At 41.8% G+C, this 72089-nt stretch overlaps 1 protein-coding gene across 1 annotated transcript; it reads right to left on the bottom strand.

Moving 5' to 3' along the window:
- Nucleotides 1-35203: 35203 nt before the first annotated feature.
- On the bottom strand, nucleotides 35204-71150 carry ANXA5 (annexin A5). Its single transcript, XM_061585203.1, has 13 exons — nucleotides 70855-71150; nucleotides 70415-70456; nucleotides 59362-59446; nucleotides 58335-58429; nucleotides 57969-58082; nucleotides 52059-52149; nucleotides 50856-50935; nucleotides 49636-49692; nucleotides 41916-42009; nucleotides 40273-40368; nucleotides 39715-39773; nucleotides 36951-37073; nucleotides 35204-35941 (listed from the first exon to the last, which is right to left on the bottom strand). Exons 2-13 carry the CDS (start codon nucleotides 70421-70423, stop codon nucleotides 35879-35881), a joined length of 966 nt encoding a protein of 321 aa, XP_061441187.1. The 5' UTR covers nucleotides 70424-70456; nucleotides 70855-71150; the 3' UTR covers nucleotides 35204-35878.
- Between the last annotated feature and the right edge of the window lie 939 nt (nucleotides 71151-72089).

Genomic DNA, 72089 nt, shown 5'->3' with positions numbered 1-72089 from the left:
CAAGTCAGCCCTTTGGATCAAATTGCAAAAACTGTATGTTTTATTTATCACTTTCCATGCAAAAGGTCCCGATCCTTGGCATCTCCAGATAAGTCCTGGAAAGATGCCTGTCCAAAACCCTGGAGAGCTGTTGCCAGTCAGTGCAGTCATTAGATGAACAACACACAGCTGGTATAACACAGTGGGGAGGAGAGACTGGCTGGCAGTCCAGAGTCTGTGAGTTCAAATCCCCACTCGGGTCTCCTGGGTGTCAAGGACCAGCTAAAGGTCACCCCACAGTGAGTGGCTCAGGGGTTACGTGCCCTGCCACCTGTGCAGCCGTGGGCAAGCTGCATAATCCCAAGGACCCAGTTGCCCCCCAGCTGGCAGTTGCGGTCAAGAAAGGGGCTGGCTTGTGCACCTGTGTCAAGCTGAGCAAGCCCTAGCCAGCTGGGGAGGACTAGCATCAGAGGCAATGGTAAACCCCCTCTGAATACCACTTACCATGAACACCCTATTCAGAGGGTCACCATAAGTCGGGATTGACTTGAAGGCAGTCCATTTTCATTTTTCAAAGTTAGGAAAGCAATTCAGACATAACATTTCACTCAGTTCTACATATGAAGCTGCAATGAAAGTGTTGAGCAGGGGATTGGACTTGATGGCCTTATTTGTTGTTGTTATGTGCCTCCAAGTCAATTACGACTTATGGCGACCCTATGAATCAGCGACCTCCAAGAGCATGATAGGCCTCTTCCAACTCTACTATTCTATAATTCTATTGCTAAATAGATCATAATACATTCATTTGTTGTGGTTAGTACATTCATTCATTGTGGTTAGTTTTTATTACAATAGAATGGAGAATATTACTTAACATGTTATATCAACACTTTACTCTAAATGCATGAATACAAGTCATAAACAAAAAGAAACAAGCTGTTACCAAAATATGTGATGCCCTTGCACAAACAGCGAAAAAACCCAAACAAACCACAAACCCCTAATAAAGTATATTGTATTAGATCATGGTAGAATGATTAATCACTGTACGATTTAAGAGTCAATTCTCTAGTACCCTATGTAATGAAATGAACTTTTTTTAGCCTGCTTGGAAGTAAAGTCCTCAATCAATGTAATTCAAACCTTTCCCAATTTTGTGTTCAGCTGAAATCAGTGCTAACTCTCCTAGGTGTTCTTGCAACATAGAAAACTGCAGAGATGTTTTTTATAAATTTCAGCTTTGGAAATGACATCTCACCAGATGTAGCAGTTACAGGTTCAGTAAGAATAATGCAAGGTAAAAAGGTTCTATACATAAATTGCGGCAAATATCTTGAATACGGTCGGAAGAGTGGAAATTGCAACTCCAATTTGGGGGTTGAAATTTGCATTCCAGAGGGGAGATAGGGATAGTCTTCCAAGGTAACCAGGCTGTCACTGACCAATAATCTACTTGTCTTCCTTCCTTGTAAACTGATACTCTTAGGGAAGCTGACCACTCCTTCCAATCTCTCTTCCTGATTCTTCTCCAACCATCAAAAGGAGAGGAAACATCTTGCCTTTGTCTCTCTCTTCTGTAGCATGGGGGCAATGGCCAAGCCTTAGTTTGTTAGTTAGTACCAGTCTGCCTTTCCTATCAACTATGTATTTCCATAAATAAAGCAGCTTTTCTTATTTTCAATCAAGTCTTAAGTCTCGGGGATTTTTAGCAGGATAAAAGCCTGCTCCTTTACAGGTAAATCACACACACACACGTTCTCAGTTCTGCTGCTGCTACAGCTATTATCTGCCAATATCCAATATATATTACACTTATTAATAAATTGAAGGGCTGCCAAAGCTGTGCATTTTTCTTGAGATTTATTATAAAAAAATCTCTTGATCTTAAGTCAGCAACTCTGTTGAATCAATGTTTCTCTCAAGGTGTAAATATACATCTTTGCAGCCCCTTTGAAGGTTGTAATCTCCCAAATATTTATCATCATATATGAATCCATACTTTGCTTAAATCTGTCATCCAGGTGATCATTTTTTTCATGCACCATAACATTAAAGAATACTATGCAAAGTTTGTTGTTTGAATCAAGAATGCAGTCACCTTGTGTTTTCATCTAGGAAAAGTCTACATTTCTTTTTGACAGGCTGCTCTGGGAAAGTTATCTTAATGGGATCATCAAATGTTGCAGCAATTTTTCCAGCAACTTCTATTGCTTTTTGAAACCCATGATCTCTGTACTCGGCCTTGTAGTCATGAATACCTTTCAGCAGTGCCACTGGAACATCTAGCTGCACATCCATATTTTGCATTTCCTTGCTTTCTTTACTCTCTTGTGACAAGATGTCATACCAAACAACTCTACTAAGAAAAAGAAATGTGAGTGATTGAAGCTCAGACAAAAGACAATTGGCTTCAGCAGAAGTTACACTGTCAAGGGCAAGGGATTTTCAATAATTCAATTATGGCTTTATGCATTTGAAAAGCCTCACAACATACAACTTTTGCACTATCAATGCAACTCTCCCAAGTGGTTTCAGGTGGAATTTTCAAAGCACGTGTTGTTGTTGTTGACCACATTTATCAATCACTTAATACAAAAGAAAACATCTCAAAGCCCTTCAACATACAAATAAATAAATAAAAATAATAAATAAATACATACATACAAATAAAAAACAATTGTAAACCAGAAATGATTTACCATCTTTTTGCTGTCCAAGTTCACTGAGAATGGATGGATCATTTGCATGCTTATTAAGTTCAATGGGATTTACTCCCCTGCAATCATGCTTAGGATAGGTGAAACTGACCACAGAGGATGGGGAGGGGAGGAGGAGGAGGAAGGAGGGAAGGAAATGCAGGGGGGAGGACTGGGAGGGGAGGAGACAGGATGGAGAGGGGAGGAGAAGGACAGGTTTGATCATTTGCATGTTTATTAAATTAAGTGTGATTTACTCCTGTGCAATCATGCTTAGGATAGGTAAAACTGACCAGGGCAGGGAGGGAGGGAAGGCTGGAGTGGTCAGGGGAGGAGGAAGGGAGAGGAGAGGCGAAAAGCAGGTCTGATCATTTGCATGCTTATTTTCAGTGGGATTTACTCCTATGCAATCTTGGTTAGGATAGGAAACACTGACCATGGGGGAGGAGGAGGGAGAGTGGGAAGGAGCGTATTGGAGGGGGGCAAAGGAAGGTGGAGGGGAGAGCAGGTTTGATCATTTGCATGCTTATAGAGTTCAATGGTATTTACTTCCGTGCAATCATGTTTAAGATAGGTAAAACTGACCATGGGGAGGAGGAAGGGGAGGAGGGGGAAGGGGAAGGGAAAAGAGGGGATTGGAAGGGGATGGGGAGTGAGGGGCAAAGGAAGGGAGAGGGAAGGGGCAAGAGGAGGGGATAGGAGGAAAGAGAAGAGAGGGTGGGTTTGGTCATTTGCATATTTTTTGACTTCAGTGGGATTTATTTCTATGCAATCATGTTTGAAAATGAAAATGAACTGCCTTCAAGTCAACCCCACCTATTGCGACCCTTTGAATAGGGTTTTCATGGTAAACGGTATTCAGAGGTGATTTCACCATTGCCTTCCTCTGAGGCTAAGAGGCAGTGACTGGCCCAAAGTCACCCAGTCAGCTTCATGGCTATGTGGGGATTCAAACCCTGGTCTCCCAGGTCGTAGTCCAACACTGACCCAGGGAAGGGCCAGGGAGTAGGAGGGGAGGAGATTGGGTGGGTGGGCACTGGGCAGAAGGGAAGTCCCTTTCCTTTCCAAAAGGAAAACATTGTAAACAGAATCATTCTTTTTCAGCCTTTCCCCCACATTTTTATTCTACAGCAGACACATGTAGCCTCCCACCCAAATTTAAACCAAAGCTTTCCCTGGCCACATCCACACCAGGCCTTTATTTCACTTTGGATAGTCATGACTTCTCTCAAAGAATCCTGGGAAGTGTAGTTAGTGAAGGGTGCTGAGAGTTGCTAGGAGACGCCCTGTTCCCCTCACAGACCTTCAATCAGAGTGGCTGACTGTTAAACCATTCTCTCAGGGGAATAGGAGTCTCTTAGCACCCTTCACAAACTACACTTCTCAGGATTCTTTGAGGGAAGCCATGACTGTCTCACATGAATTCAAAGTCTGGTGTGGGTGTGGCCCCCTGATCTGGCAAGCCCAGCAGCTGTGAGGCTTTTAGAACTCTGACAGTTGGTCCTTACTGAGCATGCCCCGCACTATCATTGGGTCCCAGCCAAAATTTCTTAAATTAATTAAAAATCAGCCAGGCATTTTTTAAACTTTTAAACTGCAGAAGATGAAGGTCAGAGTATGGGGCAAGGTCAGTAACAGGATTACAGGTCCTCTGTGAACATGGCTGATTTTTAATGAATTTCAACAGATTATGAGAACTCAGAAAAAAGGCCAAAGGTGTCTGGGTTTTTTTTCTCTCTGTCTTTAGACTTTGAACTCTCAATTCTTTCTTACTGTTTTGTGTATCGCCATGAACATTGAGAGGGTTGTTAAGAAAGCATTTCTGAGTTCAGGACTATAGGTTTTGTAAGGTTTTGTTTTGAAATGAGCTTACGGGAAGCATCAGAATGGCATGGGGGGTATTTTCAATTTAACATTGCGGAACGTGAAAAACCCACGGTGGCTATTGTATACAGCCACTCTTGTGGCTGTATAATGAATGTTTGAAGAAGCAATGAAACAGTTTGACAATCCGGAATAACTGTCATCTTCGTATTATTGTGTTATTTTCCATTGCCTGTCATCATTGTATATATTTTTTCATGTTACTATATTCACTGTGGCAGCATTTTGCATTGTTACACATTGTTGTTTCAAGCCCCATGTTTTGGGCCTCTCAATATATTTATTTTGTTATTCACAGTCATTGTGCTCGTCTTTATTGTTTTGCCAGTTTTCATTTCAGCATTTCACAGTGCTTTTCATTTTCCTGCACTGGTGTCCCCTTTTAAAAAATACCTTTCTAGGTCCAGAAAATCCTCCTCTATCACCATTTTAATTTCCCACAATGCTACCACTGCAATACCACTCTGGGGCATTGTGGGAATTTTAAATGGTGGCCACACCCCAGCCACTGTGTGATGGTTGGAGCACTGCTTCTAGGTAAGTTCACCATAATTTACTAAATGCAGGAAGGCCCCCACCAGAGGACTTTTTGCCCCAAACCCCTTCAAACCTGGCAGGGCTAGCACTAGGCATAACTGGGGACTTGAGCACCAGACTGCCTCAGGGCCTTGTCCTCATGCTCCCCTCCTCACAATGCAGACCCACCTACCTGCCTACCTTCTGCTTTGCTGCATCAGCATGCTAGCACACTGAACACACACACCTTCCATCACCCTAGATGGTGGCAGGGGCATCAAACCCTTAGGCACACTCTGTGATCCACTGTAGCCTCAGGTCACTGGGCCCTGTGATCCAACACTGGCACGGAGCTGAAGCTGCAACCTCCCAGCCTAAGGAGTGACCCATCAGGGACTCTTCTGATCCGCAGTGCCTGACCTGGCCACCTGCTGGCTCTGGGCCTGAAACCTGGAGCCAGTCCTGAAGAAAAAGTAGCCGGCAACGCAGCTAGTCGCCTCTGATATTTTTCTAGGTTCACAATTTCTCTATTTCAGATCTAACACCATATCCTTATCTCTCCAATTGCCTTTTACGTACAAATGATTTAGCTGACTTTCATATACCTATTAATATACTTATTAACAGCTTCATATACTTATTAATAGCTAACAGCTTCATATACTTATTAATAGCTATGCAAATATCCTTTTGCATAGCCTCCAAAAGGCACACACATACATTGGTACCCAACTGGCAAGATGTCATGTGTTCTTTAAAGTAACCCAGTGATGAAAAGCCTAATGTTTCATACACTGTTGGTGTGTGTGGTTTTTTATTTTAATCCAAACTAAAACAAAAAATGGCTATGGGAGGCACGATAGAGGTTATAAAATTACACATAATGTGGAGAAACTCAATAGAATGACATATTCTTTCCCGTTATACCTCTTGAACTTGCTGTAATCAAGGGAAATTGACTGGCAGTAGACTGAGCATAGACAAAAGTGTTTCTTCACACAACACATAATTTATTGAATTCTCTTAGCTCCATATCCTTTTCTTTCCAACTGGTTTTAATATACAAACAATTTACCTGACCTTTATATAATTATTAGCAGCTGGGGGTTTATTTTGACATAGCACACAACAGACATGCACATGCATTGGTACCCAACTGGAAAGATGTCATGGTGTTCTTCTTTAGTCTTTTCCCTCACCTACACCCAGGGTTTCGTCAGTTGTTGGGTTGTTCTCGTTTTTTGTTCTATTCTTTGCCCCCTTTTTTTGTTTCAGCACCTTTGCTTTCTTCTGCTTTTGTAATTAGAGAACAAATCCTTTCCTGTGAGAATAACAAACAAGCAGAATGCCAAGGTAACAAAGGAGGATTTGCAGCTCTTTTGTGAATTTCTGCCTTTTCATGAAGAGTGGAAGTGACTACTTCTGATGCAAAATACTGTGCATTTAGGGGATATTTTTTGTAGCTACTATGCCAGCCTTTGCCAGTCTGGTGCCCTCCAGACATATCATATGAGGAGTTGTTCAAACCGTCTGGGGGGCACCAAGTTGCCAAAGGCTGTACTAGATGATGCAAATTCTTCCACACATTGCACTGTTAAAGCTGGGCAACCGTATTGTTCTGTCAAGGAAAATTGCTTCTTGATAGTGCAGAATGTCTCTTCCTAATTGTGAGGAGATGCTCTCCTGAGACCTGCAGATCTCTCATGTGTTTTAAGGGAAATAGCAAAAATTGGAGATGGTGACAGCCCCTCCAGCTAAGAGAAGGGGGAGATTTCTGTAAGTGAAGAAACAACAATTTGCCATTTTGAAAAAGGTTAGCTGGAGAGAGAAAGAGAAATGGCTAAGAGCACCTCCACGACATGTTCTTGCCAGGGCTGGTCCAAGATACATTGCCATCTGAGGTAGATCAACAAATGCCACCCACCCACTGCTTCCTCTGCCTGCTCATCTTCCTCCCTGTATCCTCCAGTCATGCAGCAGTGGTTACAGCCGCTCACTGCTCTTCTCCAGCTCCAACAGTACCATCATCACCACATAGGGTTGCAGGTTCTTGGCCTGAGACTGATCCTGTATCTTTAGGAGAAGAGAAACTCAGCCAAGTGCAGGTGTTCTTGCAACCCTGTAATGGGAAAAACCACAAGGTGGAATTCTCCCTCCCTCCTCCACAACTTTTAAAGGTACAGAAGACCTCTTGGAGGCCGGGCCTGGCAAGCAAGAGGTCTTCTGTATCTTTAAAAGTTGTGCAGGGGGAAGGGAGAATTCCACCTTGTGGTTTTTCCCATTACAGGGTTGCAAGAACACCTGCACTTGGCTGACTTTCTCTTCTCCTAAAGATACAGGATCAGTCTCAGGCCATGAACCTGGCAACCCTAATTGTGGTGGCAGGCTCCTTCCCTGACTTATACACATCCATTTGAACATCTGAGAATGGCTGTTATCAATTGGAAGCCCAAGAGGGCAAGATCCAGGGCAAATGGTGTTAGCGAAAAAAATGATATTAGGGAGAAAATTTCTCCCTTTCTTGTTACTTGAAGTAAAATGGAACTAAGTCATTATGGCCCAGACTCCTAGCTTTCTTTTAAAAAAGAAAAGAAAAAGGCAATCTATAAAGAAAGTAACATGGAGGCAACTTTCTAAAGCTTATTAGACTGATATTACTAAGGACTCTTAGTCTCTTAATCACTGTTGCTAGGCAATCAGAAGGAATTTGAGGCATTCCCTGTATCTTCCCTGCTGAAGAGATTTGCTGTCTTCCAATAGGAGCAGTTTGCAGTAAGAAGAATAGGTATAGGAACAAAGTGAATTGTGTCTTGTGCCTATAACTACTGTGTGGCTGGAGCAAATTGAAAAGGGTAAGCCTTTTCCAGTATGGCAATACAGTCATGGGGAAAGCTTCACCTCTTGACATTCTGTCCATCAGATATGTTATTGCTTATGTGTGGCCTCTGATTTACTTTACGACCCTATACTTTAGCACAGCACTTATAACATTCTGAATGCTGGAAAAAATGCTGAGTATCAGTGCTTTTTTTGATTAAAAAATGAGGTGCCAGTACTCATATCTTGATAAGAGTGCAGTGGGTGCCAACCCAAAATGCCTGCCATGGGGACCAAAAAAAGAGGTGCTGGTACTCTGTACCGGTAAGTCCTATCACACAAAAAGCCCTGGTGAAGACACATTTTTATGGACTAAAAAGTTCATTTGGATGAACTTGTACTGAAGCTCTTTTTGTAAAAAGGTAAACCAGAACTACTACTTTTGTTGACAGGATGAACTTGAACTATTAATCCAATAATTTATAGATATCAACCAAGCCTGGCATTCCATGGACAAAAACCCGCACTCTAGTCTCAACGTTGCCGAAGGTGCACACCTAGGAACACCTATTAGGCGACAGAGAAAAGAGGAAAGGATTGCGTCAACTGGCTCCGCATGAAGATTCAAGGAATGTATCCAAATTGGGGCTCCGTATAAGATTTGAGGTATGATTTTATTTTTGAATATATGGATAATCGCTGGAATGAATTGTCCCCCTTTGTAGTAGAAAAATCTAATCAGATTATTTAGAGAGCTTTTTATTCTCCTAATCGTTATTTTTAGATGGAATGACCAATTCATTGAAGAATGGAAATTGATGCCGAGATATTTATAGTGTGTAACTTGTTCAATAGAATGGTTATTCACTTTCCAAATCAGGGTACTTATTCGCTTTGAAAACACTAAAATTTTTGTTTTGTCAAAATTAATATTTAAGTGATTCACTGTACAATAGGACATAAAAGCCCTTAATGTACGTTTCAGTCCAACTTTGGATAGCGAAAGAATCATGGCATGATCAGCATACAAAAGTAGGGGACATCTCACATCTGCAATCTTAGGAGTATGGAAATCATAAGAGAGGCAACAGTCATTCATGTCGTTTAAAAAAAGGTTGAAAAGTAATGGGGTGAGGATACAGCCTTGTCTTACCCCAGTATTTGTTGGTATCGAATTTGTTAAATCACCCTCTTGAACTAGAACTACTTCTTTTAAAATATGAACTTGTACTAGCACTGGAGATAGTTGCGGTGAAAGCTGAAGCAGGGTGATCTTTAATCCTTCAGATTTAGTTAATCCAGAATACTTTTTGTCTGTAGCTCTGCTCATCACTAACATGTGTCCCCCAAGATTGCCTCTTGACAGGGAAACAGTTGCCCACCCCTGCCTTACATTAATGATACATTGGCTAAGAAGTCCTGGGTTTCCAGCCCTTTAATTACAACTGCTCCAGGCACAAAGTCACAAACATTTATTGTATCTACTTCCCCCACCCCTGTCCCTTCTTCATGATGACCCAAATGTGCATTTATTCAGTCAACCTTTACTTTCTCCTCCGACTCCCTTTCTAATGTCTTACTCCATTTCATATCACCTTCAGAGTTTTAGCCTATAACTACTTCAAAATCATATCCCCCTGTGTGCATTTGTGGACACATTTCCTCTAATGACCCTTTAGCCTCTTTAAATGGCTATATTTGTCAAGAACTGCTACCAGTTCTCACCAGGACTCAATTCCCAAGCCCAAGGCAATTGATCCTGGCCAGGCACAACCCATGCCTCCCTTACCAGAGCTGAGTAAACCAACAACAACCCTGCAAGGTAGGTAGACTGCACCACCCCTTAAACCTGGTCACCGACTCTGGGCCAAGGGGAAACCCGAAGTGCCAGAAATAGACCTGCCAAGGATTCCAAAAGGCAAGAGCCAAAGATACACTCCTTGGCTTGGAGCCTACAGGCAAAATACTCAAATATATGGTAGTCTGTGACTAATTCGCCAAGGTGCTGGATTCAGAGCCAAGTTCCCCCTGAAATGAACACACACTGGTAAATAAGAGGTAGCTTTATTAGAAAAAATTATAAGTGCAAAAAGTATAGCAGCAAAATGATTCCTTAAACCAAACACTCCCAAAGGCTCTGTACAATACAGAGAGAGTTCAAATCACAAATAAAAATAACAAAGCTGTCTAGCCTAACTATACTCACAGTAGAAGCAAACCAGCAGAGTAATATCATGGTTCCACATCTCCTCAGAGATGTATAGCCTGGATAGCAGATAGAACCCCAACATCAAGTAGCACCAAGGAACCTTGGAGGACAGAGACCCAAGCTCTGGATCCTATTCTTATGGGAAATTGCCCAGCCACAGCCAGGAATTAATTAGCCAATCAGGGGGCTTTCTGATGATGAAATCTTCTGGAGCTTTCACAACTAACAGTCACATACTCACCAACCTTCCCAGGCTAGTTGGCCTTGAAGTACCAGAGTCAGCTGATAAGCAGATGTTCTTGTTTACTGCTTAATTAACTGAATTCAGCTGTGAGAACTGGCTGTCTCATGGCCTCTCAGAGGCCCCATTTCAGGCAAGATGTTTCCACCCACAATTCCTTGCCACAGAACCAGGCATTCTTGACAATATTCTTTCCTTTCCTTATTGCCATTCATCTCTATCCATATTTAGATATCCTGGAGCATTTACAACTTATCCCTTATGGCAGCCTTTCCCAATCTTTTGGTCCTCAGACGGTGCTGGACTATGACTCCCGTAATTCCTGACAATTGACCTTTCTGGGTGGGGCTGATGGGAGTTGTAGTTCAACAACATCTGGGGACCCGAAGGCTGGGAAAGACTGCCTTATGGTATAGTCATCCAGAAAGATATGTTGTCCAACTCCTGCAAAGTCTTCCATAAAATTCCATTTAAAAGCTGCTTTGCAACCTTTCTGCACCTCCTGCCTTTCATTTTTTGTACAGGCTCAGCTTGTCTCAAAATTTTCCAGTACCTATCAAATCTAAGCCCTTCTTCCTATCACCGCCATTGTGATCACAGCTCTGCCTGTCTAGCTGGCCCTGTTTAGCATTTCTGAAGACAGCACTTGGAAAGTGTATTGCTAACCAAACATGAAGTGTGCACTTAATTAACATTTTTTAAAATGCTACATTCAAGATCTGGGCAACATCCTACTTGATGTGTTTTGAATTTTTGTGCAATAAATAATTGGCAATCGGTTACCAACTTCAGCATCATTTTGCTAACATAGTTTGTGCCAACATGCAGCATGACTGCTGACTCACTGCACTGCCATCTATCTATATAGTGGATTTCAAGTTCTGCAGATCTGATCCTAACACTTCCATAATTATTCTGCCATTCAAGATTGATCGTGATGAAAGAACATTGGGAGAATAGGAAAAGCTTTCTGGTATAGTGTAATGCAGTGGTAAAGATGGTCTCAGCTAAAGTCTGATGTTACCACCTTTGCAAATCAAACTCCCTCTGTGTAAAATGAAGGGGACTACTAATGCATTTCTATGACAGAGGTTAGAAATTGCACATTCATTAACCATTCTGGCTGATGAACTTTGAAAGGAGATTGTACATGCCATGTGTAGCAGGAGGAATAAGAAAGCTTTGAGACTCGTTTTAAAGGAGAGGGTGATAACAGAAAATTGAGAAGGAGAAGAAAGAGTGCTTCCAGCTTCAATATATATTTAACATTTTCTCCAGTTCCCTGAGCACTGAGCATTCCAGGGGCCAAGATTGTGCCCAGAATTCACTTTCCTTGGATTAAAGAAAGTCCCTGGAGATTTATCGCATTTCTGTGATATAAGGTCTATTTACACATTTGTACAGGCTGTGCTTATCATGGGGGTTCACAATATTCACTCCAGCAGATATTGCTCTCCATCGGATTACAATTAAGTGGTATATAAATTTTGTTAAACACATAAAATATATGCCCACTCACTACTTTAATCTGTGAAACTGACACCATTACAGGTACTACAAAATATCTGTTCCTCACTGGTAAGAAATTGATCTTTTAGTGTGGCAGGACCTAAAGTCTGAAGGTACCTTCACGGTACTGTTTTCAGCACCTGCTAAAAACATTTTTGTTCAGGCAAGCCTATCCAGGTATGTAGAAGTTGACACAAGTTCTTATCTGGTTTAGTATATTGTTGATTTTAATTCTATTTTGAATGTTCTTTAACAACTGCTTTTAACTTTGTCTTTTATTGACAATTTAACGGTTGCTTTATTTTTTGTAAACCACTTAAGGGTTCTGTTTACAATGAAACAATATATAAATTTTGTAAAATAAAAATAAATTTGGTACATTTCTAGGAGAACTTCTGAAGCTCATGGAGAGCAAGTCAAGCTTCTGTGTCTCTTGCAGACTCCAGCACTCTAGTTTATTGTTCTCTTTCACATAGGGTTACCATCATTTTATCATTTCAAAAAGAGTACATTTGGCTTCGATAAGTGAAAAATAAGAGTATGCTGTTGCACCATCTCAAAAAGAGTGCATGTACTCTTAAAAGAGTACGGTTAGTAACCCTACTTTCACACACATAGACATCCCTTCCAGTCAGGAGAGCAAGGAAAGAAGAAGGCTCCAAACATTCTCTCCTGTGGCAACAATTCCCCTGCTCTTGGACATCTCTTGAGTCATGGTTGAGGAATGTCAGGCTCAGGGGCCAATGCAGCCCTTCAGGCTTCTCATCTCCCCAGGGCACACCCTGCCCCAAGCCACAGCCTTCATCAGCTCTGCTTTGCACTCTCCTTGACTGTTTTTGCCTGGCCTGGAAGTATCTTCAGCTTTGATGTGGCTTCTTGCTCTCCCAGATAGAGAGGAGTGTGTGAGGGTGAAGAAACTAGGCTACTATATAAAGGCAAAAATCATCCGTAACACTCTGCTCACTTTTGCCTGTGGCCCCACCCATCACTGGCATGTGGCTCCTAGAAGGAAATGTGGCCCTTGGGCTGAGAAAAGCTCCCCACTCTTATCTTCAGTTATTCAAAGGCCCATTTTCTCAACAAAAGAGCATCTGCCAGGCTGAGCTTGTCCAAATGGTTTGACTTACTTTGCAGTTCATTTCTATAACACAGTGAGGGGTGGTGATTCTTGAGAGATTGTTCCTTTAATGGTCAACACAGGGTTTCCAAACTTATGTGTCCTGATAATGCTAATGAACAGGCAGAAGGAATTTGCAGGGAAGAACTGGTAGGCACAGAGGGGTTTATAAACCCACCCAACACTTGTTAATTTGCCAATTTTTACCATAATCCATTTCACACTATATAATATTTTGTAAGCCATCACGCCATAATGCATGGGGGCGGGGCACAGCAGCAGGATAGCAGGTAAGTGAAGCGAGGGAGTGAGGGAAGCAAGGACTGCGGGCAAGTGACTGAGTGAGTGGTGGCGGGTGAGCAAGCAGCGGTGGGTGAGCAGATGGGGTGGATGAGCAAGTGGGGGCAGAAGAGGGGGCAGGTGAGCAAATGGGGTGGGCAAGCGAGTGGGCAGTAGAGACAACACAGGAGGCAGGTAAGTGATTGCAGCAGGGTGGCAAAAATGGCAGTCTGGTCAAGTGGGAGGCTGGGAAGCTGCCTAAATGGAGGAGCAGCGAGTGCCTGGGAGGCTGTTTTGGGAGTTGCCTGTGGGTGGGGGTGTTTTGGGAGTTGCCTGGGAGTGAGGTGGGGCATTTTTGCCTGGTGTGGGGGGTGTTTTGGGAGTTGTGTGTGTGTGGGTGTTTGGGAGTACCTGGGGTGTGTGTGTGCATGCGTATGCACGTTTGGGAGTCCTGTGTGTGTGTTTTGGAGTCTGGGGGGGCAGCATGCAAAGCACACAGAGGCAAAGCCCCTAGTCTCATACATATTTTCCTTTATCAAAAACCTGAGTCAGGAGTAAATGAGGGAGGGGAGACTGGGATGGTTTGGCAAGAGGATTTGCAAAGGCTCATCAGAGGATAAGCAAATGGTTCCCCACTAAAGATTCCTTTCACTTGTCAAACACGCTTTTATAAAACTGTTTGCCAAGGTACTGTTACGTTCTGCCAGAAATTATGCACTTTTTATATCTCATTCATTTCAGTGGCTCAGTTAAGCACTCATTTAATTCTCATTGAAATTAATGACACCTCAAAAGTGCTTGACTTTGACTGGATTGGACCCAGCTGCATTTTCTATTTTAAATTACCAGTGGAAAGTAACTTTATCAGGTAATGTTCAGGTGAGCATTGTCAGGAATTCACAGGTTTTGTCAGTCACTGTACGGAAAGACAATTGCAATTGTCTTCTCTCCCTGTATACTGTAACAACATTGACACTGGCATTTTACATGCATTATTTGTCATTCCTTTCTTTAGCATGCAAAAGTGCATCACAATGTTTAGCCCACATGCCCTTGCTATAGTCCTGTGAGGTAGGCAGCAGTCACTGGAGAGGTGGTTTGCTAGGCAGCAGAGGGCCATTCCTGGACTTACCTTTTGGTGTTGGGAGGTGGCTGATGCTGCAGACAACAGCACCATGCAAGGGCACAGTTGTTGAATGGATGGTTGCCTCTTCTGCAGTGTATGGAAAGTTCATTCTTACAAAAAAAATAGTCAAGTTCACCTCCACCAGAAAGGATCTAATTGTTTTCTAGTTCAATTCACAATGCATTCATTTGGTCCCCTGCATTTTTTTCATCCTTCAGAATTTTACAAGCTGTTTTGAATTAATTCAGTGAATTAGTTGATCTGAATTAGTTCATTCCAAGCACTGCTCTTTTGACATCAGCAGCACTGGGATGACCAGCTGGAGTCTTATCCTTGAGTATAAGAACTAATATCACCCTACCTGATGCATATGGAGGGGAATAGGTTGCCTTGTGTTATGATGTCAATACTCACTCGTCTGGATATGCTGACCATTGTTGATTTATTTGTATGAGCGAGTTTATAGTCTTACTCATAATGATCAAAATTCAGTGCTATTGTATATGCAAAAGTTACATTTTTTAAAAAAAATCCTCATAGGCTAAGATCCAAAGAATCATGAAATGCCCAAAAAGACTTTAAACTGGTTCTTCCCAAAGAGCAGGCCTTCCTGTGCCAAATAGCAAATAGGTTTTGATACAGAGGGGAGTTTCCAGGGCTGTTTACAGTACACTATGGGGCCCAGCTCTTCAAAGCAAAAAGTTATTTTTTTAAAAAAAGTCCATTGGGTTAGAACAATGAGCCTCCTTCCGTGATCCTAAGCATCAGTTTGGGGCCCTGCCATACTTTTCATATAGAACAAACAGAAATTACTGATGTGGCATTTACCGTGCAGCCTTATCCTCTGTGAGATTTACTCCCAAGCAGGTGAACATAAGATTACAACCACAGGCACTTAACCAAGCATTCATTTGGTTTATATACAAGGATTACAAGCAGGGCTGGCCCTGGTATTTGACAGAGCAAGTGGCTGCCTCAGGCAGTTGATTTTGGGTGTCACAGAAGGACAGGAAATTGTTAGTTATTCACAGAGCAATCCTAACTATAGAAAGCTGGTGCAATGTACACCAGCATTAGTTGCTCCTATTCCAAATTCCATTGAGGAGGAATTTGGAGGAAATTGACTTACATCACCCTTTTTGCCGGCTAAGTTCTTCTGGGTTGCTAGGTCACACGACTGAGCTGGAAGGGGGTTGGAATGGTTGTGAGGATAAAGACACACTTGCAGTTGCGCTGGCTTCAGTGCATCTGCAGCTCTGTTTTCTGAAGTTAGACATACCATGCTAGTCAAACTTCCCCTTTTTACTCCAAAACCTGGGGAAATGCAGCTTGAGTGTGATTCTCCATGAAATCAGCTTCACACACAAATCAAAACTGGTTGGTAGATCAACTCTCTGCCATTCAGTGGTGTGTCCAATGAAAATATTTTGCTGTAGGTTGGACAGAGATAGTGTTTGCTGCAATGTTTTGCTGTGGGCAGTTCTAAAAGGTCTGAGATCAGCAGCGGGGAAGAAAGATGTGTCCAGCCATGGGCAAATGTGTTTTAAACATGTTTTAAAGCAAAACCAGAAAAAAACAGTCTGGCTGTCTTTGAAGCGTGTCTGCAGCCTAAGTCTCTCCATGCCCCATCCCTCCCCTACCACACCCCAGAATGCCCCTTTTTGGGGACTTATGGCTACAGATGTTACTCTCACTTAAAGTCCATTGGCTGAGATGGGGTGAGGGATTTACAGCTGGGTAGTCCCACCCAAGCCCCCTCCCTTAGTTGGGAAAGCCCGAGATCCATCACATCCAAACTCTCTCATCCCAGTGGATCATATATTTGGCTTGCACCATTAATTTATTATTACTGTATTTTTATTTCTAGGAATAGGGACAGGCATTCATGGGATTTTCTGCCTCAGGTGCCAAAATAACTTGAATGGTCTTGTGTGCTTTGTAACTTGACTGAGGGAAGTGAGCATTTCTTGCCTTGCCTCAGTCAGGAAACAAAATTACTTGGGCTGACCCTAATTACAAACATGCTAATATAGGGCAGAAGCAAATCATCACATATAGAAATAGTGCTTGTTTACGAATTATGCAGTTAATTAGCAAAAACATTAAATCATATTTTTGTGGAAAGGTCTCACTGGTGGCAGCCTATTCTTTTTGATCCCATTACCATAGCATTTCACCCCATTTTAACATCTACCACATTGTGTTAATTCAAACTTTTTTGCTGTGATAAATTTGTCAGAACAGTGCTGGCTAATCAGTATAAACATTTAATAAAGCTTTTAATAACATCTAATAAAGCTTTTAATAACATTTAATAAAGTTCCTAACAGCACTCTCTGGTTTCAGAATTTGTTCCTGGTAAACACAAGCTTGCATTGCTTAACACATGCCTTACTATGACAAGCTATAGTATGGTGTGGTGCTCTAAATGTTTTTAATAATATTAGAATGATTCTTCTGATGTAAGCTCTCTGCAATTCTTTTCCAGTACTTTCCTCTCCAGATTAATTATGCTGTTGCTACATAACAGCACAGACCCTTCCCCATATTTCTGTGAGATACTTGCAATGAAAATGTGATTAGTGATTCTTTGACCAACGCTGTGTACCAAAAGAGTTTGGAAGCAGTAATACTCCATAATGAGCCAGACATGCTACTTGTATAACTGGCTCTTAAGCACTAAAAAGCAAGCTCTTTTAAGTAGTATTTAGAATAATCGCATCCTCTGCATTTTAATGACTCCTGATAAGCCATTCTGCAAACAGAGGGGTTTATGTGATTGCCAATTAGCTAAGTAATATCTGTCCTCCATGGGAGCATAACATTCCATTTCAAATTGAATAAAATGGCCTGTTTCAGTGAGATCATCCACAAAGTTTCTCCAGCAATCTTAGCTTCTGAACAATTTGCATGAAAACCTTATTTGAATTCAGTAAAAGGTTAGCTTTTTAAAAAATTCAAGCCTCATCCAAAGTTCAACAATACATCTCTCCAGTCCTTATAAGTTGAACTAGTTCCCCATTTTGAATTAGGTGGTCTATAAAAACGGGAAGACTAAACAGCACCAACCTCTATTGCTCACTCCTAGAAAGCTTTGCTTTGCTTTACAAAGTTAGAAATTAGTAGTAGTAGTAGTAGTAGTAGTAGTAGTAGTAGTAGTAGTAGTATTCACTAATAGGCAAAAAAACCCTTGCGGTTTAAGAACATACCTATAACCAACAGATATTTCTATCAAACTTTAAAAAGCAGGGAAACTGGGCAGCTATAGTAGATGCACCGGAAGAGCAAGATACCTGACCTCCCCTCTGAGATATTGTACTGCCCTACAAATTTGTAAAAATGCAAACACAATTTGGGTTGGTCTTTCACAGTCCAGTCCACTTACTGTGCGGCTTAGAAGAATTTGGTAACATGTGCCTCTGAGCATATGGTGAGTGGAGGCAACACGTGCCATCTCCAAAGATAGATAATTACATTTTTGTATGTTTGTTGGTATTCTTCTTACTTTGCTTCTTTCCTGGGTTACTACTGTTTCTACAAAGAATCTAACCTAGAAGTATTATATTTCTCTCATTATTCATCCTAGAAATCTGTGTCAAATTTATTTTTATTAATTTCAAAGCCTTTTTGTCAATGTCATATGATGGTGAAGACAGCCTTTTCTGTTTTAAACTGGAGAATATGTTCTATTTCTGTTTTGGGTACATCAACAGTTGAATCTGGAACTGTAGTCTGATAAAAATCAGACTGATTTATGTTGCTACTTAAGCAATTAATCTAGCTGTTGGAAAAATCAAACTTGGCCTGCCCAAGATACATGTTTTTAGCCTGCTATGCTTAAACCACTCCACTTAAGGAAAGGTGGGCATGGTCAATTAAAAACATAGAGCACACCTAGAATTTTGCTAGAATATATTTCACCTCCCACTGTTTTATCTTGTGCAAACTTGAGACACTCCTCATGTCCATTGGAAACTATTCTGCAGAATAGTCAGTGCCATTATTCCACAATTGTTTCTGGAGTTTTTTTAGTGTTGCAAAGTGTTGCTGTATTTCACATATTCACAGAAACAGAAGCAAAAGAAAATGATTTACTATAGGAAACTTCATTAAAACTGCAAAGTAAATCAAACATATTTAAAGTTACTTTCTGAACTATATCCTCCCTGCTAAAACAAGATCAGCACATGTCTTCTTTCTGTTACAGTAGGACCCCATTCATACGGTGGGTTACGTTCCAGACCCCCGTCAAAAAGTGAAACCTGCTGAAAAGCGGAATTCATTCAATGGAATGATGCTCGATGCCCGAAAAACGCTGTAAAAGTGGAACAAGTGCCGTATGAGTGGGGACTTACTCTAATTGAAAGCTGCTGTATTAGCGGAATGCCGCAAAGCGGGCCACTGAAAAGCAGGGCCCTACTGTATTTGGGCTGATTGCAGGTGTTGCCACCACTCACCATATGCTCAGAGACACATGTTACCAAATTCTTGCAAGCTACACAGGAAGTGGATTGGACTGTGAAAGACCAACCCAAATTCTGTTTGCATTTTGACCAATTTGTAGGGCAGTACAATATCTCAGGTCTCCTGCTTCCCTGGCGCATTCACTATAGCTGCCCAATTTCCCTGCTTTTTAAAGTTTGATAGAAATATCTGTTGGCTACAGGTACATTCTTAAATCACAAGGGGTTTTTTTGCCTGTTAGTGCATTTCTCTGCTTTTTAATCTGAGAGGTAAGAAATGGGATCCTGTGCAAGATTGCTGAGGATGTATTGATCATTTGCATGCTTATCAAATTCAGTGGGATTTACTCCCGTGCAGTCATGCTTAGGATAGGTGAAACTGACTACAGGGGATGGGGAGGGGAGGAGGAGGAAGGGCAGAGGTAGGGGAGGAGGAGGTAGGGGAGGAAGGGCAGAGGGGATGGGAGCAGGCAGGAGGTGGAGGTGAGGAGGAGAGCAGATTTTATCATTTGCATGGTTATTGAGTTCAGTGGGATTTACTCCTTTCCAATCAGGCTTAGCATATGTAAAATTGACCATGGGGCTGAAGTGGGCAAGGTAGGAGGAAAAAGGAAGAGAGGAAGGGAAGAAGAAGGGAGGAGGAAGAGAGAGGAGAAGGGAAGGAGGGGAAAGGCGGGTTTGATCATTTGCATGCTTATTAAGTTCAATGGGATTTACTCCTGTGCAGTCATGGTTAGGATAGGTAAAACTGACCATGGGGGAGGAGGAGGGGGAGGAGAGAAGAGAGGGAAGGAGAAAGGAGGGGAGAGAGGAGCGGAGGAGGTAGAAGAAGGGGATTGGAAGGGGAGGAGGAAGGGGAGGGGTGAAGGAAGGGGGAGGGAAGGGGCAAAAGGGAGGTGATGGGAGGGAGGAGAGGGAGGCCAGATTTGATAATTTGCATGTTTATTGAATTCAGTGGGATTTACTCCTGTGCAATCATGCTTAAGACAGGTAAAACTGACCAAGGGGGAGGAGGGGGGAGAGGGGAAGGGAAGGGGGAGAAGGGGGAAGGAGGGGACTGGAAGGGGATGAGGGAGGGGGAGGGAGGGGCAAAGGAAGGGGGAGGGGACAAGAGGGAGGGGATAGGTGGGAGGAAGAGGGGAGGGCAGGCTTGATCATTTGCACGCTTTTTTAGTTCAATGGGATTTACTCCTGTACAATCATGCTTAGGATAGTTGAAACTGACCTGGGGGAGGGCAGGGAGGGGGAAGAGGGCAGGAAGGGGAGGCAGATGAAGGGGGAAGGGAGGAGATGGTGGGAATTGGGCAGAGGGGAAGCCCCTTTCCTTTCCAAAAGGAAAACATTCTGAACAGTATCATTCTTTTTCAGGGTTTCCCCCACCTTTTTATTCTATAGCAGGCACATGTAGCCTCCCACACAAATTTAAACCAGGACTATTCCTGGCCACATCCACACCAGGCCTTTATTTCACTTTAGACAGTCATGGCTTCTCCCAAAGAATCCTGGAAAGTGTAATTAGTGAAGGGTGCTGAGAGATGCTAGGAGTTGCCTTCTTCCCCTCACAGAGTTTCAGTAAAAGCGGCTAACTATTAAACCACTCCGGCCATTGGAGCTCTGTCAGGGGAATAGGAGTCTTGTCTCAGCATCCTTCTCAAACTACCCTTCCCAGGATTCTTTGGGGGAAGCCATGACTGTCTAAAGTGAAATAAAGGTCTGGCATGGGTATGGCCCCCTGATTAGCCAAGCCAAGCAGCTGTGAGTCTGGCTTTTAGAACACTGACAGTTGGTTCTTACTGAGCATGCCCAGGCTTATCATTGACTTTAATGTTAAATTTCTTAAATTAATTAAAAATCAGCCAGGCATTTTTTTTAAGTTTTAAACTGCAGAAAATGAAGATCAGAGTATGGGGCAAGGTCTGTAATAGGATTACAGGTACTCTGGAAACATGCTGATTTTTAATTAATTTCAACAGATTATGAGAACTTTGACAGAAAAAGTCCAACAGGGGTCTGGTTGTTTTTTCTCTATTTTTATACTTTGAACTCTCGATTCTCTCTGACAAGATCTCCGGCATGCCTCTTCCCTAAATGTATTTCGGAAAGCCTTAAAGACCTGGCTTTTTCAGCAGGCCTTCGGGGTATCCGGGGAGGGTTAATCGATATAATTGTAATGCCTCCTACCCAGTTTTAATATTGTTGTTGTAGATCTATTGTTTTTATTGTATTACTGTATTTTATTAATTGTATTTAAATAATTTTGTAAGTCGCCTAGAGTGGCCATTGGCCAGATAGGCGACGAAGAAATTAAATTTATTATTATTATTATTGTGTATTGCCATGAAAATTTACAGGGTCGTTAAGCAAGCATTTCTGAGTTCAGGACTATAAGTTTTGTAAGCTTTTGTTTTGAAATGAGCTTATGGGAAGCATGGGGGTATTTTCAATTTCATTCATTGGCAATCACTGGTGACTGAGTAAGATTGTCTTCCAAAATAAAGTCTTTAGCAGTGGGTCCATAAGTGACTGTGGAGGCCAATCTTAGATCCACACAGCCTCCCACAGTGAGGATATAGGTTTCCAGATGGAAGGTTGTGATGAGGATTTGTTTGACGTGCCTTCCGCTTGGCTCGTTTGTTCCTTTTGCTCTGTATTCATGCTTCTTCAAAGTCCATAGCACCTTTGAATTTAATTTAACATTTTAATTTCATTTATTTATTTAATTTGTTTAAATTCACTTTAACATTGCAGAATGTGAAAAATCCATGCTGGCTGTAGTACACAGCCACTCTTGTGGCTGTAAAATTATTAATTTAAATTAATTAATTAAATTTATATCCCGCCTGTCCTCCCAGTAGGAGCCCAGGGAGGCAAACCAAAACACTATAAAACATCAGAAAAATAGAAATACCTACATCACTTCTATTAAGCCTTCCTTTGGTAGCAAAGCATAATGTTTCCTCTAAATAAAGGTTAAATCAGGATGAAGGCATGCAGGATTTCAGAACATCTGAAATATTACATTTGTTGAATTTATGTTGGATTATAATTCCAGCTCTTGCTGTCCATTCACAAATATTTTTCAGGAGCATCCAGACATCAGTGTGAAGAAATTACTTGTGTTAGAAAAATGATTGGGTGAGTGACCCATAGGCCTAGCCATCAGCATCTAGTGATTTACACTTAGTAAGGGCAGCATTTGATTCTGGCAATTGCTAAAGTGACAGTTATATTGGAATTGCTGGCTTTATTTTATAACTTCTGCTGAAGTTGTAATTTCAGATTTCTGCTATAATCTGCTGCACAATCTCTAGATATCTATTTAAAGCAGTTGTTCCTGAAGTTAAACAAATACTTTATGGTTTCTAAACTATTTACAACAAATGTTCACTATCATCAACTGGTTGTTCTAAAATAATAATAATAGTTCAGCTGTGATTTCCCCCAGAACTGATGGTACAATATTAACAAATTATTTTTAAGTACCATGCCCAAATGTAAGACACGTTTTAGACATGTTTCACATTTTTAATAGTTTAAGCCTTATATTGCTTTTTAAAGGTTGTATTAGAATATAAAGGCCAAGCGATATATGAGACGTCTGTGACTAGATCACCCAAAGGCTTTATTTTTACTTTAAAGCAACCCTGGGTGCTCTGAATTTGATTGGAACAGCCACGGCAGGGATGGGAAACCTGTGGTCTTCCAGATACTGTTGGACTACAACTCCCATCATCCCTGGCCATTTGCCATCCTGTCTTAGGCAAATGAGAGTTGTATGCCAACAACTTCTAGGGGGCCACAGGTTCGCTGTCCCTGGATTAGGGAATGTTCTTACAGATCTAAATTCCTGCTAATCACTGTTAAATGCCTGTACGTTTCACCCTGCAGGGCTAACAGAAGTTTCAGGGAGGTAACTTTGATTGGGAAAAGAAGAAAGAGATAAAATGCAATGGCTCTGATCAAATTTGGAGCTTTTCACAGCTGCATTAAAGTAAAAAAACAAAAAAACACTGGGAGATCTAATTGCAGCTCTTCAGTGTAACCTAAGGGTAACTGCATTAATACCAGATAATGCCAAAAGAGCAGAAGAAAGACTGCCAATCTGAAAAGATACTGCCAAAAAGATGAGCAGCAGGGAAGAGCTATTGTTCAAGAGTATCAGTTAAGAATTTCTACAAAGGTCTATAATTGAATAAGTGAATAATATAAGTGAATAATTCTTAACTGAGAAGAGTTTGATGAGACACGATGTGAGATATTTAGAATGAAGAAGTGTTAATGGCATACATATCCTAAGCAAGTAGGCCAACCCAACAAACATGGTTTGTACAAAGAAGCCACCTCAATGTAGATTTCCCTGTTAGAATAGGACTGGCACATGCAGACTGGATATGAATGTATATTTGGCAAGGTGACACCCACATTCCCACTGCTTGGTGTAGATGGCTGCACACATTTCTATCTGCATTTGGGGATGGGAATACATACCTCTAGTCTGGCATCTAGAATGGCTGTTGTATGAAGCCTGTACATAACAATTAGCTAAGATAGCACTATCTGCTGTTTCTACCCTATAGCTCTGAGAGAAGAGTGGCAAAGAGGCAGAAGGAGGATGGTCTTCTTATAGCTGTGTCAATCTGGAAAAGTTGCCAGCTTTCCTCACCCCTCCATGACAAGCTGGATCTGTCCAGCTTCCCTGTTGCACAAGCATTAAAGCTACAAGGGCCCTATTTTCAAATACATCCTGTCACATAGTCTATAAATACCTCGATCAAACTCTTGACAAAATTGGCAAGCTGTTCTGGAGATGGCATTAAGTCTCTCCCCCAGTCTCTTAAATAACTCATCAAAGGAAAGAGAAATATTGTGTTATCCAGGAAAGGATTCAAGGAATGAAGAAGCCATTTAAAATAAAACGTTTGCTCCAGAACAGTTAGTTTATTCTACAAGAAGATGACCATAGACTTTGGACTGACTAGAAAGAAACCAGTAGCTATTGTTCCTCTTGTTAATTAGGTTAGGAAAAGTCAGAGTTTCTTCTTTATTACTTGTCTATCCTGCATTTCTTCCGTGATGGAACTCAAGGCAATGTACATGGCGTTCCTGGATGGATGCTATCCAAGCACTGACCAGACACAGACCTACTTAAATTTACCGGTGATGCTCTAATCATCTGCCTCCTCCCACAACAGACATCCCTAGGAGAAAGCATGAATCCCAACATGAAAGGGGAGAGTTACTGAAAAGAGGCTTCGCAGTGGTTGATTGGCTGCAATCAGCAGAAAAGGACAAGGACACAAGTTAGAAGACTCTTCTCAGTGACTAAGGCTGCAATCCAATACACACTTACCTGGGAGTAAGTCCCATTGAACCCAACACAGCTTACTTCTGAGTAGACATGTATCGGATTGCAGCCTAACACACGCCCCTTTCATGCTGATTGGCTCATAGGATGCTGGAGAATCAGGGATCCTGCTGGGATCCTGCTCCCAAAAAAGTAAGGGGTCTAAGACTCCTGGAGACCCCAGACAACTATACTCCTGGACATGTCCTTCCTTGGACAGAAATGAAACCACATCTGTTGAAAACAAGATAAAACATGTGCATGTTATGTGATTTATTTTGCAGCTTCACTCATTTATTATGCAATCAGCGGAGCAGTTTATTATGGAAATTCACTCAAATAGAGAAAGGAATAAAAAAAAATAGAATCCAAGCATGGGTTCTACCAAATTAGCAGCAATCTAAGTGTTTCATGTAATATTTTGAGAAATATTGAACCATTACTTTAAAGACTGATAAAGAATAACTCAACAGCACCACCTTCTGGTTATAGCAAAGTGCTAGATTTATTTATTATTTTAAAATTTTATTCCCTAAAAAGGGGAAAAAATGCCATTATTTTTGATCTCAATACAACCAACATAAGAATCTTAATAAAATTGTTAACAGAAAAAGCAGCTCAAAATTAAAAATATTTTACAGCAGGTTATTAATTTAAAACCCTCATGAAAACCCAGTCGTCCTGGCAGCAACTGATAGTTGTCCCCTTACCATGTTCATTTACAGTATATACATTACAAAATTCCACTAGATGGCGACAAAGGCCTATAACCTAGTTCTGTCTTGTAAACAATGAAGATTGTGTTGTTCTATCCAGAACTGTTCTGTTCCATGTATTTCTGTACCATGCCTCTCAATCTAGCCCTTCCAGTGTTTTCCACCTCCGAACTACTGTTTGACGTGCCACCATTAATAACTTTGAAATTAATTAAAGGTTTTGCTTTTAAGTCAATGTTACTATCCATCAATAAAGATAACAAAAACAGCCCTGGAGTCTGGTCATTTTTTCCCCTTTAGTTATATTACATATCTTTTTATGTACCATGTTCCAGAACCCCATCATCTATGCAGATGTCCACCACAGAAGAAAATAAGTGCTTTTAGTTTGGCATCCATGCCAACATAGTGGACTCATTGTGGATGAGACATGTGACAAGCAAACAGGCATCATATGCCATCTATGGAATCTCTTTAAATCAAAGTGCCAGATTTTTCCGTTGCTATGGATCACTTTGAAGACACAAAGTTTCTATATGTCTTTGATTCTAACATTCAAAGTGGTCCTGTCTCTCTGTTTAAATAACAACAGTTTGTGACACAAACTTTTAAAGGGAAGGCTGTGGCTCAGAGGTAGAGCACATGATTTGCAGAAGGTCCCAGGTTCAATCCCCAGCATCTCCAGGCAGGGCTGGGAATGTGCCTTATCTGAAACCCTGGAAACTTGATGCCAGCCAGTGTAGATAATATTGAGCTAGTTATTGGGTTTATAATCTATAAAGCAAAGTATACACATTGACCAAAAGATCATTGTTTAATGGTGTGCTGGTGGCCTTTATTCTAGGATATTTTAAAAATACTTTTGACAGAATTATTGAGTTGATACTGTGTAGTGGTTAAAGTGTTGGACTACGACCTGGGAGACCCAGGTTTTAAACCCCACACAGCCATGAAGCTCACTGGGTAATCTTGGGCCAGTCATTGCCTCTCAGCCTCAGAGGAAGGCAATGGTAAACCCCCTCTGAATACCGCTTACCATGAAAACCCTATTCATAGGGTCGCCATAAGTCGGAATCGACTTGAAGGCAGTCCGCCTATAAAAGCAAGTTCCCACAATGCGTTAAATTCTTTGTTTGCAGTAAACTGTATACAGTACACTGAAGTATTGGAATGATTTCCTTCAGTTAGAAAGGTTTTTTATATGGCTAGTTAAATGTTTGTGTGTACTATCCCAGAGCAATAATGGTAACAGGCAAGACAGAAATGAGTTAAAGAAGGTCACAACTTTATTGGTGACAGCACATCAGAGACTGGCATGGCATAGCCTGCCTGCTAGCCTGATGCCTTGCCCAGTCTGTTTGCTGAGAAAGTCCAGGGACCCACACTTCTGTGGGCGATTCCATTTGGTACTGTCTGCAACCTGGGGCAATGCAAGAGCAGGCCTTGACTCTGCAAGCTAGCATCAAGGCCTTAAGGTGCCAAATTCAGGATCCCTTATGGGAGTCCCCTCATAAATAATGGATTCTGCCCAACCCCTTCCCCCACCACAAGAGGTGGGAAATGCTGCTGCCAACTCACCACCAAACCTAATATTTGGCTAGGCAATCTTGGATAACCACATATCATTGCCAGTTCAGGAGAGATGAACATTATCACACCTAAAAACACCTTGGTGGTAGTGAACTATAGCAGTGCCAAATCACTCAGCCTTCATATGCCTCCATGAAGCAGAGCAAGACCTTGTTCATTTTCCTCCGGGCCCTGGGAAAAATATACACAAATACACACAAGTGTGTGTGTTGTATACAATATCCACAATTAAAATATATACATTGCATGCACACACTACCCACTGCTTTCCAGTTCTGCTGTTGTAATCTTGTTGCTAAGCAAGTGTCTTTGGTCATGTGAAACTTTTCAGAATTTATCCAATCTTAACTTGCCTTTAATTCATCCATTTGAAAATACACTGGATTTGTCTTCATTTTTGGAGTCAAGTCGAAATGAAAACAAAGGACTTCCATGACAAACAGCACCCTCAGTAGAAAACATTCTTGTAAACAGGACAAGAGTCAGTCCGGGCACTGAAACTGCTGAAGAATGTTGAAATTTCCTAGAGAATAGCCTTCATTAACCATGGATTTTGAACATTCAAATGAGAGCTGATTTTGAGGGGATAAAATTATAGTCTTTTAAAATAACCTATACTTAGGACATAAACAGCACACCAGCTACAACTCCGAGAATATTTTGGACTTCATGAATGGGTGAACTTGCAATTCAATCCTAAACGTTTATACTGAAACATCTGCCAGCAAAAACAGCTGTTATATCAGTCAATATGCCCAAAGTGTGGACAAACACTAGCATAGTTTCCAGTCTTACTATTGGAGCTCACCTTCTTGGAGAAACAGCAGCAGTATCCAATGCAGCACAATCCAGGATCCCTTCCAGCTCCATGATTCTGTGTTGCATTCTACATTCCAGACTCTGCACTGTGCTAGGGGTTGGACTAGATGATCTTCAAGATATCTTCTTGCTATGATTCTATTATCTTTAAAAAGGTAAAGGTGTCCCCGCACTTGTAGTGCGAGTCGTTTCCGACTCTTAGGGTGACATCTTGCGACGTTTACTAGGCAGACCGTATATATGGGGTGGGATTGCCAGTTCTGTCCCCGCCTTTCTTTACCCACCAGCATATGCCGGGTACTCATTTTACCGACCACGGACGGATGGAAGGCTGAGTGGACCTCAACCCCTTTTACCGGAGTTTCGACTTCTCCTTTCGTTGGAATCGAACTCCAGCCGTGAGCAGAGCTTCGGCTGCGTTACCATTGTTTACCACTCTGCGCCACGGAGGAGTAAATCCCACTCCCACTGAGTCAAGTAAAGATTTTTACTTGATAGATGACACATGCTAGCCCTATTCAGGCGTTAGCTTCCCTCACACAATTGGAATGAGCTCCTACTAGGAGGAAGGGTGGGATATAAATCTAATAAATAAATTGCATGAGGGAGAATGATGACAAACATGCTAGTTCTACCCACTTTATTGCATCACTGTGCTCATTCCCATTGTCTTCCATGCACTGAAGGGCAAAGACTTGCTCCAGGATTCTAAATTGTGCAGGGAGGGCAGTGGAGATGGAGTGACAAGAACACATGAATAGAGCTGCTATCTCCCTGACTCAGCAAGGGCGATCTGCATATAGATTCCCTTGGTAGATTGGGGACCAAATGCAGAAACTCATCCATATTATGATGAGCATCTGGAGACGATTCATTCAATGCAATTTCCAGTCTAATTGCATCATGTGGATAGGGATGCCCATTCCTGGATGTTTTGTGGTGCAGGCAGGAATGTGTATCACCCTCAGAAAGCAGACAGTGACTCTAACCTAGAGATCCTGCCTCTGCATCCCATTCATGCACAATTTCAAGAAAGTATTGTATGGCTGATTTCAGACAGAAGACCTTAGACAGTGGGCAACTTATGCAAAATTGAAGTTCCTGTTTTGTAAAAAGATAAATTGCAAGTTGAATGCCCAGGTGAACAGGCTTTTGAACACTTTGGCACCAAGTGTATGAACAGAACTGACTCTTATTTGCACAGTGAACTCATTGATGGATCAGCTGCACAAACACCAGGATTCATCAGTAGAGACTGGCACAGGTACGGATGTTATCAGCTTGCCAGCAAGCCTCTATTTCTTTCCTCTTCCCGTACTAAAGTAATGCCTTCACAAATACAAGCCACCTTGTATTTCAGTGTCATGTTCACTGTACTGTTTGATCCTTCTAATGCCTAAGAGTGGAATAGAAAGGGAAACTCTACCAAGCATGGCTTCTTCCATCACTGCAGTGCTCTTTTCCCTATATGAGGGGCTTGTGCACAGCCATCCCTTTGTCAACATCACTAATGAAAAGCTTTCAACGACAGCTAAACACAAAGGAGGTTGATCTGTTAGGGCAAATAGGCCCCTGCCCCACCAACCTGCCTGCCTTCTGACTTACAAGCAGTTCAGAGGTTGGCATTGGTTGTCAACTTCCTTCACCTCCTCATTCTCAGTGTTGCCCTTGTAGAACTCAGCAGGAAGGATAATGGGGGCAAAGCTAGAATTAGCTGACTTTGTCATTGGCTCTATCTCCACCTACTCTTGGACTCCCTGCCTTCTGCCCCACTAGTCACAGTGGCCACCAGCCACCACTGGCCAAATGCTTTAAAAAAAATCAGTTTTAATAAAATTGTAATGCACAAATTCCCAAGCAAAGATGTATTGATACAAGTCAGCAGCATTTGGGAACAAGCAGTTCTACACAGTGCCGGTGTTACATTTTGAGTATTGGCTTTGGACCTGGAAAACCAAGGTTGAAATCCTTATTCAGCCATGAAGCTCGCTGGATAGCCTTGGGCTAGTCACTGCTTCTCAGCCTAACCTACCTCCCAAGACTGTTGTGAGAATACAAAGGGGGGAGAAGTATGAACTTCTTGAGCTCACCCTTGAGCTCCTTGGAGAAAAGATGAGATATAAATGTAATAATATATACAGGCGAGAAGCCCTATTAGTGAAATCTAGTTGCCTCTACCTTATTGTTTAGTCTTTATTGTTTAGCTTTCATGTTTTGATGTTCTGATGCTCTTGTTTTTGATGCTCTGATGTTTTATGTTTTTGCCTTGTACGTCGCTCAGAGTGGCTGAGTATTCCAGCCAGATGGGCGACTAATAAATCGAATGAATGAATGAATGAATGAATAAATGAATAAATAAATAAATAAATATAATAAATAAATAAATAATAATAAATAAATAAATAAATAAAATATAATGTATATTCAACACAGTATTCAGTAATTACATATATTACTATTGAACATATTATTGACTTGTTTATTCATATTATGACAGTTCATGGAACCCTTTAAAAAAGTATCGCAGATGAGTTCTGCAACTCTATTTTGTAGAACCTTATAAATTCCCTTGATGTTTCAAAAGGAAGGATGCATTTTCCCAATGAAGTTTAGAAATAATTATTTTGTTCTTGTTCAGAAAGAGTTTTATCATTCAAGTTAGGGATTGCATGGCAAAAATAAATGTTATTCGTTATGCTTTTTTTTCCTTTCAAGATTTGTGGTATATACAGAGGTGTAGTCATCCAGCGTTTTGGGGTTCTTAGACTCTATACTTTTGGGGGGCAGGTTCCAGCAGGGTCCCTATGTCTCCAGCATCTTATGAGCCAATCAGCATGAAAGGAGAGTGTGCTGGCCACTGAAAAGAGTAATCTAACATGCTTCCCTGTCAGTTCCTGCTGACTGGAGCCAGTCAGAGTAAAAGGAGGTGAGTCAGCCACTGAGAAGACTCTTCTCAGTAGCTAACACACTCCCCTTTCATGCTGATTAGCTCCTAGGGACATTTGTTGTTTTGGGAGAAGGTGTTAACAAGGATAGAGAAGCAGAAAGCGGTATTTAAACCTGGCCAGTTTATTCTATAATATTAGGTTGTACAATCTTAAAAGGACTGTGGCTGTGAGGGGGTGTGGCTATGCCTATTATGAAGGGAACCTGTACTTCTGAATTTGCCACTACACTACTGGGTATATTATAATAGTTTTCAGCAGAACAATAATAAAGTTGGCAACAGCTAGGTGGCACCAGAACCATAAGCAAACCACATTTGCTTTTTGAATAGTACTGCCCAGACTATTTGCAAAATAGTAAAGATCTTAGTTCAACACAATGCAACATTTAGTTTATTTGCAAAGGCCTTTTTATTTTATTTTTAGCTGTTGCTGCCTGCCATCCAAAACTTAAGATATTTTTGACACAAACAATGAGGAAGAACTGCTTTGATTTCCTTTTTTTCTGTCTCAGCCAATATTTTAGGACCTAGAACATCGCTCATCTGGCCATAGAGCAGATTTTCAACAAAATATGTAATCAAGCAATCTTGGGCAGGGTCATTTACGAAAAGTGGGTGCAAACAGACAGGTTTTCCCAAACTAGTTCTTAGAACAAGAGAGGTGTATTAAAGAAGCAGGTAAGAATGGGAAAACATAAGATTTTTAGCTGTTTATATGGCATGTTTGTGGATTGGCTTGATGTAAAAGACAATGTTAGAAATTAATTAATTTAAATGAGAGAACATCATTTTACACTGCATTGCTAAGAGACCCACCAATTTTCATGAGTTCCAGAAGTCATTTTTCAAAATGGAATTGGCTCTGTTTTCGCTAAGCTACCCCACCCAGCAAAACCATCAGTCACATATCCTCTGAGTAGGCATCAGAAAGGGAGAACACTAAACTTTTCTCAGGAGACTCAAAAAAGCCACCCTTTAAGAGCATGGCCAAAGGCCAGGGATGATGCAAGTTGCAGCAGTCCAGCAACATCTGGAGGATACCATGTTGGCTACCCCTAGATCAATAGAGAGGCTATACAACAGAGAATGTGTGTGTGGAGGAAATCTATCAAAGCTAGAGATTATTGGTTTTCTTATTTATTTATTTTAAAGTTATAATCTACCTTGGGAGACCCTTGTACTTTAAAAGGAGAGTTAGAAAGCTATGTAATAAATAAATACTATGTTGCATTATCATCTGCAACTTTCGCTACCAAATATTAAGTAGAAACAGAGTCCTGCTTACATCCACAGTGGCCAAAAGGCTTTTAGAACTGTGTACAAGTTACTCAGTCCAGTCTATCCCCCCTCCATATCACATTCAATTTTTCTACCCATTGCTATGCTGTGTGATAGCTATGGTACATTCATTGCCATTGGTCTCATTCTTGAAGAGTTTCCATAAATTGGTTCCAAGGATGAGAGATAGTGAGCAAACAACTTCTAAAAAGAAACAGATTTTTTTCTTTAGCTGAAGCAAGTTGACAATAATTATATGCAAGCTACTCAAATATGTGGTCCATTCCAGTGCGTGCAAACTGGAGGAGAAAGTGCTGTTTTCTTAGAATGAAACAGACTTGTAAAAGACACCTCTAACATCTCTTTGTAAACCACAAAATTATTCAAGGATATTTAAAAACTGCAGCAAATTCTTTTAAGCACAGTTATTGGATTGATGCCTATAAAAGCAAGTTTACACAATGTCTGAAATTCATTGTATACAGTACACGGAACTATTAAAATGATTTCCTGCAGGTAGAAAGGTTTTTTTTAATGATTAGCTACACACCACGTTAAGAGATGTGCACCAGATGCACTGGGTCATGCTGTCCCAAAGCAATAACAGATGAGACAGAAATGAGACAGAAATGGATTAAACAAGGGCAGAACTTTATTGGCTACAGTATATCAGAGCTTGTCACAGCATACAACATGGATCTGTCTATCAGGCAGTTTGCCTGCGAACCCGATGCCTTTCCTAACCTCTCTGCTGAGATAATCCAGGAAGGAGTTGGGGGGTCTAGGCCCACTCCAGCGCGCGCTCTTCTAGTAGGTCCATGCACAGCCTGGTGTCATGTGTCAGTTGACACCCACCTGAACTAAGATCAAGGCTTTAATGGGCCACGTCCAGGTCCCCTTACAAGAGTCCCCTCATAAGTAACAGATCCTGCCCAAGGCCCTCCCACACAAGGGATGGGGAACTCTTTTATCTGACTCACTACCCCCCAACCAAATATGACTACAACCATCCAGGTTATCCTGGATATTAAGACTACCATACCAGGCTAAGGTCCAGGTGCTGGTTTTGGTGTATAAAGCCCTATACAGCTTGGAACCAGGATACCTGAAATATGGTCTCACCCTTTATATCCCCAGTTGATCACTGCACTCTGAGGGCCTCCTGGAGATACCATCTCATCAATAGGTCCATTTTGAACAACATAGGAAGCGGACCTTTAGTGTCATGGCACCTACCCGTTGGAATTCCTTCCCCTTAAATATTAGTCCGGTGCTGTCTCTGTTGTCTTTTCAGCACGTACTGAAGACCTTCCTCTTTCAACAAGCCTTTTTAAGCAGAGACCTTATCCCAGTTTGCATCTGTATTGGAATTATTTTTTAAGATATTTTTAAAGATTTTTTGAGATGTTTTGTTTTAAAGATGTTTTTAGCACTTTATTATCTATTTGCCACCCAGGACTCCCTTTGGGATGAAGAACAGGACAGAAATTTTAGTAGTAGTAGTAGTAGTAGTAGTAGTAGTAGTAGTAACCACCAACTCAGGAGAAATGGACATTGTCAGGCCTGAAAAGGTCATGGCAATGGTGAAATACAGCAAGAGGCTGAATCACCTGCCCTCCTGCGCCTCCACAAAGCAGGGCAGGGCCTCATTTGCTGTCCTCTAGGCAGAGCTCAATCTATCTTTGCAGACTCAGTAGCTCCCCTCCATTCCATTAGATCGCCAGAACAGGGAAGGACTTTCCCACAACTGTTTGATGTCTGCATGCCCAACAGGAAAGACTGATCCCCTTAGATTTCTCCAAGTCATTCCCCCCAAGTTGAAAAATCAAAACATTTGGTGGGCTATGAGTGGCTACTTGTTCCTGAGATAAAGGCATTCACTCATCTCACTTTATTCCATGGATGCTAAGCCAGGAAATTTATAACTTGCAGCCAAGGCCAAGATGCGGACCCCAATGGGTAGCAGTGGCATGTTGCTCTCTCATGATAATTTCAGCCCTGAAACAAAACATTATAAATGGCTGCAAGGTGCTGCACTCTGTGGGGAAGTATGTAGACTTTATAATGTGCTGACCGCTAGTGCCCAATAGCTTATAACTGTGTGGACAATCTCCAGTCTGCTGCTGCTATAATGGTTCTAATCTGGAAGCCGCATACTCCCTGGGTGCCACAGAAAGGCTTGCAAGACAACACTGAAAGACTGGATAACTATTGAGAGAAGAGCTGGCTTGATGCACAAGGCACTAGCCATGGCACTTAGGCTGCATGTTTAAGCAGATCTGCAGTTCCTTTACTGGACAGGGGCTCTTCACTGGGGCTGTCCATCTCCATCCCTCCAATGTCTTGGATGCTCAGAATGAGCAACAAGGAGCATTGTTCTCCCAGAGCATTTGTCTGTGTTGGAGCCACAAATACACAGGGAGCAAAGGCTCTGTTGTAGTGGCACATTCCTGGTACCTAATAGCCTGGACAACCCATCACCCCAAGATGAGGCTGTCTCAAGGCCCCCCCAAATGCTAGGAGGGAAGCAGCCCTGAATAACAGCACCTCAAAGACAGCCCAGCACATAGACCCAGCCCTGCAGCAAATCCTTGTCAGCAGGTCATATGTAACTGGTCAACACCTATTGGGGTCCACGAGGGCTACCCATCTCTATCCCTCCAATGCTCAGAATGAGCAACAAGGGCCACTGAGCCCATTAGCTTTACTGGAAAAAAATGGCAATAGTCACCAAGTGAATGGCCACAGTCCGAGGTGTGAGGCACTGTTCCCTAAGGGATGCCAAGTGGGCCAAATCTCTCTCTCACACACACACACACTTACACACACAGACACCAGGATCTCACTGCTGCAGAGTAAGAGTGAAAGGGATGATAGAGTTAATTATTCCCTGCATTATGGCACCATCCAGAGCACCTCCAGGAATGGCTCTGGGTAGCAGCTTGTACTAGGTTCTGAGGCACAAAACCTCTCATCTTGAAAGTATGTTTTATGTTCTGGCTGTTCTGCAGTGACTTCTCCCTCTGCTTAGGCCTCCTTATCACAAGATTTCTGGCAGTGGGCCTGGTCATGAGAGTCTTCCTGTGAGTCATCTAAATTTCTAAACCATTTAAAAAAAAAACCCTGAGATTTCATGCAAATATGAATTTGCCTTTTAGAAGTATTTTTATGTCATGATGGAAGCAGCCCAAACTCCGGACATTACTAACACACACTGGGATAATCTCTATAATTGGGGTGGGAGCAGGGGAAAGAGAGATAGTATGTATGCTGTTGTACATACACTGCAATTCCACTGAACCACCAAAAGAAAAGTATGTGGTACAGGGCACAGAATTTAGTATCCTGAAAACCTCTGCTTTCATTTAAAAAAAAAAAATCATGTGCCTAGACCTTAAGTGGTGTAAAGACATGCTAAAAAGTATGAAGGTAATGTCTGGTGAAATTATGAAAGTCGGAAGGGTTGGTAATGAAGATTCCCCGTGGTTGGAGGCAGAGCTTCGGTGATCCACACAGCTTCTTCCTCCTACTCACGGAATAGGAGAAGTGGAATCAATTCTACAAAATAGATATCCTGGGGAAGAACTGCTTAATAAAGCCACAAGTCTTCAGGACCCTCACAGTTGTGGCTACACTTTATTCGTCAGTCATGTATCAAATGACAACTCAATCATTTAGTAGGCTTTTTATTTCTTTTAACAGCACCAGATCATACAATACATGAAAATCATGCATAGTTCACAATTTCAAAGCCACTAGGCAGAAGCTTTCTTCAGATTACTACAGATGCTAAAATATGGTTCAGGTTAAAAAGAAATTTGTTTTTTGTTCTTGGAATGTATTTCACTTCTATTTTTGCAAAACAAAAAGACACCAGATTCCTGGCTTCCAATCTAGTTTTCAAAACAAAAGAGATACATTTAAACAAGAGGCACTTTTTGCTAAATTCTTTGAGTTAGGAATGTACAGATAAAAGGTTGGATCCAGACTATGCTGTAACTAGCTTAGCTTGAAACCAGTTCAATGACTTCCAACTAGCCAGCTTAATTTTTTTTAAAGAGCAGCCTGTATCTTACATTGTGCAAAACTAGAGTGACATAGAACTGTATCAATTAAAAACAGGTTGTTTCCCCAGGAAGGAGCACCAATCCTATGTAAGGGGTTTAATATGGATCTCAACAGTGTTACTATATCATTTTACTACTGATACACACATTGCATCTAATAGCAATGTGAAAAGCAAAGGTGGCTGCAGCTCTAAATGCCAACAAATAGCATAGCCATACAAAAAGGAAGGAGGCACAAGGCAGGAGTTAAGATTCTGGCTTTCATGTCGCCATAGACGTTAATCATCTTCACCACCACAGAGCATCAGAAGGCCTTTTCTGTAATCACCAGATGTATCTTTCTACAAATCAAAACACAGAAGGATCACATGGCAATGAGTCAGTAGTGACTCAGAGAAAAATTCTTGACAAATGACAGCTTTTCTACCACAGGAAATCCATTTGTATGACTATCCACTGAGGAATGGTACAGGAAAGTCCTCCAGCAAGCTTTTTGTACCACACTTAAGACAAATCTGGAGAAGAAAAACTAGGAACCATCTACTTGCCTTCCACCAGCAGACCACCAAGTCATGGCTCTAAACATTACAAGGAGAAGTTAAACAATTTGGTTATCCTTTAGCAAATGCAGGCTCCAAAGGAGAAGACCCTATACACAAATCAAAGCAGAGCCTTTGCATTTAAGCCAACTTAGGGTACAATCCTATGGTCTCTGAGAGGGCCTACCAAGGGCCAAAAAGATATTTTGGATATCCTTCTTCAAGGATGGAGAGACACGTCTGCCCTCATGAGAGGGAGATATGACTCCATAAGGCCACTCCCTGTTGCTGCAGAACCCTCCACAGCCCTTGACTTACTGATGTAAGAGTTCTGAACGGGGGTGGCAGGTTGATCAGGGGAAAGTTATGAAGAAAGATCCACAGGTTTTACATTCCCCCAACGCTCCTCCACCCACTCAAAAATGGAGAAACAAATACACCAATGGGAGGACAGTCATTAAGGAGGGGGCAGCCTGGAATTGGCAAAATAAAAGAAAAACACTACTCTCACTCACTTCTGCCTAGCTGCTGGAAATAGCAGTTTGCCCACCTTCAATACTCCCTTCCCATACACTGTAAAAACTCTGCCTGAGTTAAGGCCAGCACATACTTCGGCAGCCTACAAGCCTCATGACTATTGATTTAACACATATTGATACACTATTTGAAAAATTGTACTGGTTGTAACAATTGTATAGCAAAAAACAAACAAACACACAGCAGTCCAAGAAAACAGACACATGAGCCAGCAGTATTTCCCATTCAAGAAGAGAGAGAATCAAATAAACTTGTTCTATAAAGCAAGGCCTACCTGAATTACATGGTACAAAGATTTTGCAAAATTTCTCCTGAATGTCTGTCTGATGTCCAGCAGATCAATTTCACTCCTTGAAACTATGATCCTGATCAAGGTATTATCATTGGTGCCAGCTCCCTGGAAAAAAACAAGATGGGCCCATTTTTGACTATCCATTAAGGACATAATCCAGCCAAAGTTGAGCATTTTCAAGTCCCATTCATTTCCAATAGGAGAGCATCAATCATGTGCTTACTTTTTCCCACAGACGTTGCCAAAACTAAAAAATGTGTTTAAATTTGGTTAGATAGTACCCTAAATTTTAACCTGAGGACTAAGCAAATAAGTGCACTTGAAAATGTCACACAGAGAATTCATACACAATAAACATATTGGAAGTATGTATACAATACCCTTAGGATTAATTTTCCTTTGAAGTTAGGAGATTTTATCAATCACATTAAATGAAATGCTAAATAGAATCCTGAATTACCACACTGTATTAATGTGGCAAACTCTGTACATAGCAGCTAATGCTGAGCATCTCTCATACACACAAAAATCATGCTGTGTATGTACAGGGGTGATGAAGACTGTAATCAGCGTAACTGTAAATGAATAACTGTAAATGAAAAGCAACAAGACGAAGTGTTATAATCTTCCCTTCCGTTTCTGGTGTTCAGGCTGTAATTGCCTTTGCTGATGTGACCTATGGCACCACCCACACATAAGAGGGAGATATCAGGAGGCCTGGGGGAACCAGGAATACAACAAATATTTAGAAAACCCTCTAAGGATGGCAAAGCCTCCACCCTACCCAAAATAGCACAATAAGCATATGCTCAGTGGCCACAGAATGCTGACTCACTGTAGCAGGGCACTGGGTGGAGAACAGCAAAGTGTACGGAGAGGAAGGGAATGGAAATGAGCAGCTAGAATCCTGTAGGGATCATTTTTTACTGCAACATTTTGTTGTAGGTCACCCTTGTAATCTAAACATACTTCAATAGAAGTCAATTCATGATACAAATAAAGAGGGTGGTATTCAATGCTAGTTTTACTCAGAGCAGAGCCATTAAAATTACCAGACATGACTAACTTAGGCTCATTAATTTCAGTAGGTCTACTCTGAGTATGGCTTAGTTGAATACAACCCAGAGTAAATAAACTAGTATGCAACTAGCTATAGAATACCGCTTGCTTGGAATCACAATTAGGGAATCTGCTACTGTTTTCAGGTCCTGCTTGTGGGCTTTCAACAGGCATCTGGTTGGCCGCTGCAAGCAGGATTCTTCTTATGTTCTTAGAAGTCTCAGTCACCAAAGATGAACAGACCATTCTGAGTATTATTTGGACTGATGCCAAGAGTAGGGGTTTAAGGCTGATTCACAAGACCCAGCATGCACGTGCTGAAATGCATTAACTGAATAGAGACAATTTTGTGCAAGTGGTGAAGTCATGTTTACCACAGCAGCCAGATTCTGATTTTCATTGTATATTTCTAAAAAATTTATAAAAGTTATAGTCCAAACATGGATAGGGTACTACATTGGCTTCCCTGTCTTTAAGCATAATACAGAGTTGATGCATGCCACATTTCTGCAAGGAAAATGTTCCACATGGTGGGACCATATTTATTTACTATGTTCATACCAATTAGCAGAAGGCTTTGCAGCGATACTGAAAACTGCAGGCATGCTTTTTTAAAAAAGAAGATAGGATGACATTTCATCAGTTTAAACACACATGCACACAGCTCATCTGCTGCTAATCCACAATGGCATGCATCAGAACTGTTTGAATTAAGCTACAATGACAGACAGAATGATCAACTGAAAAAGCTTACAGCTTGAAATCCTGGTGAAATACAGCTGGGCCATTTGTGCCAAAACCATCAAACAAATGACTCAATGCAAACTAATGAAAGGTGAGCAGAGGAAAAGAGAAGGAAGATGCTCCAAGCAGGTAGGAAATAGAGATTAACTGGTGGAAGCAGTAAGTGTCTCCAGAAAAAGCAGGGGAAAGGTTGGGGTAGACTAAGAGGAGGAACTAGGCCAGGAACCTAGTGAGAGCATCTCACTAGGGCCAGCCCTGTTTTCGGGACATTTTATAAGCTTATAACAGGGGTGAGGCACAGGGTCTGGCCACCAAACTGGATTCTAAGCTCCCTACACACACACACCATCTTGGGCCATCTTGACAGGTGGCTGAGACCACCCGTCAATCACCTGATATTATCAGGCCATCACATGGGTGTGGCTCGAGTCGTGCCTGTAGGCCAGGATCCTTGGCATTTCTTGCTTGAATTCTAGCCAGCACTTCTAAGGAAGAATTAGGAGTATATCAAAAGGCTGGCTCTCTTTGAATTTGGTGCCTTTTTCTGTTGCAGATTCATCTTCATTTTAGCCTTGGCATGAAGTTTCCCATGCCCAATGTCACAGTCCATCAGGGATGTGAAAGGTGTGTTTGCATAAAACAGCATTGCAGGCCATCTTCCAAAGTGTAGCAGACCTAGGTCAACAGGCTGGAGGTTCCCACCTGTAACTTACACTGCTGATGATCAAAGGGCACACAAATCATCAATACCCTTTTGTTCAATATCAAACAACAACTGTCACTAATCAAAAGTCTATTCTTCAAATTCTACACTACAAACTGGCATTTAAAAAGTTAGAAAAAACAGCCTTTCGCCACCTTCATTTTTGTTTCAAATTTTGCTCAGCATATGGAACAGTTTTCTGTTTCAAAGAGAGAAAATAATTGTAAAATAAGTACTCACTTTCATTGCATAAAACAGCGATTCAGCAAAATATGCAGGAACGCTTCGGACACACTTCACTGAAGAAGAAAAACAATCCAGTTGAATGTGAAAACAGTGGAAAATGACTAGCTTAATGGCAAGCTGCTTCACACATTGCACGCCTTTTATCTGGGCACAGAAAAGGTCACTTCTAGGGCTCCATTGGGAGGAAGGATGGGACATATATTAAATAAGAAATAAAGGCATTTCCAGAATCAAGAATTTGAGCTGCATGTTCAGTCACAGATTAGATGTATCTAGACTGGGAATCCAACAGGACTGAACAGTGACCTAGGATGCAATTCTGTGTACATCTACCTGGGAGTAAATCTTACTAAACACAATCGAAGAATGTCTAGCATTCAGAGCACCATGTTAAAAAAATAAAAATCAGGCATCACCTCTGCTTAGCCTCTTCATCATATTACTAAGACACCATTGAATTTTTTTCTTTAATGAACATATCATGCTTCTTTTTTCCAAGAGCTCACTTGCAATTCTTATAAATAGTGTGTTGGGAGTAGGACTGCTCATTACCAATTGCTAGAAGCAGCTTCTCTAGTGCACCAGAAGTTTCACGGTCGATTGTTTCTTCAATCTGATAGCCAGAGATAGTCATGTATTTGTCAAAGACTGAAAGACACAGAAGGAATATATGGCAATTATGCGTATTTTACATACTGCTTCTTTTTGGCTTCTCCAAGCAAGTTAACAAAGTATACTCTCATCCAAACACATGCCACATTTCTCAGCATACGGTCAGAAGAGTGTGAGCAAGCCACATTAGTAAGAAATTCACGTGTTTAGGAAAACCATGTAGTATAACTTTCCCAGAACCATTCTATTTAAGACAGTGATGGGCGCTTGCATATCTATATGCTCCCCCATATTTTTGCCAACAGAATTGTAGCACGTCAAGGAGAAAGGTTCTAAACTAGCCCTAGTTCACTCCTGCCCCTTTCAACCTCTGGCTGGCCCTACAATTAGACAGAGTGAGGTGGTCATCTCAAGCAGCTAATTATGGGTTTCATGAAAGGGTAGCAAATTGTTAGTTTGGTATTATTGTATTTTTACTACCAGGGAGAAGTACTTGTAAGATTTCCTGCCTCAGTTGCCAAAATATATTGGCAAGCTTTAGTTACTATGTACTTTGTCTTTGGGGGTGGGGGTGGCTCTATTTGGTTTTCCACCTTAGGAATCAAAATGGCCTGACTGAACCAGATTTCCACATGCAGAAGCTTTCCAATGCTGACAGACATTCAACTCCCCCCCCACATTCCATATGGTAGAGTCACATACAATCTGGCAGGATGCTTCATCTTTTTATTTATTTTTATTATTATTATAATATTTTGGTCACTTTTTTCACCGTGACCCAAAGTGACTTAGTTAAAAATAACAGAGTCAATCAAACGTAAAACACTTCTGATAATTAAACACCAGTTAAGACAAATGCCATCAATACAAATAAAGGGGAGGTATACAGGTCCCACTCCACTAGAAGAGGTCACCAATAGCCAAGACCCCACACACCAAGGGCCAAAGGCCTGGGAAAAGCGAAAGGTCTTTGCCTGGTGCCTAAAGATGGACAAAGATGGTGCCAGGTACACTTCCCTGAAAATGGCATTCCACAGCCAGTGGGAAACCACCGAAAAGGCCCTTTGTCATGTGGCCACCCTCCAAACCTTCTGTGGAGGAGGCATACAAAGAAGGGCCTCCTATTACGATTGCAGGGTCCGAGTTAGTTCATATGGGAAGAGTCAGTCTTTGATGTACTGGGGTCCTGAGCTGCATAAAACTTTATAGGTCATAAACCAAGACTTTTAACTGAGCCCAGAAACTAATTGGTTGCCTGTGCATTATTCAGATATACACCTTTTGTTAAAAAAACAAAACAAAACAGAGTACATGTAAAATTAGCATAGAGAGTAAATGCAACACACAGGGATTAAAAGCACATGGATCACACAGATACTCTTAGAGGCCTATGACTATCTGTGACATGGGGGCATCCCCAGGTTTATTACTATCTGTCAAATGGCAGAGCTGAATCAGAGCTGAGCACAAACACAGAAAAACAAGACCAGGGATTTTGTTTGAGCTTCCCCCTGCCAGTGGCATTCAAAATATGCTGATTACAACCCTTAAAAACAGAGTCCAAAATGTTCAATTCTCCTCACCCTTCCTTAAGTGAGCCACACTTCTAGTCCCCAGGATGGTGATGAACTTTTCTTCATCAGTTCCCCATTTCAGCTCACTGGCTCTGAACAGCTCCTGTTAAAATCAGAAGAAGAAAACAAAGTTATGTTCTCTCTCCCAAAAGCAAATATGAAGATATGTCCATGTTCTGAATAAAGCCATAGGAGGTGAACAGATTTAGCCACAAAGTACTTAAATGTATGAGGAGTGGTTGGAGGGTTGGGACTTGAGACAAAGAACCTAACACCTATTTAGGTATTTTAAATCACCCCTCATAGAACTGTTATTCCTGCATTCATTCCTCTGGAGTGATACCTTATCATTCAGTGCCCCCCACTTGGGTGGGGCTTCTTCCCTTCAAGACACCAGTGCCCACTTGCTTGCCCTCTCCCTCTGGACACAATTCATCCAACTACAAGGCAGGGGAAGGATATTGTTGTATCTCCTCATTCTTGCCATAGATTGCATGATCAGAGGTGGCAAGTTAGCACAGGTGGACAAATGAGCACAGGCAGCAAGGGCAAAGTGGATCAGGACCAGGAGTCTCCAGAGAGGGGCAATGGTCCCCTTACATGGCTGTGGACCACAGTAGATGCCCAAATACTGGTACCTGATGCTGCCCCTGCCTTATCATAATACGCAGCACAAAAAAATATTTCTTTGGTGCCTTTCTTAATGTTCTCATGAACTATTTGTTTCATGTATGACTTCCCACAGAGAGTGCATTGGTGAGGGTTTCATGACCAACATTTCAAATACTTCATAAAAGAAAAGCCTCGATTCCAGATGCTAGTCTTCTGTACTAAAAATGACTTTTTAAAAACCATCTGCTAGTATAAACCACTTAGGGATACCAAGGCTGCTGATGCAGTTATAAAATCACTTTAAAACTTTCCCTGGTCACATTTGTTAATTACTGTGTAAATCGCCCTGGGTGCACAAGGAAACTGGAGCCAATGTGGCAAAAAGAAAAAGTAATTTTCACAGCTGTCTGTTCACATCTAAAATATGCAATATTGGTTACATGACATACAAAGTGGCTCTTTCTGTGCTTGCTGCGAAAAAGATTAGAAAGAAAGAACTAGATAAAATTGCTACAAATTGTTTGGGAGATACAGTCTTAAACTGAGCTCGCTGATGGTAACTGAAATTCTTTTATATTACTGATTGCAACAACAATTTGTTCTCTGTATACTTTTACATACCTCTGTATGTTTTTATGTTTTTAATGTATTTGTCATGGCCTTTGGCTAGCACAATAAATTGAATTGAATTGAAATATGCAACACACTCATCTGAATGACACAGCATTTTACAGGTTAGGTTTCAAAGGTGTTATCTTTCCAGATCTTGCAAGTGGAGCTCTATGAAGAGTCTGGCCAATATTATGAAAGGACTCCCACATTTCGGCTGGCTTTGGTAGCTGGCCACAATTTGTGCTCGACACCTGCTCCACCCCTCCCACCATGACGAACCAAAAGGATAGCCCTGCTGGATCAGGTCACAGAGCTATCTAGCCCAGCATCCTGTTTTCCACAGTTGCCAACCAAATGCCTCTGGAAAGCCCACAAGCAGGTCATGGACACAACAGCACTCCCTTACCCATGATTCCCAGCTACTGGTACCCAGAGGCATGCTGCCTCTGGTAATTGAGGATAATATATAGCCATTGTGATGAACAGGGCCGGCCCCAGACATGCCGGGGCCCTTGGGCACCAGCTTGCCCCAGGACCCGGCATGTGCACGCACACACACACACACAGCTGCATGCGCGCCCCACCTACCTGTCTCCTGTCTTTTGCGGCTATGTGGGCTGTGCATGCAGCACTACCATTGACCAAGATGGCAGCCAAGGTTTCCCTCAAGGGCTGAAGCCTCCGCTGCCATTTTGGTTGATGGCACTCATGCGTGCTATGAGCACATGTCTGCCATCAACCAAGATGACAGCAGGGGCATCAGCACCTTAGGGAAACCTTGGCCCTGGTTAATGGTAGCACTGTACGCACACTGCGCACAGCCCCAAAAGAAGTCAGCAAAGAAAGATAGGTGGAGCAAGGGAATGGCAGGTGGCTCAGAAGCTCCACGGACTGCAGAAGGGGAGTCAAGGGGCTCCTCAGGGGGCCTCGGTCAGGGGCCCACCTAGCTGCTCTTTGGAGCCAGCCGTGGTGATGAACTGCCATTTATAATCTTATCCTCCATGGATTTCTTATCCAAGGATGGGGAACCTCCCCACTAGACCACCCCATTGGCACATGAGGCTGTTTTGGGGAAACCATGCCCAACTGCCCTACACCTGACATCATACATAACATTAACTGTGGAGCAGGTAATGGGGGGCTTCAAAGGAACAATCAGGAGCTTCAAGTGGGCTTCTAATTGTTCCTTCACTGGAACAAGACATACTCCCAACAGCCAATCAGCTGATGGGCAGCAGAAATGTGTAATGCTCAAGGAGGGGGAAGCAGTTTCCATTTGATGGAACCCCCTTCTCCCTCCCAGTCCTGTTCTCTGAAGCTGCTCCATGCCGCTCCTTTCAACCTCTGACATTGGAGGTGGAAAGCAGCAGTGTGAGGAGGCTTGCAAAGGACTTTGCGACCTGCTCCATGCAACTCCTTTCCACCTCTGACATCAAAGGTTTAAGGAGGTTGACAGGTGGGCAGGACAACCTATCTGTCAATCCTGTGACATCATATCAATGTTGTGTGATTGACAGGTGCATTACCCCCACCTACCTGTCAAATGTGGCCCACAGGGTGGGGCCAGATAAAGCTCTGGCCTCCAAAGCCTGATCTAATCCCTTCATAAAGAGACCTACGTCAGTGGTCATTTCCAGATCTTGCAGTAGCAAATTCTATAGTGTTAACTATGCACTGGGTGAATAAGTACTTTGTTTTGTCTGTCTTGAATCTATCACCATTGAGCATCATTGGATGATCCCAGGTTCTAGCATTATGGGGGGGGGGACATTTCCCTATCCACTTTTTCCACATTATGCATGATTTTAACATGTTTCTCCTTACCTTTTTTCCAAACTCAACAGTCCCAAAGGTTGTAATCCTTCCTTGCAGACGAACTTGCTCCAGCACCCTGATTGGGCTTGCTCTTTTCTGAACCCTTTTCAGCTCAATAAAAAGGAGCAAGGACTTGTTTCTGACATTACATACTGCGCTTCAGAGGTACTCTACCTTCTTCCCCACAATTGTGGCCGGGGAAAGGGACACGGTTGACCTCTGAAGCTGCACTCGGCTTTGGAAGTGCTGGGCAGGAAGGCAAGCGCAGGTCCCTGTGGCTTCCTTCAGCTTCAGAGTCACTGCAAGGACTGTCCCACCAGACAGAAGCCCTCCCTCAAAACACACACACACACACACACACACACACACACAGAGCATTTCAAAATGAAGAGCTCAGGGAGTCTCATAGGCCCCTTCCAACTCTATGATTCTAAGAAAAGACCTTAAATCCATTGCATTTTAGTAACCATCATAAAAATATTGATTTCCCCCACCAAGCTACAAAACCTACTTGGGAATATACTTCATTAAAATGAAATTGCATCCCTCTTTTAACAAATGGCTGTATATTTTTAAAAGGCACACAATCCATCTGTGTTTTAGGAATACAATCATTCCATTACAAGTACAGCTATTTATGAAATAAGTTATGAACAGCCAGGTATAATCCATTAGGCACACTTTCTTGAAATATGAATGGATCTTACATAAAAGTGTCAATGGCTTCTCTGGCAAGAGACCACCGAGTCTGCAATTATGTTTAATTTAAGAATATTTACAGGGTACGATGCATTATCATTTGCTGTAACATTACTACTTTGGTAACAGATTTTAAAAATCATGAAGCAGGAAGATGCATGCAGATAATCTAGCCTAACTTTTTCTATACAGCAGAGTTATCGAAACACTAATTCCCAGGGTCCAGAATTTATTGTGGCTTCAGCAATGACCCATTGTGAACAAGGTGCCAGGGTAGATTGATTTAAATCAAGGTAATTTAAATCAATGATTTAAACAATGATTTACATCATCCACCCTGCAAGGTGCACCACAGTGTTTTGCATACTACAGGGCTGAGGTATCTACACTTGCCCAATGCTTCACCATCACATTTTTCAAGTGACCCAGGAGTTCGTGTTGTGGCAGAAACAGATTTCCGTGCCATCCTTGCTACTCAACTGACAAGACAGTCCAAAAGGAAAACATCCATATCATTTTGGAGAAACTGGCAAATAATTCTTCAGGAATCCTAGCCCATTCCCTGTTCTATTCATGCAGGCTCGTCCACAAGCATTCTGCATGCTCTACAGAGCATAGGGAGCGGCCTTATACCAAGATAGGAGATTGGCTCATCTTGCTCAGCGCTGTTAATGCTGGCAGCAGCTCTCCAGGGTTTCAAGCAGGCGTCTTTTTCCAGCCTTACCAGGAGATGCCAGGGATTGAACCTGGAACCTTTGGCGTGCAAAGGAAATGCTCTACCACTGAGCTATGCCCCTTCACCCGTCTATCCTAACCCTGGGACTACAACACCAAAGATCATCCTGTTCTGCTCTGCAGGTGGCAAAACACAGTGCAACACAATGGTGGATGCACATGCTCACTCTTTCACCTAAGGGAAGAGGAAGCACTTGCACAGAACCGCTATAACACTGCAGTGTGTTCTTACAGCTAGCAATAGTACAATGTCACTGGCCCACTAACACCAGAAGCTGTAAACTTTAGATTGCGTTTTAAAAAACACTCTCAAAGGAGGTGGAAATAGTGCTTGATATTTTTTTTTAAAAAATTAACAGATACTAGGGCTCATAATTCTTTGGAAGCCCTGACACCTGCCCTGGAGGAACCTCCTATTCTTTAAAGTACCAGGGCATTTAAAGTACCAGCAACTTTGCTGAAGCTAAGCAGGTCTCACTCTGGACATTGCCCGGATGGGAGACTGTCTGACAAGTAGCAGTTGCCCACTAGCAATTGAAAAGGGTACCTTCTACGGAATGCTAGTTACTGGGAATCACAAGTGGGGAGAACGCTGTCGAGGTTAGGTCCTGTTTTGGGGCTTCCTATAGGCACCTAGTTGGGCACTGTAAGAACAGGATGCTGGACTAGATGAGTCATTGGCCTGATCCAACAGGGCTCTTCTTATGTGTGTGTTTTTAAACGGGCATGGCGTGGTTAAATGAGGAAGGGTAGGTCTACAAGGGCAAAATCAACACCGCCTGCAAGGTATTTTTTTCCGACTTATTCCACTCAGTCAATAGATGCTGTTTGCCCACTCACTCAGGATAAACGCTATTCAGCCCAATCATGTGAGTGGCAAACTGCATGCACAGCTTCAGGTGCTACCTTTCTTTGAGGGGCAACCAATTTTGTAATATAGAATTACACCTGTGGATCCAATCTACAGTGATATGGCTGTCCTTGAGAAAAAGCGTTGACTCTTGTGATGCTGCAGTTTATAACAATTCAGAGCCACTGTAGCTGCACCACTTCTTCAGAACTAGTTGAGGTACAAAAGAAGGATCCTTTACTGAAGGCAGGTCTGCATGCTCATATGAACTGAAGAGCTCACTTAGAGACCCCCAACATGCAGCTTAAATTCATGGAGAGAGAAAGTTGTTTAAAACCATTGATTAAATCAACTGCCAACTTCCCTGCTATTTTCTATAGTCAAATTTGAGGTTTAAAACAGGAAGCTCTCATCATGCCTCCTGGAGCCAGCATAAAGTGGGCAAAATCTGCATGATGCTCATTTTCTATTATCTCAACAAGTCCAGTTCAATCCCTTCCATATCTTGTATTTTACTGTCTCCTCTTTTCTGTGAAACCTAGGTTTAAAAAAAAAAAAGAATCTGGGTCTTATGCTTCCATTGGCAACAAAAATCATTCACAACTGCAAGAGATAACATTGAAGAAATCGTCCTGTGATGACACAGCTAAGATTACTATAATTAACCACACAGCAGTCTGCTCTAAAATACAATGTGACCTAAGTGATTACTTTGTTGCTACTACTGCTCCTTTTTCCTGTTTGCAAACCAAACCAAGAGCCAAAAAAAAAAAAAAGTAGAGCCATGGAAAATGTTACTCATCTGCTTCCCAAAAAGACGTCAGAGTAATTTTACATGAATGGTTTTAGCACTCCACCTTCCTATGAATCAGCCCTATGATCTGAGTTAAAACAGATATCATGACATACACTTGCAACTAAGGCCACACCCACACCAGACATTTGTTCCACATTAAACAGCCATGGTTTCCCCCAAAGAATCCTGGGAAGTGTAGTTTGTGAAGGGTGCTAAGAGTTGTTAGGCGATTGTTATTCCCCACAGAGCTCCAATTCCCAGAATTCTCTGGGAAGAGCAGCTGACTGTTAAACCACTCTGGCCGTTAGAGGTCTGTCAAGGGAATAACAGTCTCCTAACAACACTCACAAACCACACTTCCCAAGATTCTTTGGGGGAAGCCATAGCTGTTTAACGTTTGGTGTAGATGTGGCCTAAATGTTGCAATGTGGAGCGCTCTTGTTCAGGATACTCCATTCCATTCCCTCTCAGTCTTCCATTTCCCAGCAGCATCTCCAGAAGGTCAGCATTCCACAGCCACTGAACACACTCGGTTCTTGTTGGGTTGTTGTGGTGGGTCTTCTCACACACATACAAGGAGAGTGAGTGATACTAGCATGAACCAGAGTGGTGCAGTGGATAGAACTGAACTAGAATGTTCACTGGAACTTCTACTTCCTCTCCTGACCCTTCCAGCACCCCCTCCCAGAGTGTTAGGAGACCCTCAGTAGCAGATTTTGGGGGCACGCAGGGGAAGGAGAGAAAGTAGGCATCATGTTGTGCCAACAAAACCCCACTGCTGCAGCACTATATATAACAACCCTGTGAGTTTGTTGCACATCAAAATGAAGCAAATGCATGAATCTCTGAAATCGTTGCACAGCAGTGTAGATTAGTGCCAAGGTGAGCATGTTCTTACTGACTGAACAGAGACTAAATGTGATGCTGCAATATGCTCCCTCTAACACTCTAACCAAGGCTGGGCCAAACACCTTTAAGAGGGAACCATCAGCCTGGATATTGTGAGTATAGGGCCTCAAGGAAAGTGAAACCACATCCCCTTCTTTCTTATTTTTTTCAGAACGAGAAGATGTATTAACGCTCTTGAAGCTCCATCATGATGGGTGGTGGCAATTTCCCCAGAATGGAAAGAAAATGACAGCCACCACACAAGAAACTGAGGGTCACAATTTCTTCTTGTAGCCATTTCTCTCCCTAAACGGACCTCAAAATGGGTTGTTCTAGAAAAACTCACATGGTGCCCACTAGCTCAACAGAGGTTCAGTAAGTCTTATCCACACACATCTAGGATTCCCACCCGCATGCACAAAAATACTCAAAGTGCCCCTGTCTTTCACAGCCCAAGAATGGGGCTCTGAAATTCAGCACTTGTTCCAAACAATGTTTCATTTATTTGCCTAGGTTTCTACAATACAGTAATTGTGCAACATAAGATGGAAAAGGAAAAAAACGTAACAGGATTCTCAATGCACATATAGTAGTGTGACTTGCAAATCTACAGTTCCATGGTGGAATCATAACCTCAAAGTGAACCCCCACTTGCCTATATTTTTAGGATGCTTTTTCAAACACATTTGGGGTAAGAAGGGTGAAACAGAGTCTTCACCTACCTGAGCATCTTTCTCAACTAGCCCGTCATTAACATGGCCATCAGGGTCTCTATTAGCCTAAATGGGTAAAAGCAAAAAGTAGAATGGGTTAATGGATATATGAAAACACTAACTATGCTTTGATATAAAAATCTGCACTGCCAAACGAGGTTATAAACCTAACCTGGACACTTCTTCTGAGGCCCTTCTCCAACCCCCCCCCCCCCCGCTGAGGGAGGCTTGGAGGGTGGTGACAAGGGAGAGGGCCTTTTCAGTTGTGGCTCCCGAACAGTGGAATATGCTCCCCAGTAAAGTCCACATGGAACCTTCACTGACATCTTTTCGGCACCAGGAAAAGACCTATCTTTTTTCCCAGGCATTTGATAAGCTAAGGTGATGTTTGTATTAATATGCTGCCAAAGCTATCTGCGGCTGTATGGGGGATGGTGGTTATTTTATTATTTTGTTTTATGCTATGAAATAGTTATTTTGGTTTTTAACAGTGTTGTGCTTGGAGACCTTTGGATAAAGCCACCAATAAATCTAATAGATGATGATGAGGCAAATAGTTGTACCCACACCATCTTTCCTTGGGTGTGCACTGTGCATAGCCTGTGCAGTTCCGTGCCTCCAGTATGTAGATAAGGAGGAGACGGAACCAAGCTGTGCATGGGTGTCATGTTGCTTTTGAGCTTTGGATACTGTGAATAAACAAGCCAAGACCTGGAAAAAAAACTCTGCTGGAAAGTATCCTTAGGGTCAATGTTATTGAAAGGTTGGCACATATGGACAAGAGATGCCCATCTTGCATTTACTACAATACTAGAAAAACTGGTGTAGAGGTTCCAAGGAGCAGATGATGATATGAGAAAAGGAAGGATGAAAAAGGCATGAGGGAAGGGTGAAGATGGTCTGGGAAACGGGATAGGACCCTGGAACTTACAACATTTGTGCTATCCTTCAACCCATTTGGTTTGCATCAACTGGGCAAATTGCACACCAACTCATGATTTTCTTCACACCATGGCAAGGATACATGGTGCAAAAGCACACAGGCTATTAGTGGCAAGTGCCTGAACTCTGCCTTTAAAGTAGGAAACAGCCACATACAGAAGTGTTTGAGACAAATGAATCAGCACAGAAAATTTGTAAACTGGAGCCATACTCCAGAGATTCCAGTTGCAATAGAACAGCCCTTGCCTTGAATTTTCTGTTTTAAGCCAGCCACTGTAGATGATTACCTGAAGAAGAACTACCAGCATCCTCTGATAGTAACCAGAGGTGTCTGATGTTATATGATCTTCTAAGTTGGCTTCATATTCTGCAAAAGAGAATACATATCTGTCACCATACAAAATTTGAGTTACCTTACAGTAAAAAGAAAATAAACTCACCATTAGAGTTACAAGTCATGCAAATGTATATAAATGAAAACATACGAGAATGCACTATATTGCTTGCAAAAAAGTGTATATTATGAGAAATTGGCACTAAAAATGCCGATTCATTATCTCGAGGACCTTCTTTTTAAAAAAGTTGCTGACTGATGTGGAAATGTGGTGAAGTGAAGGTTGGAAAAATGAGAAGCCAAAACTGACACTGACATATTTGCCTATTATGCAGAGCACTTATTCAGCTATTCATACATAGGATCCCCTTTGCAAGTAATCCACTGAACAGGGAGATCCAGAGGGGGCAGGGCCACTAAGGCATTAACGTTCCCTTCTCTCCATATGATAGATCTACATGCAGATAATGTGTGAATAGGGTTTCTGATATTCTTATAACCTACTTACAGGCAAAGGTGGTTTGTCCCCCAAAGATTAGATATACTTATTCAGGGTATCCAATACCCACAAGTCAAGTCACCCAAAGCCACCCATCTGCAGATTCCTGCTGTATCGCAGAACTACCAGGGAGCCTGTCTCAAAAGGGTAACTGCAGCACAAAAATAACTGTGAATTGGCTGCCTCACTCTATTTCATTTTGTGATCTTTCCCTCTCCTTAAAATCCAATCACATACAATTGCCTGAATTGAATGCAACCAATAAACAATTTTGATTTCTCAAGGGAAAAGATGACCTTAATAGAGGATTGAACCAAGAAATAAAGACTTTATCTACAATCAGTGGTTCAAAACAAGCTTTTTCAAATCACCAAGTGGTACCAAATGCCCCTTTCACATGTTGTTAAAATCCTTTGTGTTGAGTGGATAAAATCCTAAGGAAAATGTCAAAGGAAGAAATTCAATTATGTAGTGCAAAGTACTAGAAATGCACCCAGGATATATGACAGAATATAATAGCTTTCACAACCTTCATCTATGCAAAAATTGAAGCCATATTCTATATATTTTCCAGTATTCTATTATTCCACATACTCCAAAAGCTCCCACAAATATATATAGCAGTCTTTCAGAGACAGAACAATTGCTACGTTTTACCTTCCTGATAAACTTGTTTTATATTCCGGATTTCAGCTGGTGTTCTGGATGCAAGAATTTCAGTCAGGACTTTTTCATCAGTTCCTGCTCCCTGTAATCAATGGAATTAGTTGATGAAATAATATAGCTTTTTTGCTGTTGTTCAATACACATTACTATTGTAACCCCATGAAGTTGAAGGAAGAGGGGGCTCATTTTTTACAATCTCTTTTTTTTTAAACTCCCTCAAACATCAATGTTTGCATGACTTCAATGCACTTGAAAAAATCCATAATGGTTGTGACTACCAAGTCCTGCTTCCTGAATGTCTCATCATTAAGGGTACATGAACCCATAAACAGAATTTGCCCCGACTCATGTGTACTGTCTTCAAGTCAATTCTGACTTATGGCGACCCTACGAATAGGGTTTTCATGAGGCTGAGAGGCAGTGACTGGCACAAGGTCACCCAGTGAGCTTCATGGCTACGTGGGGATTCGAACCTTGGTCTCCCAGGTCGTAGTCCAACTCCTTAACCACTACTCCACACTGGCTCTCTGCACCAACTCATACAGGAAATGTGGCAGAGCTAACAACTGAAATGATTCCTGCAACACTGTTTTAATAAAACTAAAAGAAAATCCCAACAAGCTTGCTGAGTGGATGGTTTCAGCCCCAAAAAGTACAGAATGGCCACCATCTCTTGCCAGTTGGACTGCCAGATGACAAACATCCACCTCTGAAATGGAGACAATGAGCTTATAATATTTCTCTGCATGTGCACAGAAAATTGTGTTTGAATCAACCGTCTTATTTCCTCCTAGATACCTCTCTCCACCAGCAAAGTTTGTAACAGATGCAAAGAAGAGAGGGGTTACAAGCTGTAGGGGGTTACTTCTGTAGCTGCTATTGTCATCCAATAAATACAAGGAGCAAACAAGTATACCTGCTACTGATGTCAAGATGGCTTTTAAAAATTTTCATTATACATTAACATATTGGTTCAGCATTTAAGATAGAAAAGAAACCACTGTTGGGTTTAAACCAGGAGTGTAGAACTCCTAGCCCACATGTCACCTGCAGCCAAATTTCAATCGGACCTTTGGGTCTCTCCCCCAAGCATCAGCTGTTAAACTTTTATTTTTTAAAAAAAAGAATGTGAAACTTGAATGGAGTTATTAAGAATTAAATATATGCCTCTGTTTACATGGACAATAGGTGTGTGTGTGCGCGCATGCACACATGCATGTAAGAGGGAGGGGGGAGGGAGAAAAAATGTGGGTGGATTTGGACCTGACCACTACTGGAATATGGCCCAGACACACACACAGAGCTTTCCACCATGGTAATGTGGCCCTTGGCCCAAAAAATGTTCTCCATCCCCAGTTTAAATCAAAGGGGCTTAAAAGTTTTGGTTTCCATTTGATGCACCTTTCCTAAGGTTTGTATATACACATGTACTTAAAATCTGAATACCAGTTGCTGGGATTTCCAGGTGGAGACAGAGGGCTGTTGCGCTCAGGTCCTGTCTGTGGGCTTCCCATGGGCATCTGGCTGGCCACTGAGAGAACAGAATGCTAGACTACATGACCCTTTAGTCTGATCCAGCAGAGCGTTCTTATGGTTCACCCAGATTATGACAACATATCAAATTTAATTTTGCTGTACAGATATCATCCCTGAGGTCATTAATCACCCTAGACTAGATTTCTTCACTCCAAAGCCCAGGTTTCTAAACAGCTTTGCATTTGCATCTGTAACACATTTACCCAATTGCCAGTTTATGTAGTTGCACCTTTTTTCTAATACCTATGTTCACATTCCAACTCTACAAGGATCACGTTTTAGAAGCCAATATTTTAAACAAGCTCAGATTTGCTCTGCAAACATCTGGCTGAATTTATGGCTGATAACATTTCTCTCCTTCCCCACCACTACCTTTCAGAGCTTACTACCCAGCACGTATTTCCAACACTTACAAACGAAATAAATCTTTATGTGGAATGCATAGGGATCTTTCAAAATCATGGGCCAATTCATCCCATCTGTTGGATGGGTTGAGATAATGTCGGTGCAGAAGTTGTCACATAGCAAAGAGGTCATGTAATTGATTTTCATCACTCTTAGTATAAAATTCATGTTTTTTATTTACTTCCTACATTTGGAGGATGCCAAACGAAAAGTAATCCAAGCGGCTTACAATAAAAGTGTAAACCAAAATACCAAATATACAAACAATAGCATAAAACCAAAACCATATGCAAATAACAGAATAAAAGCAGCAACAGAGGATAAAAATCAATATAGCAAACTCACAACAGAAATCTTAAAGATCTTAAACAGTGGAGGCTGGTGTCTCCAATGTTGCTGTTGTTGTTATTAATTAAGATTTATATCCCGCCCTTCCTCCCAGTAGGAGCCCAGGGCGGCAAGCAAAAGCACTAAAACACTCTAAAACATCATAAAAACAAAGTTTAAAACTTATTAAAAACAAAACCTCCTTAAAAGCATATTAAAACATCTTTAAAAACATTTTTAAAAAAGCTTTAAAAACATAGTAAAAAGCAATTCCAACACAGACGCAGACTGGGATATGTTAGCGGGGCAGTGAATCTGCTCCGGGTTTTAATTTGAACTTCCAAGGAGCTGTTCAGGGTGCTGTGCATTTTGGACAGCTCCTTGAAAGTTTCGACTAAAACCTACAGTGAATTCACTGCCCCACTGACATTGGCACCACCAGCCTCCACTGATCTTAAGATTATGATAAATAGAAAAGGTAAAAGCCTGGGAAGATAAAACACAGCCTTCACATGGCACTGAGAAGACCACGATGCATACACCGGCCAAGCCTCTCTGGGGAGTTCATTCCATAAGCAGGGTGCCACCACTGACAATACTCTCCCCCTTATATAGTAGGGCCCCACTCATACGGCAGGTTAGGTTCCAGACCCCTGCTGGCAAGCGAAAACCGCCAAAAAGCGGATCAGCTGTAGCGTGGGGGTCTGGAACCTAACCCGCTGATCGCACCAGAGGAGGAGAAGATTGGATCTTCCCCTCCTTGGGCAAGATCAGCTCGAGCAGGAGTCTGATCACGCCAGAAGAGGAGAAGATCAGCTGTAGCACGCTACAGCTGATCTTCCCCTCCTCCGGCACAATCAGCTGGAGTGCAGGGAGCTCCAGCCCCCCCGTCCAGCTGATCGCCCCCACTGGTGCCATATTAGCGGGGCGCCAAGAAGCAGGGCCCTACTGTACCCACCTGTCACACTTCATTTGGCAGGGGGGAACCACAGAAGGGCCTCAGATTAAGATCTTTAGGTCTGGGTAAGTATTTGGGGAAGGAGGCAATCCTTCAGGTAACCTGATCCCAAGCTGTTTAGGGCTTTGAAAATTAACACCAGGGCTTTGATTTGGGTCCAGAAAAAGACTGCAAGGCAGTGTTGATGGCAAAGATGGTGCCCTATTTTGGACCAGTGATACTTGCAGGACTCCTATTCTACTGCTTTCAGCACTTTTAGTGCTGAACTACACATTCAGAGGCAAAGCAAAATCTGAAAATCTGAGTTTCCACATGGGGCAGGGGGCAATTTGCTGTGGAGAAACAGCAAGGTGAAGAGAGTGTTAATTCTCCTCTGCTTTTGTCCTCTGGAACCTTCTCCCACCAGATGCCTTTTAATAATTTAGAGAAGCACTATTGTTCTACCTCTTTTGTCCAAGTGAGGGACTTGGCTCACAGCCAAAATACAAAATATTAAAGTAAACTACAAAATAAGCCAAACCATAGAGCAAAATGACACAAAAAGCTAAGCAAGATCCTGGGGAGGGAGAAAAAAACTAACCCCCAATGAAATTGAAATGAACTGCCTTCAAGTCGATCCCAACTTATGACGGCCCTATGAATAGTGTTTTCATGGTAAGCTGTATTCAGAGGTGGTTTACTATTGCCTTCCTCTGAGGCTGAAAGGCAGTGACTGGCCCAAGGTCACCCAGTGAGCTTCACGGCTGTGTGGGGATTCAAACCCTGGTCTCCCAGGTCGTAGTCCAACACTCTAACCATTCAGTCAACACCACTGTCTTCAACTGCTATCCAAGCACACACAGGAAACAGCCTCGCCAAGTCTTCCTAGGAAGTGAATTGCAGAATGTGGAGCCAGTACTAAGAAGGCCTGGCTGCATGTCCTTACCTCCACATATAGTGGAGGGACGTGCAACAAGACCTCTTCAAGCTTACTGCAGCATGTGGACAGATTTGCGAGACAGGAGATGGCACTTTTAAAATCCAGGTAAACCACTGCTTTTCAGACAGCCATTTACAGGTGACCAGCAGAGATGTGGGCTCCCAGAATGGGTTCTAGTGTCAAACATGTAGTTCCAGGTTCTGAGCCAGAAAGGTAAAACTACAGTGAAGTTGAAAGGTGAGTGGTACTGGGATGCAATCAATGGCTGCTATCACCAGGCATCAAACATTCTACATAATACAACCAGGTTGACATGAGTAACAGGCCTTTTAATCATTAAAATATAGACATACCTATGCCATCCCTGTTCTTCCTTCTATCAGTTTATTTATTTTTTTTATCTCTTAAAATCAACATGAGATCATGGGCTTTTGATTTTCTCAGCCACCCCAGTAAGTGAACATTCCAGTTGCCTTCCCTCCTACATATTCCTAGCTGGGGGGAAAAATCAATATTTGGCTAGAATTAATCTGCCCAGGGTGGTTAGACCATTGGAACTATGGCTGTCTACATAGCTGAAAAACTGTACTAGCAAGAAAGTGCTTGTCCATATGAAGCATTTTTTGATCCAATGAGAAGGTTCCAAGAAACATCGAGACATATACGTGTGTGTGTGTTTGTACATGCTCAGCCTGAGCCCCGTGTTTCATTTGAAAGACAGTTACAAAATTTGCTTAGAGAGAAAGACTTGCAAGCTATAAGCAGTTTTATAGGACAGTTAACTATCTTACCTGAAAAAGAGCAACCAACATGACCAGAGGATTGGAACACCTTCTTTATGAAAGAAGTCTACAGCCTTAGGGGCTTTTTAGACTAGGGTGAAATGAGGCACCAAAGAAGAGGACATGACAGAAGTGTACAAGATTATGTATGGTGTGTAGAAAGTTGAGAAAGAAGTTTTGCTCCTTCTCATATCATCCAGTGAAATTGATCGGCATGTCATTCAGGGGAGACAAAAGAAAGAACTTCTTTACACAACAGGGGATTAATGTGTGGTATTCGCCATCAGAAAATATGGTGATGGCCACTTGCTTAGATGGCTTTAAACAAGTTAATGAAATATAAGTTTATGAATGACTACTAAGTCATGATGCTTATACAGAACCACCTGTTATGGGAAGCAACATGAGAGACAGCCATCATCTTCATGGCCAATTTACGGGCTTCCCATAGGCATCTGGTTGGCCACTGCATGAAACAAAATGCAGTACTAGATGGCATACCAACATCATGCAGGAGGGCTCTTATGAACTTTCCTTACTGGTTCCTCCCTCCCTAAGAAGAGCTTTGTACAAAATGAATTACATCACAGACTACAGCCATTAACAGCCATTAAAAACTTCCACTGGAAGCAGAACAGCATTAAATAAGGTTCACTCATACATTTAACACAGAGGGCCATTTTAAAATGAAAGACAAATAGTAATTGTGAAACTCAAGTGACAGCATGCATGGCTATATTATACACACTTCTTCCACAAGACAAAAGACCACTGAAAACATAGTGTGTGAGATCTCTCTGAGATTACACAGATGGATAAGAAAATAAATTAGATTGTTAAAATGAAAGCAATCACCATAAATAATCAAGCAGAACATCACAGTAATAATGACAGGAAGTCTGACAAGTAGCTACATTCCTAGAGAAACACACAAAAAAGTCATCAATATTTTTATTTTGTGCCACTCATTTTACCTTAATGGCATGCTTCAGTGCGTGGGCATCAAAAAGCCGTGTAGGTCTCATCAGAGCAACCATCAGAGTCTCAAATTTGCCTCCAAGCTCCGCTTTTAAGTCATCAACAAGATCCTAATTGACAGAATGAAGAATATCTAATTAATGAGAAACTCCTGACTCATGAGAAAGGCAGTTTAAAATTAATCTGTCAGTCATACAAACTGGGATATGAAACTATCATGAAGGTTGCATATATTTGGGGGTGGGTATATGGAGTAATAAATAATCTGCAACCAGCAGACCCAAAATATTATTCATCACAAAATTCACATTATATGGACAAGCACACGCACATCAGTTCCTGACCCAGAACAGTCTGCTTACCCTGCCAAATAAGGTTTTAAAAGCCACAGCAATTTCCTGGCGTTGAGCATTGCTTCTGCCTGTTAGAATCTTCAGGACTGGCTCTTCATCAGTTCCTTAAGTTATGCAAATTAAAAACAGAGTTATTTATTCCATGAAGATGAACATCAGTATTTTGTATATGAATGAATTAAACACTGTAAGTAGGCTACAGGACACATGAAAATTCACTTTCCAGAAATCCTGTGTTACTGAGAGAAAAATGTATAAGCATCTCTCTACTTCATATAATTTGCAATCCAAAGTTATTTGAACTTGCATTGTCAGTAGGGCTGCACCAGATTTTTGTTCATAAAAATGTTGGCACTATGGGAGGATCTGAGGATGGAGCAGCAATTCCATGAATTCCTATTACCTTTTTCAAGTACTTGCAGTTGCTTTGTTCTCCAATCTACTGCTTCTGTGCCATTTTTAAAAATTAAAAATGCCTCTTTCCGAGGTAACCCCAGCCAATCAAGAACCATTATAACTTCTCATAGTTAGCCAGCGAATTAGATTTACTGATGTGATAGCATCACAGCATCAAATCAGTACAGGTGCAGGAAGCATTATTCTGAACAGTCTTCCTGCCAATGCCAAACAGCCAACGAAATTTGTCTATGTGATGACATCATGAAGCCAATGATTTCTTGCCCACACTTTGATCAGGCAAACACTGATGCCAATATTTGAGAAAAGCAATCGTTAACATTTCATGAATGCCAAGAAAAACACTAACTACTAGTCAATACTTCTGAACAGGACTTTTATTATCTTCTGAAGAGGTCAACAGAGTACAGTTAAACTCTTGCTCAAAACCATGGATTAATAGTTACTTTTACTGGAACTTATGGAATGTTAATGATTGCTTTTATCAGTATGTCATCTTAACTTTTGCTTCTGCAAATATCAATGAACAGATGCCAAGTCAAGGGATGAACCAGGAACCCAAACTTGATGAATCAATGTGATAACGGCCCACCTAGTTTGCAAAACAATGAATACTTACCTAGGCCTTTCATTGCTTTTCGAAGGGCCTCAGCATCAGCTCTGGCATCAAAGCCAGGAAAGTCCTTCACAGTTCCTCTTGTATACTGCAAGAAAAAACATTGTCTGCACTGTATCTTTGGTCATATTCACATAAATCTAAAGGGAGGGGTGAATAATCCCCAGTCATAGGACACATAATATATAGGACAGGAACCACAAAAAATCCAATAAACTTTACTCAAACTATTTGAAAAATAAGAACATAGGAAGCTGTGTTGTACTGAGTCAGAGCATTGGTCCGTATAGCTCAGTATTGTTTGCACTGACTGGCAGCAGCTCTCCAGGATTCAAGATGGGAGTACATTCCCAGCCCCACTTGGGAGATGACAGGGATTGTATCTGGGACCTTCTGTGCAAAGAAGATGCTCTACTGCTAATACAAAAGCTTTTCAACACAATAATAAGATGAAATCCTTCCATGAGACAATTAAGGTCTGGACAAAAAGCAATCTAGTTATAGCTTCCAAATAGCCAAAGCAAGTTCCTGAAGTAGCTATGCAAACATAGAAAAAGGCACAGTGCTTGTTCCATTAACATTATTTTCTAGGAAGGAAAGTGTCCATGTCTACCAATAATTAGCTAAAAAAGACTGGCACAGTTTCAGTTCTTATGCCAGGGCTATCTTCATGCATGGTACAGTGTTGTAGAACCATGATCTGAAACATTACCAACAATCAGAGACTTATTCACTGACAGGCAAAAACCCCTTGTGGTTTGAGAACGTACCTATAGCCAATAGATATTCTTCCAAGCTACACAGGAAGTGGATTAGACTATGAAAGACCAACTCAAATTATGTTTGTATTTTTACAAATTTGCAGGGCAGTATAGAATCTCAGAGGGGAAGTAGGGTCTCCTGCTCCCCTGGTGCATTCACTGTAGCTGCCCACTTTCCCTGCTTTTTAAAGGAGGAAGAGAGGAAGGGAAGGGGAAGGAGGGGAAGTAAAGGGAGGAAGGGATTGGAGGGAGGAGGAGAGGGCAGGTTTGATAATTTGTATGCTTATTTATATGCTTAGGGATTTACTCCTATGCAATCATGTTTAGGACAGGTGAAACTGATCTGGAGGGGGAGGGATGAAGGGGAAGGAAGTGGGAAGGATAGGGTAGGGGAGAGGGGTAGATGAAAGGGTTAGGGGTAGGGAAAGAATATTGAGTGGGTGGGCACTGGGCAGAAGGAAAGCCCCTTTCCTTTCCAAAAGGAAAACACTGTGAACAGTATCATTCTTTTTCAGTGTTTCCCCCACCTTTGTATTCTACAGCAGGCACATGTAGTCTGCCACCCAAACTTAAACCACAACTGTTCCTGGCTACATCTACACCAGACATTTATTCCACTTTAAAAACAGTCCTTGCTTCCCCCAAAGAATCCTGGGAAGTGTAGTTTGTGAAGTGTGCTGATTGTTGCTAGGAAAGCCCTATTTCCCTCACAGAGCTATAATCCCCAAAATTCTCTTGGAAGAAGGGCTGACTGTTAAACCACTCTGGCCACTAGAGCTCTGTCAGGGGAAAGGAGTCTCTTAGCATCTGTCACAAACTACACTTCCCAGAATTCTTTGGGGGAGGCCATGACTGTCTAAAATGGAATAAATGTCTGGCGTGGGTGTGACCCCCCGGTTAGCCAAGCCAAACAAGCTGTTAGTCTGGCTTTTAGAACAGTGATAGTTGGCTCTTACTGAGCATGTCTGCACTATCAGCACTACTCCAATGTTAATTTTCTTAATTTAATTAAAAATCAGCCAGACACTTTAAAAAACTTTTAAACTGCACAAAATGAAGGTCAGAGTACAGGGAAAGGTCAGTAATAGGATTACAGGTACTATGTGAGCATGGCTAATTTTTAATTAATTTCAACAAATTATGAGGCCACCAACAAAAAAAGGTCCAACAGATCTGGATTATTTTACTTTTGTTTTAGACTTTGAACTCTGGATTCTCTGAGTGTTTTGTGTATTACCATGAAAACTTAAGAGGGTTGTCAAGCTAGTGTTTCTGAGTTCAGGACTATTAAGTTTTGTAAGATTTTGAAATGAGCTTATGGGACACAGCAGAAAGGCACAGGGGGTATTTTCAATTCAATACGATGGAATATGAAAAATCCAGGCTGGCTACAGTATACAGCCACTCTAGTGGCTGTATAAAAAAAGCTTGCAGAATTTGGAGGCCTACTGAGGACAGATGGGAAGATATCTATTCCATGAACCTTGCTTTTAAAAGAAATCCAGTCAACAAAGGTCCCAAAAGAATGGGACAATAGCGTCCACGGGGGGCAGGGGAATAAGCAAAAGAAGTATTGTGCATTACTGTGGAGTGATTGCAAAACAGACTGCAGAATTCACAGGAAACTCTTCATCAGTAACATGCTGTATTATTTTTAGGTATTACACTAAAGTTTGCCTTTCCTTCTCTTTTGGCATTATTTATTTTGTTAAATTTTTATACCGCCCCACTAGCATAGCTCTCTCTTCCATAATGAAACAGCTAATAGCCTTCTGCAAGAAATAGCTCATAGTAAGTGACAGTGCAAGAGCAAGGAGAAAGCCTGTCGCAAGATGGGGCAATATATAATCCCCAACTCCAAACCCCTCCCAGAGTGTCTTCTGTTCATTGCCTTTTTTGCCCTGCCATGAACAGTCCATGTGTCAGAGAGAAGGGAGGCAAAAGAAATAAACCCCACTTGGTACATTGCCTATGATGGCTGCCCTTTTGGAGTCAGCCGTCCCCTCCAAGAACCTATGATCCAAGCGCTCTTCCACAAAAAACTTTGGCCATTTAGAAGCCTCATTCATTTAATTTCTCTCTTTCAAGGGGAAGAGCACATCATGTAAAAAAGGCATCCACATCATCACGGAGTGCTTCCGTCAAACATTATTCATGGTGCATGTAGACAAGTATCAGCAACACATCAACTTGGCACAGATGGATGAGAAAGTGAGAGAAGATATAGGAGAGAGAATACATCAGAAATGGAACAGAAAGAGAGAAACTATCCCACAGTTCATTAACAAGCAATTGCGTGCACTGGGATGCATTTGCCTGCAGTCTCTAGGAGGAAAGTGTTTTGTTTTGTTTTTAACAGTTTCATGACAGCTCATCTTTATCTTAATTACTCTTGAAGACAATCCATATACCCCTAAGTTCAGGGGTAACCAATATGGTGCCCTCCACTGATATTGTTGGACTCCAACTCCCATCAGTCCCAGACGGCATGGCCAATGATCACTGATTATAGGAGTTGTAATCCATCAACTTCTATAGGGACTGGGAAACTGTCACTGGAGAAACTTGTGCTTAAAATTTCAGAATCATAATGGCTGAACCTTCCTGTTGTAGTCTGATCAATTACTGTTATTTGGACTGATGGGGTACACAGCTCTTGTTTGTTTGTAAAGTGAAATCCAGTTCATCACCTCATGACAGAAATCTGCAGATTCTGTGCATGCATTCATTCACCTTGTGGACCATCTGAGAAGGTGCAAAGAGGAGAAGAGAAGGCTTACTGGTCACATGGTGATGGGACAACAGTATACATGCTGAGTTCATTCAAATGAATGTGAATGTAAATGGGTTCCTTATGTATCTCTTATGTATCTCTGTCAGAATCAATGATGAAGATAAATGAACAGTTTTAGAAATCACAGGAACAATCCAGGCCATCACCTCATGAAATTTCCTTGAAATGCAGAGTAAGAGAAGTGGCAGGCAAGGATCTCATCACTCGTCTGTTACATACCAATGCATTAGCATACAAATGATCACCACATGAAGAATTCCTTCATGGCTTCACCAGCTCAGATGTTCACCTGAATCTATCCCAGGTGCCACCTAGTGGTAGTAAAATGGGTGTGTGAATTATCATTTCTTTTCATGTCTGTTCCTCCCCTCAACATAATCTTCAGTACTATAGTCTACACTGTTGGCACCATTCCAATAGGAGCAAGTTTATTTATTTATTATTTGATTTATATCCTTCCCTTCCTCCCAGCAGGAGGAAGGTTTCACAGCAAATTTCACAGCAAAGGCAGTAAGAGCTCCTTATTCTTACTTAAGCTAGCATTGTTCTCTGACCTCAGTCAGGAAACTCAACTCATTACTCACCATATGCTCCATTGTTAATTGGCAAAAGTGATCTAGCTCAGAGGGCAACCATCAGCCAACCAAGCAGTCAAACAACCCTCTGCCTTCTTTCTGGCCTTGTGACTGGGAGGGAGCAGAGTGATAACATAGCTGTTGGAGCAATCTCTGCTTACGTCCTCAAAGACCAGGGAGTGGAAAGCTGATCATTTGTCAGAGGACATTGGCACACTTGCCATAATGAACAAAAATGTGGAAGTCTGAATAGTGGCCCCATCTGCATTATAGATTTAAAGCAGTATCATACTACTTTAACTACTCATAGCTTCCCTCAAAGAATCCTGGGAACTGTAGTTTGTTAAGGGTGCTGAGAGTTCCTGGGAGGAAGATTGATTGATTGTTAAACCACTCTAGGAACTGAAGGTCCATGAGGGGAATAGGAGTCTCCTAACAACTCTCAGCACCCTTAACAAACTACAATTCCCAGGATTCTTTGAGGGAAGCTATGGGTATTTAAAGTGGTATGATACTGCTTTACATGTATAGTGCATTTGGGACCAGTATTTATTTGTAGTGATTCCAAGGTCAGAGAGGGATATGTCTTTGGATGTGGAGATAATCATTCAGAATTTAGGGGCTGAAAAACGATTTATAATACTGTAATCCATGTTGTCCATACTATACTAGGCTTTTGAATTTGCTACTCCAGAATAAATGGAATAAAAATGTGTTGCGTTTAACGTATCACCAAGATAGTTGTTGCATTTAACTTTGCCTAGGTGGTTTTTTTAATGTAGTGTAGCATGGCAGCTGTCCCACTGGCATATAATGATTCAACTTTGGCTTGAAATAACATATATCTCCTGCCAAATAAATTACAGCTGCTATTCAGATGCCAATTCTGTTCTGTCCTCTATCTTTCCCTAGGGGAGCTGTACAGCACACCTCCCCTCCAAGTGTCCAAGAAACCACTTTCCCTCCAGGGAAGGCACCTGCAGTCCTTCCTTGGCTACTTGGAAGCAAGACGCCACCATATCTGCCTTCCAAAGGAGCGAAATTCCCAGCAACATTCAAGCTCCCTGCCTGCCTGTTCCACAGAAAAGGCTAGTAAGGGGCTTCCTTGGCAAAGAGGAAACTTGTGACAACTATTTTTGATTTAGTTAGCAAAGCTAGCCAATAGCTGTAGACCCTTGCTACTGTTATTATTACAAACTGCTTCACATACATTATTTGTAGTCTTGAAATATAAATCAAGGAATAAAAGTTGGATGCAAAGTGGGTTTTGGCCAGGAAAACCATGGCCTGTATCATGTCTATTTATAAGAAGTCTTAGATTATGAACTGATATGGAGGAAGGTATCAATATACTAGTTTTGAAGTGTCTCAAGACTGGGGAATCAGAGAGGATTTTTTTATCTTGATGTTAAATACATAGGCGGAGCAGAGATACTGCAGCCAAATGAAATAGGTATTAACTTCCGCCCCGTATAGCTTAATTAATTCCCCAGATCAGGTAGCTTTCTGGGACTTCCTGTTGTGTGTTTGAAAATTACAGCATTTGCCCTACAATTAAAAACGTATTCAGCTTCAGAGACTGCTTACAATGCCCTGTGCAGCTGGAAAGAAAGTTACACAAAGTTGGCATAGGCATCCATTCCTAAATCTTATCATAACATGTGCTAGCAAATTCCAACAGAATGTTTATGACAGAGAGAAATATCACAGAAGGGGGGCGGGGAAGCATGTCATAACTGAAGACTCGATCCTGCATGCAGTTTTGCAATGAACTCCTACTCACACACAAGCAATCCCAATAAAACAAATCAGATTACTGGAAACCCTCTTCTTGCAAGCATATGCATGTTTAACATTTATAATGCAAGCCTTCCAAGGAAGGACAGTGGAACTGACTGTGCAGTTAACTGCTAAGTTTTTGCTATAGCTGAATCCAGATGGAAAACTACCAGCCTGCCCATCATTTCATTATCCAGGACAGCTGCCAGGACTGAACTATGTAAATAAAACTATAGAGAGGGGAACTACGGTCAAACTATTTTCATACATGCATGTGCTCTGAAAACAAGAGAGGTAGTGGAAGGTGAATGGAGGAGAAGGACGGATAAGTGAGGGTGTAAGAGAGAGAGAGAAAGATTGGCCAAAGTAGTCATTACACTAGATATGCTTGAACACTTTCCCAAAGTGTGTGGGTTGCTTTTGTTGTTTTAGATGAAGAGCAATTATGGAAATCTGCCAGTTTGAATGGAAGTTCAACAGAGTAGGGACTGCTTAACTCCCTCCTGTCCCGCAGTTTCTCTCCACTAAAAATCTCCCTGGGAGGAAAACGATAAAAGAATTGGGTATTTTTCCTCTTCCTGTGGAGAAAAACATTTGAGGGATTCATGCCAAATTGCAGCCTTCCACAGCTACTTCTCATTTTTAAAACACTGAAACACTGTCTCTTCTCTAGCCACCTATTTTTGGCCCTCAGCTACACCATCTATTCCTAAGCAGAAACTTTTAAGAATTTGTCACTCTTGCTTATTCTTTTGCAACATTTTATCATATTGATACAATATCTATGGTGTGTGGGGTGTGTGACAACTCGCTGTTTGATACAGAGCAATTAAAAGTCTGTTTGTGGTCTCTCTTTTGACAACTGCTCCAAGAGACAACCATATGAATATATTCTTGTTGGGTGCATCACACCAGCAGTTTGTTGGCGAGCTGCATGCTAGTTTACAGGGAACTGTGTGAAAAAGTAACACAATCCACACTGCATCTGAAGATCTGTCTTCTTCGCTGTTACTTTCTGCATCCATATGCTTGTGCCTCCTAACAGAGATGTATGCTTTTATGAAACTGAGGTGGAAAGAGATCTCTTCCTGGCCTTCCTCCATTAATATGTTTACTTTATGGCCAATTTATGCCATTGCAGCAGCATCCTCCACCAATTTATTATGGACACTTTACTAACTTCATTAGCAGAACCTAGCTCTTTTGGTCTCTCAGTTCATGTCTCTCACACCTCTCTCCCCCCCTTCCAACAAAATGCTTCAAAATCATTAAAAATGCTGTAAAACCAGAAATAGCAGCAAGATGGGAAAATGAACAAGTGTGCCATGGGCAACACTAGACCTATCACACCATTTCAAGTTTGCTCTGCTTTGAAAAATCATCATCTATATATACTGCCTAACAGCAAAACACTTCAGAGTGCACTTACAATATGAACGGGCCTGTCTTGTTTATCCAAAGATGTGTGCTCTTGGGACAACTTCCTATGGGATGTATATACTGAAGTACAATATGCACGTATATTGTGTATGTGTCTGTTATGAAAGGTACATGACTGCATCATTCATTTTTCTCTTTATCCGAAATATTAGCAGCAACCAGAAGAAAAAAAAACCTTGCCTATGTTTTTTTTTTTAAAGAAGAAAAATCCTTGATATGCCCTGCCCCTGACAGCTGATGCAATATGCCTATATTTCACCGTCAGCTATTTGCACCAAGCACAAACAGATTCATAAGACCTGTGGCAAGGACTATTCAGGTTGTAACCCTAGCGGGTGAACTATGTGTATTCTTTGAGGGTGAGGGCACTCTATACATGAGCAGAGGCACTGTTGCCCTTTGTATAAGATTATTATTATATTTTTAAAGAAAAAAATAGTAATCTTAGTTTAGGGACTGCCGAATTAAGCATGCCTAAAAATAGTAAAGGCTGCTTTTCCAGCTCACATATTTTTATTGTACATTCTCAAAATAAACATTCACTGATATCAACTCATTAATGACCTAGGCACCCTTCCTAGTATCTTGGGACAACATCCAAACATGTTCAGCTGTGTACCGCTGCTATTGAAACAACTTTGTTAGGAAAGATAAACTCCTCCAGTTACAAAGGAAGCAGGTAAGTATTGAAGCAAAAATGGTACTCTAGGCATTAGGTAACAGTACTGTGATATAACATTACAACTCTTAGATGAACTAGACAGGCACTTCTGCAGTGGAACTAAACTAAGCACATACAAAGTGCCAATAAATGTATAATGTACTGTCCAGGATATCTTCTATAAAACTGAAGAATTATATTACTTCATTTGTAGTCAGCTCCTGCTTGTTTTTTCCTCATAAGCCAAATCTGACATGCTGCTCTGAATGTGACAGCAGGACCAAACTAGATATGATGTAGGAGACATGCAAACAGCATCCCAATTTTGTCTTTAGCAGAAAGGCAGCTTCAAGGTTGCAATCATGAGCAAAAAGAACTTGGTTGCAATCATGAGGAAAAATCCTAACTTTTTTCCTACCTGCCATTTTTCCTCTCAAAAACCATCCCCCTCCCAATGAGGCTTTCCTACCCACAAGGGAAAAGGAGTCCTCTATCTTTCATCCAGCAGGGGAAAAGAACAAGAAAGCAGTTTGAATGAGATAATGACAGGAAAGAAAGTGATCTTCCAATTTTTTTAAAAAACAAGCAAACTGAAAAGCAGCCTTGGAGAATACAGTTATGAATGGCTTGAGGGAGAGGCACTTAATCCCTTTCAAGCGCCTCTCCCCCAAGTCAGCCACTCACAATTGCAGGCTGCTTTTCTGATTCAAAAAGTTTGTGGGGGAAAACAAGTAATTGCTACTAACTCTGGCATCTTGCAGGCATTTAAAGCAGCATGCCAGAAATATTTTATCTAGGAACTTTAAAGTACTAGGGAAAGTGTTGTGCCCCCCCCAAAAAAAAACCCAATTGTAAGTATACCCTGCTTCCTTTCCTGTCAACTCCAGACTTATTTTAAAAACAGAAAATTGATTATATACACAATAACACAGTGAGACCCCCCCAGACCTACCTGTGTTGAGTGGAAGGTATGAAAAGGGAAGCCTACACACAGAGTCAGGAAGAATGCACAATTGTGAATTCCTGATCATGTGGAATAACCTATAAACCCAACACACAAAGGTCTGGGTATGGAGCTAGTGAGGCCAGGAATGCTGGGGGTGCTTCCTCCTGGGGCATAACCCTGAAAGGGGATATTTAATTTTGTGCCTATGTATATATTTTTTTAGATGCTTTACTTCAGTCTATACATAGGGCATAGGGTTGTATCTTCATGTGGGTGCTCCTCACTTAGCAACGGCAACTTCAATATCTGGCCTCCATTCATTCATAGAGTGAACGTTTGGTCAAACACTTCAGACAAAAGTTCCATATAGCTTCCAACAGAATAACTTCCAACTGAAACATTTTGCACGATCAGCTGAAAGTTACTAGGCAATGAACTTGCTGGATCCACTGCTGCCAATCGGAACTTTCCTTCCCACTGAGATTAGCACACATGTGGGAACCAGTTCTGATCAGAACTTCAATGGGGGCAAAAGGTTAAAGGCCTCCCCCACCATCCATATCCTGATCTGGATTGCATCTCTTGTGCCAGCTGTTGGAAGAAAAATCAACTACACAGGACCAAATTGCATTACAAATGTCCCATCTGCTTGGCCCCGGGTGCCCAAGGATTTCTCTTTTGACTGAATTTTCCAAACTTTATCAGGGTCATACTACACTAGACAGAGGTGTCCCATAACTGGAATCCAAACACCTTTTTATTTTATTTTATTTTACAAAAAGCAGCCCCAGAGGTTTCTTTTTGGACCAGGTCTGTGGCATAAGCATAGGCTCTAATCCTGTGACCTGCATCAATTCCTAAACTTAAAGTCATCCCACAAACCTGGTATTGGCAGTAGAGAAGAAAACTAGCAAGCTTAAGCTTTTGACCTCAGAAGTTTCTTCCCTCTTGTCAGGCAGCTCAGGGACAGGGCAATTTGGCTGGGACTATAGCATAGGGGCAAAGGATAAGTGTTTTTCCCACCAACAAGTTACTGGTCAAAATATTCCCCACCACCACCACCATCTGATTTTGGTAAAATTATAAAATATTGGTAGTTCCAACCACAGAACTCTCATGTTGCATTTAATTTGTCCCTCAGTTACCATTCTTGGACCCACCAAAAATAAAGTCTTGCAAAGATACTAGGAATGTCTTCAAGTATGAAAAAAATTCATATTAAATTTTATAAAGATACAAGTCAAATGAAGCTATTCAGTTTTTTTAAAAAAGAGGAATGTAGTGAACAGGAAGCCTGACCACAAAGAGAAAATAATAGAGTACAGAGGAGGAAAATGGAATCCAGAAACTTTCCTCTTTTTTCCTTTCTTCTTGCCTCTGAACCTCTAGAAAGAGGCTACACCCACTCAGTCACAGCACAAATTTATGGTGCAGGAAACTTGGCTATAAGAATGGAAAATGGGGGAAAGTCTGACGTGGATTTCACATGATTAGGATGAGTTCATATTGTTCATAGTTCAGCCTCCCTTTAAAACACTTGGATGGACTGCCTGAGAGTGAATCCAGCAACAAGCAAAAACAAAGTTAGAGAGCAGAAGTGAAAGTCTCTTCTTTTATCTTTAGGAGTATGATATACTTCCCTACCCGCCAGAGATCGCCCATCCTCAAGTAGGGCAGGGACTCAGAAAATGATAGGGGAAAGATGCAAGAAGAGATGACCTTGACTAAATGCTTAACCAAGGAAGAAAAACCTCATGTCTCTATCAGATAGCATCGTTTTAAAGCAACACGCTCCGTTTCAATTCCAAGCTGACTGGGTTAAGCTGACTGGGATGGCCTCTCAACCGAATCTCCATCACAGGGTTGTTGTAAAGGGGGCAGGGAGAAATTAGAGACCAGCCACGTCACCCTGACCTCTTCCGAGGCGGGTCAGGAAAAAAGTACAATAAATGAGCTAATGCGCATAAATAAATATCCTGCAAGATGGCGCCAAAGTTAGAATTAGAAGGCTACTCTTCTTTGCCTCTCCTTCCCTTCGTTAATTTAACAAAACATTTTTTAAAAGGAAAAGGAAAGAGGAGAAAGCAGGGTATGACTCACCTTTGCCATGGTTTCGGGAATCGATCCGGCAAAGAACAGAAGCTGCAGGAAAAGATAACCAAGAGTATCAGGTTATGCTGTGCAGCCTTCAGAAGAGAGCAGGTTAAAAAAAAAAAGTTACCAGCAAACTCTGCCAGGGCGCAGGAAACGGCCGTAGAAAGCCGAACACCACTCCCCCCCCCCGCACCAAGAAGCTCCGATTTCGGAACCATCACGTCAGGAGCCAACACCCCAACCCGGGAAGCGTATCCCGCTGCCCCGGCTTCGCCTCCCCTCGCACCAGCAGCGCTCGGACGTATCACTTACAGAGCGAAACTATCGTCCTCAACACAACAACGTATATACAATTCTTATATAATGGGATTTATAGCCTTCACTCCTCTATATAGTGCGAGTCTTTTTTACTGCCCCCCAATCGGATCTCCCCACGAAATACTCACCGAGGCGTGAGAGCAAACTCGGCAGACGGAGGACAGCCAGGCAAGCACGCGACAGCTACGGCTCCCTGCTCTTGCTACGAATGAAATGGAAAGGCGCCGAGGAAAAGTCTGCGGCTGTCGTTGCTTGCCACGCCCTGGGCTCAGATTCTCCCTCCGGCTGCCTGCTGAGGCCAAGCCCGGGTCTTCCTGCCCGTGATAGCCACACCCATCCACTCTCCGTTACAGCGCGGTAGTCCGGGAAGAGGCGGTCTCTGACTTTCCGTCTGACTTTCCGACGGATGCTCTCACCCTGACACCCTACCAAATCGCCGCAAAACAGATTAGTAGGGTGAATTGTTACGAATTGAAAATATACGTCCATGCACGAAATTATGCTCTTTCACTCTGTTGTTATTGTTAATAATAGTTGTAGTAGTAATATATATTGGATTTACATAGAAATAAATTATTATTATTATTATTACTGCTATTATTATTTTGCACGCCCTTCATCATGAGTTCTCAGGCCATGTACAACAGTATTAAAACAGATTACAATCAAGAGAATAGTGTGTGACCTAAAATATACATATATCTGGGGTTTTAAAAGCCTGGGTGGTGGGTCCTAAAATATATATGTCATGTGTCAATGACCAGAGCCACAAAAATGAGACAGATGGAAACTGTGGCCCTCCAGATGTTACTAGACTACAGCTCCCATAATCCTGAACCACTGGTTGAGTTGGCTGGGGCCAATGGGCATTGGAGCCCAAGAACATCTGGAGGCCCATGGGTTCTAAATTCTTGATCTAGAACAGTTTCATTGTGCAGTCCTCAAATATTCTGCCAACACCAACTCCATTGTGTATATCAAAGTCTACAGGCTACAGTACAACAAAGGTTGCGTTCAGGAATTTGCCTGAACACACAATGTTTAAATGCGGGGATAGTGGCAGGGCTGTGCATGCAGGCCCTTCCCCTAATGCAATGCGCTCTACATGAGGCTGCCCTCAAAGACAACTTGGAAACTTAAACTGGTTCAAAATGCAGTGGCCAGATTACTGACTGGGCTTCCGTTCAGATCTCGTATAAGCCCTGTTTTACAACAGCTGCATTGGTCACCAGTTCATTTCCTAGGCCAATTCAAGGTGCTCATGTTCATGTTTAAAGCCCTAAATTACTTAAGCCGCAAATATATGAAAGACCATCTCCTTCCCTAAAGACCTTCTTGGGTGTTAAGTTCTGTATTCTACAAA

The sequence above is a fragment of the Rhineura floridana genome, chromosome 9 (assembly GCF_030035675.1).
Source record: "Rhineura floridana isolate rRhiFlo1 chromosome 9, rRhiFlo1.hap2, whole genome shotgun sequence".
NCBI lineage: Eukaryota > Metazoa > Chordata > Lepidosauria > Squamata > Rhineuridae > Rhineura > Rhineura floridana.
The sequence above is the reverse complement of the archived record's forward strand: the minus strand, read 5'-3'. Positions and strand labels throughout refer to the sequence as shown.

Coding starts and splice junctions, on each gene's coding strand:
- ANXA5 (XM_061585203.1), bottom strand. Junction 50,936..52,058: donor AAAACAAGTTTATCAGGAAG/GTAAAACGTAGC, acceptor TCTCTTTTGCAG/AATATGAAGCCAACTTAGAA. Junction 37,074..39,714: donor CGCTGTTTTATGCAATGAAA/GTGAGTACTTAT, acceptor GTTTTTTTCCAG/GGAGCTGGCACCAATGATAA.